Raw genomic sequence first — 72,089 nt, 5'->3', positions numbered from 1 at the left:
ACATCATCATGGGTACCGCAGTAACCTCCTCTGATGGGCTGCCTTACATAGAGTTTCTCAGCGATTCTATCTCTTCGCTCAAAAAAATCATTGGGTCGATACCACGCTGCGACGTTGATGGCTGAATCAATCACCGTGAATATATCATCTACGGCTTCCAACTTCTTCTTCCAGGCCTCCATTGCTGCCATACTCATTCCCATCGATTGATTTACCCAAAAATAAAAAACCCTTTCGAGAACAGAGCAGTGAGTTCCTTTCTTGGTAAGTATGTAGGTTGTTTCAATCCCTTCTCTCTCTCTCTCTCTTTCTCTATCTATCTATTTATATATATATATATTATTAAAAGTAGAGTTTTTATAGATTTATATTTCTTTTACTACCTATAGAGTTTTATTAAAACTTAAATTTCTTGTAAATTTTACTAAGGGTAAATTATTATTAAAATTAGAGTTTTTATGGATTTATATTTCTTTTATTACCTATACAGTTTTATACAAACTCAAATTTGTTGTAAATTTTACTAAGGGTAAATTACATTGACACCCCCTCAGGTTTATGTCTATTGCAGTTTCTTTTTCACCTTTTGAAAGTTATATCCCCTCCTTGAGATTTAAAGTTTCATTATAGATTATTTCCTCTAGCAATTTAATTTTTTAAATACCACTTTTTCCCTCACTGGGTAAATTACATTGACGCCCCTCACATTTTAGAAATTACAATCCCCTCCCCAAGGATTAAAATAGCATTACCAATTGCCCTATCGATTAGTATTAGTTGGAAAAAAAAATTTAATTGAAAAAAATTTTTGTTATTCAAAATTTTAAATTTCTATTTAAAAACCAATGTAAACTCATTTTTTGAATTTACGTTGTTTCTTCAAATTTACAAACTGAGATAACCATTTATAAACCAAAAAAAATTATCAAACAAGTTTTTATGATAGTTTTTTAAATTTTTGTAAATATAAATTGAAAACTGAAAACGAAATGGTTACCAAACAGGCTTCAGATGGTAAAAATGTCGTAAAATTAATAAATAATTAAATAAGATACCAACGTATGAAATGACTTATCAAAAAATTCATAGGCTATATATGGTTTGATTTTTAGAATTTTTCTTTTAAAATTAAAAATTAATTTGGTTAAGAAATAAAAAATAAAAAATAAAAAATAATTATCATTTTTATATAATGTTTATCTTTCAAGTGTAATAAACATAAACCTCAGGGGGTGTCAGTGTAATTTTTATCTTATGTTGGAGTGCAACACTGTGTAGTTTTGATAATTTTTTTGGTTTATAAATGGTTGTCTTAGTTTGTAAATTTGGAAAATAACGTAAATTCAAAAAATGAGTTTACGCTGGTTTTTAAATAGAAATTTAAAAATTTGACTGACAAACTTTTTTTTTTCAATTTTTTTTTGTAAATTTGAGGAAACAACGTAAATTCAAAAAATGAGTTTACGTTGATTTTTAAACATAAATTTAAAAAATTGACTAACAAATTTTTTTTTCAATTAATTTTTTTTTTCAAATAATTTTTTTCCAATTAATTTTTTTTTCGACTAATACTAATCGAGAGGCAATTGGTAATGCTACTTTAAACCTTGGAGAGGGGATTGTAATTTCTAAAATGTGAGAGGTGTCAATGTAATTTACCCAGTGAGGGAAAAATTAGTATTTAAAAAAATTAAACTCTTGGAGGGAGCAATCTGTAATGAAACTTTAAACCTCAGGAAGGGAGAAGCAATTTCCAAAAGATGAGGGGAAACTGTAATAAACATAAACCTCAGGGGGTGTCAATGTAATTTACCGTTTTACTAATTAATGTTTTCATAGATTTATATTTCTTTTATTACATATAGAGTTTTATACAAACTTAAACATCATGTAAATTTTAGCAACGGCAACAATGTGAGAGTGGGTTGAGAGAGGAGAAAAGAGAAAAGAGGTAGTTACAAAGAATTTTTTTGCTGTGTTCTCTAGCTTTCTTCCTCCTTTTGCTTTTGTTTTTTTTTTATCTGTATTCTATTATTATTTAATTCATTGATAGAGAAGTTGTAGGTGTATATATATATATACACACACACATATACTATTAAAAAATCAAAGGAGCTAAATTCATGTATAAAGAATGGGAGTAATTCTTAGTTTAAAAAATTAGTACAGAACCGCAAATTGTAAAATTTTGAAACCATATTAAACGAATGAATTTAAAGCTAAGATTTTTATAGTAATGTAATTACATATTGAATTTCATACCAGAAGTTTCTAATCAGTGTGTTTGGTTTGAGTTTTCTAGATTATGTTTTTTGAAAACTGAGTTTTTTAGTTTTCGTATTTTTTTTTTGTTTTTAGTGAATATTTTTAAAATTTTAAACATTTTGTTTACTTTTTTAGATGCACCTTACTTAGATGTATCTAAAAAGTAAAAAATTTGTGAAAACATATTTTAAAAAATTAATAAATACATAAAAATACAAAAATGTACTGAATTCTTTTATTTTTTTTGTATTTTTGGTATTTAGTGAATTTTTAAAAGATTTTTTTTGCAATTTTTTACTTTTTAGGTGTATTTATGTTAGGTGTGTCTAAAAAGTAAAAAAAATGTTTAAAATATTAAAAAAAATTAGTAAAAACAAAAAAACACGAAAAATAAGAAAGTAGAATTTTCTGAAAAGTATTTTTTGAAAAATGGGAACAAGCAAGCTGTAATTTTTAAAAGTCAAAATCCATATAAACTGATGTGTTCAAATCTGTCCAGAAAACTAATATAAAATAGTAACTTCGGAAGTGTCGTTCTCTTTGGATATAAATATGAAAATTATCAAATCAGTGTCATTAGAACCGGTTATGAATCTAGTTTTTTAAATTTTTGGCCTGGCATTGATTTCCCTTATATACTAAGAGAACCTCTTTAAAGTGCTGCAGAAAACAACCCATTTGGATATAATTAATTGTAAATAATTATTTTGATAAGAAAATCAAGTAAAACCAATTGGGTTTGAAATTTAGGATATATTAGTTTATATCTGGAGGGTTTTGGAATTTTCGAATGGCGTAGAGTGGGGCTTTAATATTCAAAGTTAGCAAATAGATTAGGAAAACTTGTTTAAAACTCTGTTTTATCTTAAAGTTACTTTTAATTAAGTTTCGATCTGAACCCATGTCTTGGATAATTTTAGACCTTGAAGAACATGAATGTAGGTATTATTTAAGAGTAACGGTGAGTGAGGTTGAGCTGTGTTAGTGCGCTTTAGTGTGGGGTACTTAGTTTGTTATTCTTTTTAGTATTTTTGCATTTGTAGTGACGTGTAGTTTTTATACTTGGTTCAGGGCACTAGTTGGACTTTAATACTCTATTTGGGGATTACATTATTCGGTTTTCAGGTGGGTAGTTTTAAGCTACACATTTTTATAAATGTTGCCTTACCCTGAACAATTAGAAAATTTAATTGTTGTTTCAGGACTAAACTGTTTTGATAAATTATTATAGTATCAATGGAATTAAATTATTTCTAAAACATTTGTAAACTTGGCATACTGTAAACTATTTGTTATGATCTCGTGTTTATAATGGTGAACTACCCTATTTTGCAAAACTAAATTGTATTAATTATTGGGGTCATCTGTAGCTAAAAGTCCAGGAAAATTATTCCACTGTGTGTGGTGACTCTGGCCACTAGGGAACAGATCCCAGTTGGGTTGTCATGACTCTAGTGCTCAACGATTGTAAGGAATAGACCTAGGCTAGGCTAGGCAACTTTTAATCGGATTGTCTTAGAGAAAATGCCTAGGTTGCCACCCCAATGATGACTCTTGATTCGATATTGGATCCAACGGGCTTATTGCCTTGAGAACTTTGTGGCATGTTACTTGTTATTCTTGGTACCCAAAAAATTATGATGATCATGTTGCAATCTGTTTTAAATGGAGAATGTCATTTGTAATGTTCTTGAAAGACATAAGTATTTTAACTGTTGAATTGTGGAACCTTCTTTTTTTTTAAACAGATTGTCTTCATCAAAACTGTATGCCAATCTAGTTTCTGTGATATATATATATATATATCTTGTTTTGGAATTGAACCCTGTTTTTCAAAACTGTGTTTACTAGCCATACTTCTACTCACTAAGCTATCAGTTGACTTAGTTGTTTATCATTTCCATGTGATAGAAGGACTTAGAGTGGACTCATGACGTAACTGGGATTCAATTGCATTGACCTCTAGGACATTCATTATTTTGTTTTAGCTTGTTATGTTAGTTTTGTGCATACATTGTGTTTGGGTTTTATTGAAAATTATTTTATTTTGTAGGCAGTTTGTGTTCCATTTAGTATATATTTTTGGAAGTTAGTTATGGCTAGTTTTACCATTTATACTCGTGACATGTCACTAGATTGGGTTTTGATTGATTTATTTCTAGACTATCGTTACATTTATTCTTTGTGATTTTGAGTTTGTGTTTAGGCTTATGTGTGCCCTGGGCTAAGTCTCTGTGGGCCACAGCCGGTCATGCCTAGATTTGGGGTGTGACCGACTTTATTTGACAAATATTTATTTTCTATATATTTTTCATAGTAAAGTGATATAATCCATAAACCCAATACCAAATTTTACATTTTATGTTTTTCTTCTTAATTCTTTCAAGGGTGTTTGGATTTTTTTTTAACGCTAAATTGCCTTCTTCTTTTTTTATTATTTTTCCGTGCATTATTTTATATCTAATACCAATTCTATATTATTTTATATTATGATTTTGTTGTTTAAATTTTATAGTGATTCTATATATTAAATTATGCTTCATTTCCTACATTATTTTATATAGAGAGGTACTATTAGTCCCTGCCAAAATACTTTGGATCCCTCATTTCTTTGAGCCGCACCCTAAATCCTAAATTTCAATAAAATTTCTTTGAACACCCCACTTAATACCAAATTTATCCCTATTCATAATATTATCACACCCAAGACACACCACTTAATTTTGTACACCCTCTCTCATTCTCTTTTTGATGACCGTCCATCTCCTATTGAAAAGAACGCCGACGATCATTGCATCAGTAAACACCATTGCCTTAGTAAAGTGCATTGCATCGGTGATCCATCATTGAAATTCTTGTCAAATCTCAACGAAAGGAATAATCGACTTGATGATGTCCAAAGAATGCCGTCGAAAACTCGTTAGGAATTTCTGTCCACATTGCCTCTCTTCTTCCTCACAGGTAAATACCGACTTCCCATCTTATCAACAGCGTTGCCTCTCTTCTTCATATCAAATTTTTATTTTTTGGTTTATTTCGGCGTAAAAGAGAGTTTTAGAGGGAAAAAACACTCACGAAAAACACAATCTGGTGTTAAAGATACAAAAATTGAACCATTCGGCACACCAATGCCGAAAATAAAGGTCATGTTCAATTCAACAGTACCGACTATCTATATTACTGTTTCGAACCCATATATTGAACTAAATGTTTGCGCTCAGTACTGTGGTACCGAACATAATCTTAATAGTTGGTAAACTAGTACCGAACAGGTCGAACAACAGCTTCATCAGAATTGTTATCATCATCCTCCATTGCTCTACAAGGTGAAATAACTAATGAAGTGTAATACGCTGGACTTGAAATGAGCTTTCTGGTTCAAGGTTTCCGGTTTATGAGGGTTTCTGGTTTAAGATGGTTATGAAAAGTAATAGGTTTAGGGTTAGAAAGGTGGAATACATAGAGCTAGAGGTAGAAGTAGAGGTTAGGGTAGGGGTAGGGGTGGGAATGGGGGTGGGTGTGGGTGTACAATATTGTAGTGTTAGTTCTTATTTAGTAGGTGGGTGTTCCATTAATTGAAGTCTTTTAATGTAATTTTACTTCAGAGTATAATTGTAATAAAGGAAAATTAGAAATTGAGGGGTCAAAAGAATTTAGGCAGGTTCAAATAGAAACACTCTGTAACACCCTCAAAATAACAACATTAAACCCATCCATATAGAGACATGCATTGATACATAAAAGTCCACATTCATCTATTCATCAGAGTATTTCATTACAAAAGTATAACATGGTTACAACAGAAGCAAATGCCTTACGGGCTTACAGCTTTCCAAGTTAACACTTGGTTACAAAAGAGGGTGCTAGCTTAAATACACATTAAGTTCTAGGCTCAAATCTATATGTGATACAATTAAGAAAGAATAAGGCAACAAAAGTATGTCTGCCTCTAGCCTTCCAAGCTGTGTCCTCAGAGGTGGCGTGCTACCTGTACCTGAAAATGATGTTCCCATATAGGGTGAGCCACAACCCAGTAGAAATATACTAAACCGACTATGAACAATGCCTAAAAGATTAGCAACTGATAGATAGTCAATACTTACGCTTCCATTTACATCTTATAAAAATTCCATGACAGCCAAGTCTATGTTACAATTCACTTTTCATTTCTTATTCAACTTTGAGTTTGAAAACAAGGCTCAGTACTCTGGCCAAAACATTTGATGAGATTATAGTTCATCACTAGAACACTTTCAAAATCCAAGGTGGATACACATTTTGGTGTTGTATCAATAACGCATAAACTACTTCCATACTTCGCAAACAATGATGATATACATTTTAGTGCTATATCAAATCAAACAAACTTTTCGATAGATAAGCATATGAGCTATATCAATACTTCAACAGACAAGCATATGAGCTGTATCAACATTCCAATAGATAAGCATATGAGCTGTATCAATACTTCAGTACTTCAATGGGTGAGCATATGAGCTGCATCCCTGGGTCCATCCCCCATCTTCCCGTAACCATTAACCAGTTTAGAGGTACATCCCCCATCTTCCCCTAAACCGTGGAGTACATCCCCCATCTCCTCCCATACACAAGTAATGCATATAAACACAGAATCACATATGCAATCAATCAATACATAAAATTAATGTATTCTATCAATCATCTACACATAATGCATATAAACACATTGGTTACATGCACAATCCACAGATACATAAAGTTAATGTATTCTATCAACCGTCATACTCTATGACACATCCAATTGATTAGTTTCAGTTTGCCTAATCATCATGCATTGTCTACAACAATCAACACTACCCTCCACCGGTAGCCCAAAGCAATTATTTCTAAGCAGGAAATAAATGCACAAATGGATAATATATCGACATTTCAACATTCTCAATACAACTCCTCATTTCCAACAATTAATTATACAAATTAATTAACCAATGTAATTAGGGCATATTTCATAATTAACATCACAACTCTTAGGTCCCATTTTCATTAATGTTTTAACATTAATTTCACTTTTCCATGCCCAACATGCATTTAGGTTTTATATGATTAAAACCCCAACTTTTGTAAAATTTCATAAAGGCCCAAACTTTCTCAAAATTACCCAACAATCCCCAACATATCAAAACGCTAAAATTCAAAGACAAAGTTCATAAGATGGAGTAGATTATCCCTACCTCAAATAATGGGACCCAACGAAGGAGATGAAGAAACGGAAATGCTCCAAATCCCGAAATTTTCAGATTAAAAGATAGCCCTCGACGATCAACACAACTTTTGTAAAGGCCTAAGGTGAGAAAACAACTCCTACTAGATCAATCCTAAGAGAGAAGTTAGGTTTCTAGTGTGAGGAACTCTCAAAATAGCTTTTTGGAAAAGTAAGAGAGAGAAAGGATGTTGAAAAGTGAACAAAAAAGTCGGATCTCGGCTTTATATAAAAGTCGCCCCGCTCGAGCGTCAAACTCCCCGCTCGAGCGTCACTCACAGACTCCCGCTCGAGCGTCAACAATCCCGCTCGAGCGACGGATACACACTCCCAGAACTTTTGCAGACAGGTCTCCCGCTCAAGCTTCCAACTCCCCGCTCAAGCGGCACTCACACAATCCCGCTCGAGCGGCCAATCCCACGCTCGAGCGTCGAACACTGCACAGGAGATACTAGATGGGTGAAACTCCCGCTCGAGCGCCAAAACCCCCGCTCGAGTGGACAGGTCAGAATCTGGGCAACTAGTTTTGGTTTCTAATCTCAACCAACCTGTAACAAATCTGCCCAACACATCCTATAACTCAAATACAAAGTAAGAAAGGATGTACACCAGGTAATAATCAACTACTATCATCCACGAACACATGTCCGGATCACTGTACAACAAGGGGAAACCCGGGATCGCTATACACTCTTTATATAATCACAACTCGCAAGAGAAAAAACTTGCACAATAATGATACTCTCAAGGAACCTCTAAAGTTTGGATTTACTATTTGAGTTACTTTTTTAATTGTTGAACAGTAAGTTTTTTTTAAAAAAAATATCTTTTGACATTATATTATAGATGAATAATCATTTCCTGCACTGAGATATATCTATCGTTTGGAAGTTTTTGTTATTTTTTTTTCTTTTTAGGTTTAGATGTTATATGATTCTTTCTTGGTTAGTCATTGTTAAATTTCTTTTACTTAATTAAGATTGTTTATTTTACAATCTTATAATTTAATATATATATATATATATATAAAATCATTATATGATAATCCAACTACAACATAATTATATTTGATTTTTTTAATAAATTTTATAAAATTTCTATTTCCATAGATTTTTATTTTCCAAATTAATATAAAAGAAAATTAAAAAGTTAGAATTACTTTTAATTTTATGTTATTAATTCTTCTTCTAATTTAAGTATTATTTTTAATATAGTTAATTATCCAAAAGTCTTATTTATATATTTCATGGTAGCTCAGGTCCTATTTAAAATTTTTTGAACCAATAAGTCCTATTTAGTAAAACTAATAATATTATCTTTTTTTTTAATTTTTAAAACTAAAAATATTATCAATTTTGCATAGTAATATTCTACATAATTGTTTCACTAACTGATGGCAAAAAAAACAAACAAACAAACAAACAAACAAACATGAGATTAAACGTTTTTACCCTTTTAATTATTGGTTTGATTCAACTATCCAATAAAACGAAGAACATTAAAAGTTTTTTCCATTTTAAAACTGAAAACATTGTAACGCCCTGAAATAATTACTATAACCCACACTCATCATTAATCAGGGACCACAATAACAAAGTAGTTATCTTTCATTGGTTTACAATTTAACTTTACAAAAGAGTGATATGGACAGACAAGATGAAAGTTAGAAAAATAAGAAATGCCTAAAAGCTTACATCTTTCCAAGACAATGCATGGTTACAACAAAAGTGGATTTAAGTCTAATACAATTAAAGTCCTTAACTTGTACAAAATAAATACAGTAAATACACAAAAGAAGCTCTAGCTCCAAGTCCTCCCAAGCTATTGCCTTGGCAGAGGCATATCATCAACACCAGAAATGTTTTTCCCACATAAAGTGAGCCAAAGCTCGGTAGAAATAATCTAATACAGTATATGAATCTTAACAAAGTTAGAAGGTAAATACATATGCAATGCTCGTGCCAAAACATTTTGATATCCCTTTCCAAAACTATACAATGTCATAATAATATCATAAATCACTTTTGGGGGGATAGAAGATAGGGCAGTGAATCACACTTTGAGAATTTCAAAATAATACAACCTTTCTTGGAAATTTTTTCCGGAGGAAACCGTAAACCGAGACCATGTAAACGTAGGCTATAGAAGCACTACTATTGCCATTTCACAGAAATTTCGTCCGCGGGATCGGCACCCATGTACACGTGTGGTTTTTAAGACTTTCACCATGGACACTCAGGCCAACTTATTTTAACATTACAATACATGTTTCCCAAATTCACCCATTTTTCTCAAAATGATAAACATTTCCAATGTATAAGCATGAGATAATGCTCAATACAAATGAATAAGAAAATAGTTTCAATACTCCTAATTCACATGCAATTTCTACAACACTCATAACTATCATTTACCAATAGTCCAAAACAAATATTTCTAAACAGATAAACAATTATCAATTAAGATAAACTCTCCAAATTTTCAAGAGGTGAGTGATAATACATATCTAACTCCACCATCCTCATCAACATCAATCCAATTTCACAATTTCAATATCAATCTCATAATTTATATAAAATCAACATTTAAGGCATTTAGAACAAAATCCCTTTCCTTTCCAAAATCAATCCCAATATTCTAAATCAACAATTTACTCCCAACTGAACATTCTTTTCCATATCAAAATCATTTTCAAGGATCCATTTGAAAAACCCCTCTTTAGATTTTTACCCAAAACCCCAGATTGTTCCAAATCTTCCAAAAATCTCAATATTGTTTAGAAATAACAAATAACTACATTAAAACTCATAAAAATGGTGAAGATATCTCTACCACAAGCTTATAAGATGATTGAAGGAGGGATGGAAACTCAAAGATGCCAAAAATAAACTTTGCTCCGATTAGAACGAAACCCTCGCCAGGCTCTACCTTTTTAACAAAGGGACATTCATGAAAAGATCGACAGATCTATGTGTTTTCAAGGGAAACAGATGAGTTTGAGAGAGAGAGTAAGAGAAATTAGGGTTTTGAAATGTTTAGGGAAAGAGGTGAAAAAGTGAATCAAAAGTGGTTGTTTACAAACTGATATACGCACCAATAGCTCGAGCGCAAGAAATGTCGCTCGAGCTACCAAACACAATAAGTTATTTCCCTCGAGCATAAAAATTTTCGCTCAAGCATATAATACAATCTCCCAGTAGTTTTATAGACAGAAGACCATCGCTCGAGTAAAGAATACAAACTCCTAGTATTTTTGTAGACCTGCAAAAGTACTGGAGGTTCACAAAGACCACTCAAGCGCAAGAAGTGTAGCTCGAGTGTAGGAACAAAATTCTAGGCATCAACAACTTAAAAAACAAGCTACCAACCTGTTCCAAAAGTAACCAACACGTCCCAAAAGCCAAACTCAAAGAAAGATAAGGGTAACCAAGACATAGCCAACTATATAAGACAATGAAACCCAGATCCAAAACATACAATGGGTCGGGTCTTAAACAAAAAACGCTATAACCTCCGCGCTTAAGGAATTTCATCCCCAAAATTTAAACCAAACATTAAAACCAAGTTTAAACCAATTACAACAATAATAGTCATTCAAATTCATCACCATGACCTATCCACCGGATTGAATCCCTTGTAACCCAATATGTTATGAAATGTGTAGGGTCAAGCGCAAGGACAAATCTATCGACAGAACACTGTGAGTAATATCTTAGAAAGATTGTGTTAAAGTATGCTACTTTCCAAATGCTTACTTCTGTATGAGTTCTACAGGTTTGTTAATTTGAATCGAATATTCGTTATGCCAATGATTAAATAAGGCCGTTGGGATATGATTATGATTATGATCTCAAGTATGAAATGCGCATAAACATGATTGATTAGGCCAAAGGCCATTTGACATGAACAATTGGGCCAAAGGCTATTTGACATGAATGATTGGACCAAAGGCCATTTGACATGAATGATTGGGCCAAAGGCCATTTGACATGAATAAATTGGGCCCAAGCCATTTGACATGAATGATTGGGCCAAAAGTCGTCTGATGTATTAGATAGAAACATGAATGGGCCTAAGGCTGTTTGATATATTTGTTACGAATTTCATTCATGTAACTTCTTCATTTCGATATTATTCATTGGGCTTTCGTTCACTCTCATTTATATGCATGCAGGTGAGCAAAGAGATGTCCAAACCCAGCCTCAGTGAAGAAAGTGTGAGGAAGTCACGTTTTGTGGAGTCAGCCCGAATGTCTCACGCACGAGACTTTGTGTTTTTTGTTCTTTTGTTTCCCCTTTTTGCTATCATGGCGAATACGATGGATTACCCATGCATATAAGTTTTTTGTTTGGCTGACTACATGTCTGAAAGTTCCTGGATGTGTAAGATGTTAACCCTGTTATATGTGTGAGTTATTACGGACTGCATACAAAATGTTTTCCTTTACCATGTAAGCACAACTCATTGGACAAAATTTTCAAGTCTTCTTCCGTTTTGGCCCCTTATTTCTATTGATATATGTTCAGGTTTGAGGCCGTAGGTAATCTCTTGATTACTGGCTGGTTATTACCTTAATCCATAGGGGCGGGTTCAGGTCATGACACTGTGCATGCAACCCTTGTGCATCCTTGCTTACATCATTATTGTAAATTAATACTCCGAGTATTGTTGTAATTAATTAATTAATTTATTATTGTTATAATTAGTCTTGTTAATCATTAGTATTATTATTATTGTTTATTTGTAAATGTTATAGCTAGTTAGCTTGAATTGCTAGTTTATTTCTCATTATTATCCTTGTTGTAATAGAGTAGTTATCTAGTTAATTCTTTGCTTATTTATTCATTCGGTTTTGTAATAATTAGTTTAATTTGGACTTTCAAACTTTGATTTGCACCCTCTTGCATGAGGGCAAATGTGTAATAAGTTGTATGTTTTCCAACCCCACGTCTTTCTTCCTTTTACTTACTTGCTTATGATGGTTAGAATAGAACATCATTTTTCAAATTAGCATTCTTAGGCCTTGCATCCATTGTCTTGCATGCATCAAAGGCTCGGTTCATCATGTTAACCCAATATCAAATGTTCAAATTCATTACTTGACCATGTTCAAATAATAAATGCCCTAATGGCTACAATTTTTCAAGACAGTGCTTGGTTACAACAAAAGTAAGTCGAAGCTCAATATAGTTAAAGTCATAGGCTTATAACAAAATAAATAAAATGAAGCTCTTACTTTAACTTCTCCCAAGCTATTGCCTTAGCGGAGGCATATCATTATCACCTCAAAATGGTTTTCCCACCTTGGGTGAGCCAAAGCCATGTAGAAATACTCTAACACAGTTTATGAATCTTAACAAAAATATAAGGTGAGTGCATATGCAATGCTCATGCCGAAAACATTTTATATATCCTTTAAAATACCATGCAATGCCAAGCCCATATTACAATTCAAGAAATCATTTCCTTTATAATAGAAAATAGGATAGTGAATACAACTTTCGGAATCCCTAGGTATGTATCTGCACGCTGGCTATACAAGCACTACTAATTTGTCATTTTTACCGATATTAACCGGAAGGCTTGACACTTAACCATGCGAGTTTCTGGACTTTCACGAAGGACACACAGGCCAACATAATACCGTAACCACACCTCCTATCCCGATTTACCAAAGTATTCACCTATTTTTCTCAAACACAATAGACATTTTCAATGTGTTAATTATGCAACAATGCCCAGTGCGGATGTATGAGAAAATAATTTCAATTCTCCTAGTTCTCAAGCAATTTCTATTACAATTATAGCTATCCTCTACCGATAGCTCAAAACAAATATCTCTAAACAGATAAATAAATTTCCAATAAGGTTATACTTTCCAAAATCTCAAGATGAGAGTGATAATACATATCCAACTCTGTCATCCTCATCAACGTCAATCCAATTTCACAAATCCAACACCAATTCCATTTACCTATACAAAATCAACATTCGATAAATTTAGGGCAAAATCTCATTTTTCTTTATAAATCAATCCCAAGGATAAAAATCCATCTTTTCATCACAACTCATCCTCATTTACAATTCCATAACTGTTTTCAAGAATCCATTTGAAAATCCCTTCTTCGATTTTTAATCCAAAGTCCTAGATTTGTCCAAAAATTTCCAAATCACAATATTGTTGTAGAAATAGAAAATAACTAAGTTAAAAATCATAAAAAGATGTAGAGAATCCTCTACCTTGAAGCTAGAAGGCCAGAGAAAGAGTGAAGAAACTTCAACAATTGCAAAACCCAACTTTGTTCCAATCAAAAGAGAGCTCCTAGAGTGCTCTACCGTTTTATCAAAGGGACTAAGGTGGAGAAACCAATGGATCTTGGTATATCTGTAGAGAGAAAATGAGTTCTAGAGAGAGAGAAAGAGTCTAGATCTAGGGTTTTTAGAATGTTTAAAGAGAAAGAGAGAAATGCAAAAGTGACTCAAAATTGACTTTTTACAAACTGATATACATGCAGACCGTTTAAGTGCAAGAAGTGTCGCTCCAGAGACCAGACACAATAAGTGGGACCACTCGAGCGCACAAAGTTACCGCTCGAGCGAAGAATACCAACTCTTAGAAGTTTTATAGACAGAGAACCATCGCTTGAATGCAAAAAAGACCGCTCGAGCGAAGAATGCCATCTCTCAGTACTTCTGCAGACCTGCAAAAGTACTGAAAGTTCACAAAGACCACTTGAGCACAGGAATCACCGCTCGAGCGAAGATGCAAAATTTTGGACAACAACAACTTTAAAAAAAACAAGCTACCAACCTGTTCCAAATGCAACCGAGACACTCCAATAACCAAACTTAATGAGGAATAAGGAAAAACAAAATGTGAACAACCATAAAAGACGATGAAACCCAGATCTAGAATATCAAATGGTTTGAGTCTAAACCAGAATCGCTATACATGAAGAATTATTTAAACCTGTATTCTTCTCTTGGATATAGGACTCTCTTGTTTGTCTTGTCGATTTCATCAATCGATGAGTTTAATTTCATTACAATCACAATTTCTTATTTTATTTATTTATTTTTCCATTAGGTATACACATTACACAGATATGTATATGCTTATTTATATACAATACATGTTTTGCAATTGAGAAGTCGGTCTGCCCCGCTGTCGTGGTTCTTCTGTTGAAGTTAATATGATCTTACCTGTTTGTCAGAACAATATCTGACCTGATTTGATTAGTTCATTTTTTTTTTCCGAATCTATTTTTTTTTGTTTTTATTTTTTGTATCTGTCTACATTTGCCCAAGGTAGCTTTGAATCCCCCCCCCCCTTTTTCTTTTACGTTGTTGTTGATGATGAAGATGATAATGATGAACATGTAGGATTTGGTGATGTTATTGTTAATGAACAACAAATAGGATTTGAACATATAGGAAAACTTATAAATTTGAATAGATAGAAAATTCTTCGAACAAATATTTAATCAGATAAGGGAAATTTGAATTGAAAAGATTAAAAAATTGAATAGATATGTAAAAAAATTGAATAGATAGGGTAAAAATTTGAACAAATAGGAAAAAATTGAATAGATAGAAAAAAAATTGAATAGATAGGGAAACAATTTTGAACAAATTGGAGAAATATTTGAACAGATGGTCAACTAAAGTCAACAAATTAAAAAATGTCAATAGATAAATTAAGAGGTAAAATTAGAAATAAAAAAATCTTTCAAAACAAATAAAAGGATTTATCACTAACAAAAATTATTGGGACTCCCAAAGTTGGGGATCCTCATGACCCCCAAAATGATGTGGACCAATCATGTTTTTTTGTTTTTTTATTTTTTTTTCCTTCCTGGACTAATCACAGGTGAGTGGGGTTGTGTTTTTTGGGAGTCTGTAGCATTGTTGTTATCACTAAACTATTTCATAAAAGGTGAATCTCCACTAATAAAAAATATCCATTGGACCTAATGCCTTATACACTACTTAGATTAGATTTATCACCAACTCAAAAATAAAATATAAACTCATAAGTATTATAAATTAGTAAAAGATCCTATCTAATTAAAAATTTATTTTAAATACACTTTAAATTTTATTTTATCTTTGAAAAATGGGAGTCAATTCTTATGGTGATTTTATTTTATTTTATTTTATTTTATTTTAAGGATAAGGATAATTATCTATAGTATTTTCTTACTTATCTTTTATAATGTTTACTAATTTTTTTTTTTAATTTACAATTGAACAGTAATCCTCCCCCCCCCCCCCCACACACCCGTTTTTTTTTTCCTTGGACTCACCATCCATAAAAAATTACCATATGAGTTAGAAATATCAAAGTGTTCACAACAACTAAGGAAAATGCAAAATAGTTGACAGAGAGTCACTACTCCAAATACACTATGTTTGGATTTATGGATTTTGAGATAGGGATTTTAAAAAGAAAAGAGAAATGGAGAAAAAATTTAGCTTATGTTTCTTTTGCATCTCCCTCATCTTTTCCGTTGTCTTTTCAAAATCCTGACTCAAAACGATCATCCAAACACAGCCGTAGAGATTATTTTGTGAATTATTTTTGTTATACATGAATTGAAGGGGGTTAGGAATTCAAAATTGTAAAATAGAGTTTTGGGGGTCTAGGGTGGGCATTAATATTGTCTCTGTTATACAAAAAATGTTGCCTATTTAGGGAAAGAGGTTCTGAGATGTGTTAATACAAAAAATTGCTATCTTTCAAGCCTGTACCACCCGTATCTTCTTCTTCGCCCTCTCAATTTGCTTGTACCTTTGTTGGAGCTTCCTCTTTGTGGCTTCCATCTTCAGTTCATAAGCTTCTGCATCATTGAAGCACGTAGACTTGTGTTCTTTCACTTTCGCTTTGGCCGGTTCACTGATTTTGCTGATCTCGGTGCTTTGCCTCGGACACTTTGCAATCGCCTGAGGGACAGAACATTGCTCATCTTTCTTGTTCTCAGACTCGGAGCTTCTCTTTCTCTTCGGTGATTGTAATAATGCACTGATTTTGCTGATCTCAGTGCTTTGCCTCGGACACTTTGCAATCGCCTGAGGGACAGAACATTGCTCCTCTTTCTTGCTCTCAGACTCGGTGCTTCTCTTTCTCTTCGGTGATTTGGCCGCTTCACTGATTTTGCTGATCTCGGTGCTTTGCCTCGGACACTTTGCAATCGCCTGAGGGACAGAACATTGCTCCTCTTTCTTGTTCTCAGACTCGGTGCTTCTCTTTCTCTTCGGTGATTGTAATAATGCGCTATGAACGAGAGACAATTGCTTTCCTTTGCCGTGTGTGGGGATTGGGAGATCATGATCACGACGGTGATGATCATCATCATGATCGATCTCAGAATCAGAAAAACAATCTCCTAGCTCTTCTTCTGTATCCAAAGCAGAGTCTTTCACCAGCTCTGATACAATCCCATTCAACCAATCAACATCTCCATCATTCAAATCCATATCCAAAGAATCATCATCATCATCATCATCATCAACATCATCATGGGTACCGCAGTAACCTCCTCTGATGGGCTGCCTTACATAGAGTTTCTCAACGATTCTATCTCTTCGCTCAAAAAAATCATTGGGTCGATACCACGCTGCGACGTTGATGGCTGAATCAATCACCGTGAATATATCATCTACGGCTTCCAACTTCTTCTTCCAGGCCTCCATTGCTGCCATACTCATTCCCATCGATTGATTTACCCAAAAATAAAAAACCCTTTCGAGAACAGAGCAGTGAGTTCCTTTCTTGGTAAGTATGTAGGTTGTTTCAATCCCTTTTCTCTCTCTCTCTCTCTCTCTCTCTCTATCTATCTATGTATATATATATATTATTAAAAGTAGAGTTTTTATAGATTTATATTTCTTTTACTACCTATAGAGTTTTATTAAAACTTAAATTTCTTGTAAATTTTACTAAGGGTAAATTATTATTAAAATTAGAGTTTTTATGGATTCATATTTCTTTTATTACCTATACAGTTTTATACAAACTCAAATTTGTTGTAAATTTTATTAAGGGTAAATTACATTGACACCCCCTCAGGTTTATGTCTATTACAGTTTCTTTTTCACCTTTTGAAAGTTATATCCCCTCCTTGAGATTTAAAGTTTCATTATAGATTATTTCCTCCAGCAATTTAATTTTTTTAAATACTACTTTTTCCCTCACTGGGTAAATTACATTGACACCCTTCACATTTTAGAAATTACAATCCCCTCCCCAAGGATTAAAATAGCATTACCAATTGCCCTATCGATTAGTATTAGTTGGAAAAAAAAATTTAATTGAAAAAAAATTTTGTTATTCAAATTTTTAAATTTCTATTTAAAAATCAATGTAAACTCATTTTTCGAATTTACGTTGTTTCCTCAAATTTACAAACTGAGATAACCATTTATAAACCAAAAAAAATTATCAAACAAGTTTTTATGACAGTTTTTTAAATTTTTGTAAATATAAATTGAAAACTGAAAACGAAATGGTTACCAAACAGGCTTCAGATGGTAAAAATGTCGTAAAATTAATAAATAATTAATTATTTTTTTTTCAATTAATTTTTTTTTTCAAATAATTTTTTTTCCAATTAATTTTTTTTTCGACTAATACTAATCGAGAGGCAATTGGTAATGCCACTTTAAACCTTGGAGAGAGGATTGTAATTTTTAAAATGTGAGAGGTGTCAATGTAATTTACCCAGTGAGAGAAAAATTGGTATTTAAAAAAATTAAATTCCTGGAGGGAACAATCTGTAATGAAACTTTAAACCTTAGGGAGGGAGAGGTAATTTCCAAAAGATGAGGGGGAATTGTAATAAACATAAACCTCAGGGGGTGTCAATGTAATTTACCGTTTTACTAATTAATGCTTTCATAGATTTATATTTCTTTTATTACATATAGAGTTTTATACAAACTTAAACATCATGTAAATTTTAGCAGCGGCAACAACGTGAGAGTGGGTTGAGAGAGGAGAAAAGAGAAAAGAGGTAGTTACAAAGAATTTTTTTGCTGTGGTCTCTAGCTTTCTTCCTCCTTTTGCTTTTGTTTTTTTTATCCTTATTCTATTATTATTTAATTCATTGATAGAGAGGTTATAGGTGTATATATATATACACACATATACTATTAAAAAATCAAAGGAGCTAAATTCATGTATAAAGAATGGGAGTGATTCTTAGTTTAAAAATTCAGTACAGAACCGCAAATTGTAAAATTTTGAAACCATATTAAACGAATAAATTTTAAGCTATGATTTTTATAGTAATGTAATTACATATTGAATTTCATACCAGAAGTTTCTAATCAGTGTGTTTGGTTTGAGTTTTCTGGATTATGTTTTTTGAAAACTGAGTTTTTTGATTTTCGTATTTTTTTTGTTTTTAGTGAATATTTTTAAAACGTTAAACATTTTGTTTACTTTTTTAGATGCACCTTACTTAGATGTATCTAAAAAGTAAAAAATTTGTGAAAACATACTTCAAAAAATTAATAAATACATAAAAATATAAAAATGTACTGAATTCTTGTATTTTTTTTTTTTTTTTGTATTTTTGGTATTTAGTAAATTTTTAAAAGATTTTTTTTGCAATTTTTTTACTTTTTATGTGTATTTATGTTAGGTGTTTCTAAAAAGTAAAAAAAATGTCTAAAATATTTTTAAAAATTAGAAAAACAAAAAAACACGAAAAATAAGAAAGTAGAATTTTCTACAAAGTATTTTTTGAAAAATGGAAACAAGCAAGCTGTAATTTTTAGAAGTCAAAATCCATATAAACTGATGCGTTCAAATCTGTCCAGAAAACTAATATAAAATAGTAACTTCGGAAGTGTCGTTCTCTTTGGATATAAATATGAAAATTATCAAATTAGTGTCATTAGAACCGGTTATGAGTCTAGTTTTTTAAATTTTTGGCCTGGCATTGATTTCCCTTATATACTAAGAGAACTGTTAATTTCTTTAAAGTGCTGCAGAAACAACCAATTTGGATATAATTAATTGTAAATAATTATTTTGATAAGAAAATCAAGTAAAACCAATTGGGTTTGAAATTTAGAATATATTAATTTGTATCTATAGGTAGGGGTGAAAGAATAACGGAAGGACTGACCGAACCGATCGAACAGAACGGTTTTCGGTCGGTGTTTTAAGTTTTCAATCGTTCGGTTTGGTTTATGTTTTTCTGCACATTCGGTTCGGTTTACGATTTTTTTTGTTTTTTGGACCGAACCGAACCGACTTATATAATATTAATAGGCCCAAAATGTGAGGCCCTAAACCTATGTAGGAATTACATGGCCTGAGCCCAAATTTTATGCAAAATGGATAGAAATATTGGCCCAAAATGTGAGGCCCAACTAGGAAAAAAAAAAAAGGCCAAAAAATAAAAAAATCGAAAAAACCGCACCGCACCGTAATAAACCGAACCGCGCCAGTTTATGTCATTTTTCTGGACGGTTCGGTTCACAAATATGAAAAACCGAAATGATCGGTTCGGTGCAAAACTAGTGAAAAAACCGACCGAACCGAATTGATTTCACCCCTATCTGTAGGGTTTTGGAATTTTAGAATGGCGTAGAGTGAGTTTTTAATTTTCAAAGTTAGCAAATAGATTAGGAAAACTTGTTTAAAACTCTGTTTTATCTTAAAGTTATTTTTAATTAAGTTTCGATCTGAACCCATGTCTTGGATAATTTTAGACCTTGAAGAACATGAACTTAGGTATTATTTAAGAGTAACGGTGAGTGAGGTTGAGCGGTGTTAGTGCACTTTAGTGTGGGGTACTTAGTTTGTTATTCTTTTTAGTATTTTTGCATTTGTAGTGACGTGTAGTTTTTATACTTGGTTCAGGGCACTAGTTGGACTTTTATACTCTATTTGGGGATTACATTATTCCGTTTTTAGGTGAGTAGTTTTAAGCTACACATTTTTATAAATGTTGCCTTACCCTGAACTGTTGGAAAATTTAATTGTTGTTTTAAGACTAAATTGTTTTGATAAATTATTATAGTATCAATGGAATTAAATTATTTCTAAAACATTTGTAAACTTGGCATACTGTAAACTATTTGTTATGGTCTCGCGTTTGTAATGGTGAACTACCCTGTTTTGCAAAACTAAATTGTATTAATTATTGGGGTCATCTGTATATAAAAGTCCAGGAAAATTATTCCACTGTGTGTGGTGACTCTGGCCACTGGGGAACAGATCCCGGTTGGGTTGTCATGACTCTAGTGCTCAACGATTGTAAGGAAAAGACCTAGGCTAGGCTAGGCAACTTTCAATCGGATTGTCTTAGAGAAAATGCCTGGGTTGCCACCCCAATGATGGCTCTTGATTCGATATTAGATCCAACGGGCTTATTGCCTTGAGAACTTTGTGGCATGTTACTTGTTATTCTTGGTACCCAGAAAATTATGATGATCATGTTGTAATCTGTTTTAAGTGGAGAATGTCATTTGTAATGTTCTTGAGAGACATAAGTATTTTAACTGTTGAATTGTGGAACCTTCTTTTTTTTGAAACAGATTGTCTTTATCAAAGCTGTATGCCAATCTAGTTTCTGTGATATATATCTTATTTTGGAATTGAACCCTGTTTTTCAAAACTGTATTTACTATCCATACTTCTACTCACTGAGCTATCAGTTGACTTAGTTATTTATCATTTCCATGTGATAGAAGGACTTGGAGTGGACTCATGGCGTAGCTGGGATTCAATTGCATGGACTCTAGGACATTCATTATTTTGTTTTAGCTTGTTGTGTTAGTTTTGTGCATACATTGTGTCTGGGTTTTATTTAGAATTATTTTATTTTGTAGGCAGTTTGTGTTCCATTTAGTATATAGTTTTGGAAGTTGGTTATGGTTAGTTTTACCATTTATACTCGTGACATGTCACTGGATTGGGTTTTGATTTATTTATTTCTAGACTATCGTTACATTTATTCTTTGTGATTTTGAGTTCGTGTTTAGACTTATGTGTGCCTTGGGCTAAGTCCCTGTGGGCCACGGCCGGTCATGCCTAGATTTGGGGTGTGACCGACTTTATTTGACAAATATTTCTTTTCTATATGTTTTTCATAGTAAATTGATATAATCCATAAACCCAATACCAAATTTTACATTTTATGTTTTTCTTCTTAATTCTTTCAAGGGTGTTTGGATTTTTTTTAACGCTAAATTGCCTTCTTTTTTTTTTTTAATTATTTTTCCGTGCATTATTTTATATCTAATGCCAATTCTATATTATTCTATATTATGATTTTGTTGTTTAAATTTTATAGTGATTCTATATATTAAATTATGCTTCATTTCCTACATTATTTTATATAGAGAGGTACTATTAGTACCTGCCAAAATACTTTGGATCCCCCATTTCTTTGAGCCCCACCCTAAATCCTAAATTCCAATAAAATTTCTTTGAACACCCCACTTAATACCAAATTTATCCCTATTCATAATATTATCACACCCAAGGCACACCACTTAATTTTGTACACCCTCTCTCATTCTCTTTTTTATGACCGTTCATCTCCTATTGAAAAGAACGCCGACGATCATTGCATCAGTAAACACCATTGCCTTAGTAAAGTGCATTGCATCGGTGATCCATCATTGAAATTCTTGTCAAATCTCAACGAAAGGAATAATCGACTTGACGATGTCCAAAGAATGCCGTCGAAAACTCGTTAGGAGTTTCTGTCCACATCGCCTCTCTTCTTCCTCATAGGTAAATATCGACTTCCCATCTTATCAACAGTGTTGCCTCTCTTCTTCCTATCAAATTTTTATTTTTTGGTTTATTTCGGCATAAAAGAGAGTTTTAGAGGGAAAAAACGCTCACGAAAAACACAATCTGGTGTTGAAGATACAAAAATTGAACCATTCGGCACACCAATGCCGAAAATAAAGGTCATGTTCGATTCAACAGTACCGACTATCTATATTACTGTTTCGAACCCATATATTGAACTAAATGTTTGCGTTCAGTACTGTGGTACCGAACATAATCTTAATAGTTGGTAAACTAGTACCGAACAGCTCGAACAACAGCTTCATCAGAATTGTTATCATCGTCCTCCATTGCTCTACAAGGTGAAATAACTAATGAAGAGTAATACGCCGAACTTGAAATGAGCTTTCTGGTTCAAGGTTTCTGGTTTAGGAGGGTTTCTGGTTTAAGATGGTTATGAAAAGTAACAGGTTTAGGGTTAGAAAGGTGGAATACATATAACTAGAGGTAGAAGTAGAGGTCAGGGTAGGGGTGGGGGTGGGGGTGGGGGTGGGGATGGGGGTGGGTGTACAATATTGTATAGTGTTAGTTCTTATTTAGTAGGTGGGTGTTCCATTAATTGAAGTCTTTTAATGTAATTTTACTTCAGAGTATAATTGTAATAAAGGAAAATTAGAAATTGAGGGGTCAAAAGAATTTAGGCAGGTTCAAATAGAAACACTCTTAATATAATCACCACTCACAAGAGAAAAAACTTGCACAATAATGATACTCTCGAGGAATCTCTAAAGTTTGGATTTACTATTTGAGTTACTTTTTCAATTGTTGAACAGTAAGTCTTTTTTTTTATATATCTTTTGACATTATATTATAGATGAATAATTATTTCACGCACTGAGATATATCTATCGTTTGGAAGTTTTTGTTAATTTTTTTTCTTTTTAGGTTTAGATGTTGTTATATGATTCTTTATGGGTTAGTCATTGTTAAATTTCTTTTATTTAATTAAAATTGTTTATTTTACAATCTTATAATTCAATATATATATATATATATCATATAAAATCATTATATGATAATCCAACTACAACATAATTATATTTGATTTTTTTAATAAATTTTATAAAATTTCTATTTCTATAGATTTTTATTTTCCAAATTAATATAAAAGAAAATTAAAAAGTTATAATTACTTTTAATTTTATGTTATTAATTCTTCTTCTAATTTAAGTCTTATTTTTAATATAGTTAATTATCCAAAAGTCTTATTTATAAATGTCATGGTAGCTCAGGTCCTATTTAAGATTTTTTGAACCAATAAGTCCTATTTAGTAAAACTAATAATATTATCTTCTTTTTTTTAATTTTTAAAACTAAAAATATTATCAATTTTGCATAGTAATATTCTACATAATTGTTTCACTAACTGATGGCAAAAAGAAAAAAAAACAAACAAACAAACAAACATGAGATTAAACGTTTTTACCCTTTTAGTTATTGATTTGATTCAACTATCCAATAAAATAAAGAACATTAAAAGTTTTTTCCATTTTAAAACTGAAAACATTGTAACGCCCCGAAATAATTACTATAACCCACACTCATCATCAATCAGGGACCACAATAACAAAGTGGTTATCTTTCATTGATTTACAATTTAACTTTACAAAAGAGTGATATGGTAGACAGACAAAATGAAAGTTAGACAAATAAGAAATGCCTAAAGGCTTACATCTTTCTAAGACATTGCATGGTTACAACAAAAGTGGATTTAAGTCCAATACAATTAAAGTCCTTAGCTTGTACAAAATAAATACAGTAAATACACAAAAGAAGCTCTCGCTTCAAGCCCTCCCAAGCTATTGTCTTGGCAGAAGCATATCATCAGCACCTGAAATGTTTTTCCCACATAGAGTGAGCCAAAGCTCGGTAGAAATAATCTAATACAGTATATGAATCTTAACAAAGTTATAAGGTAAATACATATGCAATATTCGTGCCAAAACATTTTGATATCCCTTTCCAAAACAATGCAATGTCATAATAGTATCATAATAATATCGAACACACTTTTTGAATCACTTTAAAATTGTAGAGATTGGGAGGGAAAGGAAAATGATTGATTATTAATTTTATATAATATCAAAATCGTCTATCTAAAAATATAAAAATATATTTTGATGATATAATTTATAAAAAAATTCTTTTTCTTTTATATAGGGGTGTTTTGGAAATACGGTAAAAAGTTGATTTTTGACTTTTAACCAAATTTTTTGACTTTTTTAGAAAGTGAGGTAGGAAGTTGGTAAAAAGATGCTTTGAGTTTTTTTGAATTAATATTTGTTTATGATGTCACATCACAATAAAATGACTAAAATACCTCACCCAAATTAAAAAATTTACTTTTTGACCAATGTGGCTCATTTTCAACATAGAGGGTAATCATGTAATTTCATTCCTTGCTTTTTTACAAACTTGCCAAATGATGTTTAGCTTTTTATAACTGCTTATAGCTGCATTTTTTGAAGCTGCAAACGCAGCTTTTAATTGGTTCCTAATGCTGTGTTTGGTTGGGGGATTTGGAGAGAGATTTGAAAAGTGAAATAGAAAAGGTAAGTGAAATGTGAATAAATCATGCCTATATTTCACATAGTTTCACACACCTTTTCCCTTTCTCTTCCCAAATTCCTTCCCAAATCCCCTAACCAAACACACCATAAAAGACCACATAGTCTATCTAGACAAAATTGGATTAGAAATCATTATCTTTTATTTTCTTTTTTCTCCAACCTCTCTCTCTCTCTCTCTCTCTCTCTCTCTCTCTCTCTCTCTCTCTCTCTGTATTAATTTAACAAATTATTTCTTCTCTCTCCTAGATTTCCAAAGAATGCTCAACTTGGGAGCCCAACCTCAAGAGATCAAAAATGAAAAGTTGAAGCATGCCTTGGCTATTAGATTTTCATAAGAAAATTCCTTCATTGGCTGGCAATGAATAGAATTAGGGGGGGAAAAAACAAAGTAATTTTTGTGATCCTGTTTATCATATAATGTGATTCTACATGAGCAATATTACTTCACAAAAATAAATCATAAAAAAATTTAGAGAAAAGAGAAAGAGATGAGATCTACTCCTTTGTGGTTCATACTTACCACTAGATAGTTTTGGTCAGGGATGACCAGTTGCCCTTGGTTTCTTACCCTAATTATCATGCAATATGACAAAAAAAAATTATAAAAATTGAAATTAAATACCATAATTTGATTTTTAAAAAAATGGTAAAAACATGTTAAACTTATGATTTTCATAAAAGTAGTTTAAAAATTGACTAACTCATTTGAATGATGATATTTTCACATATTACTTGAGAATAAATATGTAATTTCATATACATAATCACCATCAAGTTTTATCTCAATTCAATTCTCTATTAGAGTCGACGTTATAGATGAGGTGTTCCCTTACCAAGTGTTACAAAGTGTGATGTCCCGATACTTCACAATCTATCACAACACCAATTGGGTTCCTCAAAGCTGTAAAGTAGGATGCCGTGTTCCCTTACCAAGTGTCATTGGGCTATGTTCGAGAACCAAACATTTTAGAGAAAAAGTCACTACAAAGTATTAATTCATTCTCTACGTTTTGCATATTTTTCATAAAAAGTTAAAAAATAATTTAAAAAAGTCAATTACCAAATGAGTCTTGATGTCCGGTCACTTTCACAATCAATTACAAACACCAAAGCAGTGAAGTTGTGGAACTGTTAAAATGAACAATATTGAATACAAAATTCCCTAGCCCTTTCATAATTCAGTAGTACTTTTTGGCAGCTTCCCTTCATCAACAATAATCAGTTCCATACAACATTTAATTTTCTCTATATTTAAACCAAAAAAAAAAAATCCTCAAATAATGTAGTTCCCTTTGAATACATGGAAATAGGGTAAGCAGAGCCTACCCAATGTTAACCGTGCCAGCTTGGGAAGAATTAAACCTGGAATTGCAGATGCTACCAACTTTCAGTTATGAAACAGACCCGAATCCATTTCAACTGAAAACAGAAATCAAGCGAATCTCCCAATAACCTGTAAATTTTGAAGTGCAATATTTTCAAGTTAGGTAGTCCAACTAGGGTAGCTCGAATCAAAACATAAGCCATATCAAACATCAGGAGACATCAAAATTGTTTCATGAAGGAACATACATGACACCTACAAGTCTATAGCCCTAGTTAGAGAAGATTGGACTTGCCTCGGATATTAACGGCTTGGCATTCTTTTCCCACTCTGTTGCCCACCTGGCGGAAGACCCCATCTCCAATGCACCATCCCTTAAGGACTTTAAAGCATTACATTCATCTGGAAAACCCTTGAAAAGCATCTGCATTGGTTTGCCAACTTAAAACTTAAAAATCCCTAGTCATATGTAATGACTATAAGATTTTTAACAACTGCTCAATATCAAAATACATTTGCTATCCATAGAAGGATTAAATATATTCCATCTACAAGCAAAAAGAGGCAAACAAAACAGTAATTTTTCTATACAGATTTGGCAGATGTCCTTGCTTTGGAAGTGTGAACTCCAGAAATATAAATTGCTTATTGCATGTTGCCATGAAACAAATTCCACCAAAATGGAAATTCCTTGGGGTTCTTTTGCTTAGCAAGATAGTGATGGAAAATGCCTGTAGGAAAAAAAAGTGTAGGAAACTGAAATTTCCCGTACAACCCTCTTCAGCTTCTAAACTTTGATTTTGGTTTCCAACAAAATATGCATGGAAGTTTTTTTTCCCATAAAAGGAACAATTATCACGCTTTCCAGATTTGCCCATGGATCCACCCACTTGTTTAAAATGGACAGGGACAAATATGTAAAATACAAAAAATCCCTTTAAACTTTCACGCTTTTCAAATTGCCAAGCTAAAATTTTCAATCATTTTCTTGCAAAATTTTCATTCTAATGCATGTAAGAAAATAAATTTTCTTTTCTTTTTCCGTTTTATCACTTCACTTTCAACCATTTTCATTTTCCATCATTATTTTATTATGGAATGGACCCATGAGAAAATCATTCAGTTTCAACAAGCCATTTCCTATGTGCCTATCCCACGCTTCTTTACCTGTTCGGTTTTGAGAACCAAGCCGAAAACTACAACCCAATAATCCAGAACTCGGCCCATTCTGTTTTGTGCTTATTGAGTAGCTGTGTTTTGAATAATCATTCACAATTTGAAAATATACTACATCAAGTGAAATTGATTTTTATTTATTCAAAGCACTATCTGAAATGTAACAAAGGAATATTCTGTTTTTAACAAAGATGGTAAAATTTAATGATAAAAAATAAGAAGCACATTCCCAGATATCAGATACATCAGACAGTAGTGAAAAAGACTAGAAATAGATTTGCAATGATACATTACTTCAATTCAAACAACTTACCAAGAGTTCATCAGCTAGCTCTGAAGATGATGAGAAAAGCAGGCCATTTTTTTCAACTTTTACAAGTTCCTCTATGCTTCAAAAAAGTCAATGAGAAAAGTTGGAATGTATGTCATGTCTCATCCATAAAAATCACAAGACAGGTACAATGAAAAAGATGTACCGATTTTTTTTACCAAGAGTATGAAACAGCACAAACAGGCAGTCCACAGCCAAACATATCAACAACCTAGTGAAAGAAAATTTCAATTATAATAGGGCAGTTATATTAGTTAAGTTTTTTCATCCAAAAAAAATGCCCAGCTTCTTCAGTAGGTACTAGAAACTTGACAACTGAAATACCTTCATTGGAAGATCCAAGCCAGATGACGAGGTATGCAGGCACACACCTAGGTCTGCTGATCCTGTAACCGTAGCATCGATCCAGTTACGGTAATAAAGTAAGTGCAAGCAGTTGTAATTAAAACAAAAGCAGAAACTATACATCGCCTACCAAGAAGTAAAGGGTAATCCTCAGCTGATAACCACATGGTACGAAATGATACACGTTTGAGGTTCAGTTTCTTTATTTTCTCTTCATATTTTTCCTTTTCAGGTCCTTTACCTTCATGTAAATTCAAAATCGTTCAAGTCAAAAGTGATAACATAGCTCTTCTCATTCAACTAAAACTGAATTAAAATGAATTTGATCTTGCATGTAAAGAAAGTGCATTACCTGTAATGATAAATAACAACATTGGGTACAAGAACTGCTTCCCATCATAAATTTCCTTCCATAGAACCTCTTCCCCAGTTGAGTCATCTTCATTTAATAATGCAGCAACACGTCTATCATACATAACTGCTGCTTCCAAAAGAATGCCAAAATCTTCATCTGGAGTCCTAAAAAGAAGCATCACTCATCATGATAAAACAGTTTTCTTAGGATTTGAAAATTCTGACAGAAAATATAATTAACAAAAGTTCATTTATGCGGTAAAGATCTTGATGCTAGTTAAAAATCAGTTAACAAGGTACACTAAAAAGGGAAATATTTCTCTTGTTGGTTACATCATTTTACTTATCAACCATAAACTTAAAGGAAACATGACATTCCATAAAACAAAACATTTTATACATGTCCAAAAATGAATTCAATAATGATAACACCTATATATTGAAACCAACTAAAGAATTCAGCATTCCCTCAGACTACCAACAAAGAGAGCACTAATTCAAGTCTGAGAGCAGCCACTTAGCACGAATGAACATTCAGTATATATGTAGTCCTAGCCTTCCCAATAAACAAAGCATGAAGAGCTCACCAGCTTGTACTGCTAACTATAACTGCTGGCCTGTTATGCTTCAAGAAAATGTCATTGTCAACCTGAGCTGTAAATAGAGTTTTATTCAAATCACGGCTCCCAATTTCTACCATTCCTGCAAGAAGCGGGTAAATTACCTAAATTAGTATGGACCCTACTCAACTTCAACTGAAACAAAAAAAGTACATATATTTTCAATCAGCTACATTACCATGGCTGATGCAATCTCGAAGACCGTAAGGCTGACTAAGATGGCTGTGTATCCTACAAAACAACTACAACCCACAGTTCATTTTTTATTCTACAAGTCAATGTAATGCCTTTTTTTGCTTTCCTCCGAATGAGAACTTTCCAATAGAAAACTCAGTTCACCTTGTGCTTCTCCTCAAGGGAAGTGGGGCGAAAAAACTCAGGAGGCTGGTCATAAAGAACTGCAGCACTACAAATTTAAAACATGGAAGAAAACAAAAAAAAATGTACCATTAAATGGCTTAATAATAAATTTGAACAAGCAGAATGGAGGCTATTGCAAACTTTCAGGAGACCATCTTACTTAATTCCCCAGTTTTGTGCCAATTCATGTTGCATTGCCCTTGTCACGCATAAGGAACCATTTGCCATCTTCCCAAAATGCTTCTCAAACCTAGACATGCACCAAAAACTCACACTTCAGGTATGAAGACAAAGAAAGGCCTTCAAATCCAAAGGAAAGTTCAATTCAAGTGTACCAATGGTATATTGCCACAAAAACACTACTTCTTCCGAGAGACAATGCTAGCAAAGTATATCCAAAATTATGCCAATCAACAATAAATGCAGAACGCCTCAACCAGCTTGCCCACTTTACAGCCACTAAAGTTGGGACAGAAGGTGGATTCTACAGAAGCCGAAACAAGGTAGTTTAGATCAAGATATCAATCCAAGCATGCAAGGCACAACACTCCAATTCAAAATTGACTAGAATCATGGCCAAGCAAACATAGCCATGCATGATTACAGGTTAGGCCCACTTTGGGCCACCTATATTTTTATAGGTTGAAGCTGCTACTACTTTGTTCAGTATGTAACCCGCAGTAAAAGAAGAAAGACAGAAATTGGACACTAACAATTTTCTTTCCCAGAACTTCAAGGCATTCAATAAAAAGAACCAATAAGATAATAATAATGCAAAAAAGATAACATATAATACTTCCTCTAATGAAATTGTTACCAGATATTCTACCTAAATCATGCTTATTTCAATGAACTTTTTCAATGCTAACACTTCAGCAGTTATATAAGGACATGGTTTTCCAATCAAGTTCGAAAGATTTACAGAAATAAAAAAGGACATCAAAACACTGCCAAAACAATATAACTTAAAAAGTGTCAAACAATAATTTAGGTATTTTGACAATAATTCAGCCACATGCATCTTTCAGAGCTCACCTGCACTATAAAAACATCAGGAGCAGGTATTTTGACACAAAGAAACCAAAGAAGCATAAGAAACTGAATCAACGGCTTGAGCAAAAGCATCAAGGGACGAAGTATCTTTGATAAATTCCGAGGGATTGTTGGCCACTGTGTCTGCAGAACCAGATTTTAAAAAAATAAAATAAAAAAATACATGTAATGAGTTTCAGAGTTTTGAAAAAACACTCAATCAATAGGACATGCTTAAAACCAGTACCATTTTATGAATATGAATAGATTGGTTCCCTAATACAGCTGAGTGGGGGTCAGAGCCTATCATCCACACATGCAAAGGCAAGAAATAAATTAGTGTACTCAGCAAAACACTCTGAGATTAAAAAAATAAGACAATAAAAAACAATGGATAATCTAGTACATATATTATTAAGAAAACAATATGTTATTTAATATGCAATTTATCCAGAGGTGCTAATTAAGCTGAGTGAAAACATCACAACTTTATCCATACGAATTTCAGAATATATAGTTTCATGGGTGGCCTTTGAATGCAGAATTCTTTGTAGCAACAATTGATCATGCCTAAGAGATTGATGTACCAATAGATCAGGGAAAAAGTACAATTTTCTTTTAAAATACCAAAAATGGAGTCCATATTAAATGATCCAAAATCAACCATAAGTTTTTTGGTTTTCTTTCCTCTTCTGGCTGTGCTATAGACAATAGGCAACATTTTAAACAAAAGTAGACACCAGTAAATTGGTGTGATTCAAATCACCATACACATGGCAGGACTCCAATGTACTTGGAAGACTTGGAAGTACATTCCTCAAATAGCTCAAATACAAAAGCAAAGTTCACATGTAGTAGTCATACATGGTTATTGAAGATATCACTCTGTAAAACAAAAAGCTGAAAGAGAGTTCATACTGCCAAATGCAAATAGGGAAAAAGGGAGCAAGACATGGATGTACTGAGCAGAGATGTAGTATATGATGGCAATATTGTACACACCTGATACTTTGTTTCATTCCCCACAAACTCAAAACATTACCGGATGCCAAAGGAAAGAAACAGGGGGCGCAGAGAGGGAGGGGTTATCTAATTGCAGAACCTAATAACAGGGTGTCTAGGTTTTTGACATTCAACGGAAAAATAAATAAGCCTAGTCATACATGTCATGCTGAATCCAACTGGAAAAGGCTAAAATACCATCTATGGTTCATGTTAATCTTGCCAAGAATTATGCATCCCAAGCAATGAGCTGCAAGAGAATCTTGAAGTTGGTCTTCAGTTCATATCCGTTACATGGTAACATGTAGGGATGACAATGGGGGTTAATGGGATAGATATTAATTCCCCATCCCCATTCCCCTATAATAAATTTTTCGCATTTCCCATTCCCCATGGGTACCACCCTCCCCATTTCTTAATGGGTATGGATTTTTCCCAACCCACTTTAATCCCCATTTTTATTTTTTATATTTAATGTTAACAACCACTTTTTTTTTTTTTTTAAGGTTCACAACAAAAGCTAAATATACCTTCAATCTTTTTTTTTTTTCTTTTTTAATATATTTAATGCTAACAACTTTTTTTTTTTTTTTTTTTTTTTTTGAAGGTTCACAACAAAAGTTAAATATACCTTCAATCTTTTTTCTTTCTTTTTTAATATATTTAATGTTAACAACCTTTTTTTTTTTTTTTTTTTTTAAGGTTTTAGCTAAATATACCTTCAATCTTTTTTCTTTCTTTTTTAATATATTTGATGTTAACAATTTATTTTTTTATTTATTTTTTATTTTTTTTTAAGATTCACAACAAAAACTAAATATACATTCAATCTTATTTTATTTTATTTGGTTCAACAACAAAATCAAATACACATTAATTAATTAATTAAAAAGTTTGTTTTATAATAATCAAATATATAATTTTGAGACAATCAAATAAGTTTTAGTAATTGAAAAAAAAAAATGTGGAAGAACGTGGAAGATTAAAAAAAAAATTACAACCATCTTTCTCTCTCTCACTCTCACTCTCTCCCCTACATGTTATAAGAACCTGATTACAATGTTATAAGAGCCCGTTTGAAGAAATAAAATATGAAAGAACCTGTTTGAAAAAAGTGTTATAAGACCCATATTAAATTGGGTCAGGGCATAAACAAGGAATTGTTTGTTGATCTCTTAGCCACGGATATTTTAGACATTAAACCATCTTTCTCTTAGCAAATTTGAACCATTCATTTTAATTTATCCAAAATCTAATTATACCTTTTAACAAATCTGAACCACTCATTTTAAGATATCTATGCCTTACCACACCCAATCCATCCTCCATCATCTTCTTTTAGTCCCCCACGAATTTTGTTGTTTGTTATTTTTAAAAAACAAAAAATGCTTTTTCAATTAAATTTTTACTAATTTCACAACACCATCACCACTATTCTCACCTTCACTGTCACACTATCATCACCATAGCCACTACCATCATCACTGCCGCCATCACTCCACCACTATGTCACAATCTCTACTTTCACCTTCGTTCCATCACCACCACCACCACCAAATATAAAAAAAAATATTTTTCATTAAAAAATATTTTCTATCTAAATAAATGAAGCATAATATTGGGAAACAAGCTGATTTCAGTTAAATCTGTTCATAACTAAGAAAAATTCTTTTATTTTTAAAAAAATTATTTAGTAAGACTTTATATTCCCTTTTTGTTTTTCCAGCAAATAAATCTTTATACCCATCATTTCTAACCAATCATGACTCATGCTTGTTTTGATTCTCTACAATTTCCTTATTTTCAAATACATTAATATATATATATATATATACATGTTGTATAAATTGTGTGATAACATAAAACAAATAGATTCATACTCGTTAATTGAAATTTCAGAACAAGCAAACCATTCTGAAAATTACAATACATAACAAAATAAAATAACATAGAAAAGCAAACCGAAACCTGCACTAGACAGTGTCCTTAATTTTTTTACATAAATTTAAAAAATTCTAGATATGCATAAAATTTGACAAGAATAATGTGAAAATGTTAATTAATGTGCATTTGATTTTATTGTTGAGCCAAATAAAATAAAATAAGATTGAATGTATATTTAGCTTTGGTTGTGAATCTTAATAAATAAATAAAAAATTAGTTGTGAACCTTAAAAAAAAAAAATTAAAAAAAAAACAAAAGAAAAAAGATTGAATGTATATTTAGCAAGGTTCTGAAAAGCGGTTGCGGTCGCCGTAACGGTGGCGGTGGCGCGGTTGAGGGGTGTAAAGGCCGTAGCGTAACGGTTGCGGTAACCGGAACCGTGAATTTTTTTATTTTTCGCACAATTTGAAAAAAACTTACTGATACGCATATTTTTTTTTCCATGATCATATTTATTGGGTTTTAAAATAAATATTGATCAATTTTTATAAATTTTTAAGTTTGATCCAATATATTTCATATTTTTAAATCACTATAAACTGAGTTTTTTACATTTTATTTTAATAATTAATGACTTTATATTATATAAAAAATCAATCACTACCTATTATATATAAGATAAACAATGACAAAAGTAAGAGAATAAATAAAAACCTAAATATATATATATATATATATATATTAATTAAGCCAAATAGATAATGACCACACTTATTATTATTATTATTTTCAAACATATAGATAGACACACACAAACAAAATGGTTGAGTGACAGCAACTGAATAGAATAGTATAGGTCTTACAGTTTTAACAAACCAATAACATGTTCTTCATCTTCCCTCTTCTCTCTCTCTATCTTTTGTTCCTACATCTTCCCTCTTCTCTCTCTCTCTTCCCTCATTTTCAATTTTTTTTTTTTTTTTGTGTTTTTTTTTCCAAAAGAAGCAATTCGGAACCGTTACGTAACAGTGCGTAACAGGCTGTTACGGTCGTTACGGCACCGTTACGACCGCTATAGCAGCTAGGGGTGTGCATAATACCGCCGAAACCGCCAAAACCGCACCGAGCCGCACCGCCAAAGCAAATTCGTTATTATTTGCCAATCGAACTGCCGGTTTTTGGTAAGAAAAATGGCAAATTCTAGTGACACTTTTATCAATCCGCCGGTTTCTATTTTTCTTCCAAACCGCACCGACCCGCACCGCTATTAAATCATGTTTTATAAGATTCTAAAAATTCTTTTTTACTTAAGTTTGCTTGTTGTTCTATACCTTAGAATATAGTATTACATTACTACTCGAGGGGAATTCAAGATGTCAGTAATCCAAAATAAAGTTAGATTCCAATTCACTTTTCAATCTTTTTTTTTCTGGCCATGTTGCAAACTTGTATCAGCTCACTTTTCAACCTAAATACTTTTCAACAGTAAACATTTTCAATATATTGTAAACCCTGAATGATATTAATTTTATGTATTGTATTTGATCATTGTAACTTCCACAGATGCTTGTAATGAACTGATGACATAGTCGTTAATATTATCATGTTGTTGCTACATTTGCTGCATCAGAAGAAAGCTTCACAAGATGCTTAACATCACGGTATCTCTCGTCTTTTTTTTACTCTTTGATTTAAGTTTTGTAATTTGAATTATATTTTTTTATAAACAGCCAATCCGCCCAAACAGCCAAGGCAAATCCGTTATTATTTGCCAATCGAACCGCCGGTTTTTTATAAGGAAAATGGCAAATTCTAGTGACACTTTTATCAATCCGCCACCCGCCATACGGTTTCTATTTTTCTCTCAAACCGCACCGACCCGCACCGCGCACACCCCTAATAGCAGCCACTACAGCCAATACACCTGTGAATCTCAATCACACTACAAAAGTAGCCGTAACGGGTGGCGGTAACTACCACAACCGTTACGTAACGGTTGCGGCCGCTTTTTGAAACCTTGATATTTAGCTTTGGTTGTGGATCTTAAAAATTGAAAAAAAAAATGGTTATGAACCTTAAAAATAAAAAAAATAATTAAAAAAAAAGATTGGATGTATATCTTTGATTGTGGATCTTAAAAAAAAAAAAAAAAAAAAAAAAAAAAAAAAAAAGTTGGTTGTGAACTGAAAAAATAAATAAATAAATAAAAGAAAAATGATTGAATGTATATTTAGTTTTGGTTGTGAATCTTTAAAAAAAAAAAAATATATGGGGAAATTAGTGGGTACCCATCCCCTGTGGATATTTAAAGAATATCATTTACCCTACCCAATAGATAAGAAAAAAAGAGAAAAACCCATGTATTTGGGTTGAGTCTCCATGGATACCCACAGGGTAGGTTATCCATTGTCATCCCTAGTAACATGACAATTTTATCAACTAAAGCGGAAGCATCTCACAGCAATTTAACTGAAAAATAAATATATGAACAAATAACAGTCGGTTATAATATCAAACATCAACACATGTTGTGTACCTCCATAGGCAACAATATCCACCTCCAAACATGCCTGCAAGAGAATGGTCAAAATCTTAATATTACACATACAAAAAAGCGCATAAATCATTTACTGATGTGTGTGAGAAGCCAACACTTAAACTGAAACAAGTGTTTCAAGTTCCTTCATAATACGTGCCACTTGAACGTTTCTGATATTCTTCATGTGACATTGACTAATAAAATCATCCGAAATGTCAAAAATTAGTTCTCAAATCTTTGATTTCCTCTATAAGACAGGAACCCCCAGTTTCCACTTCTACTTCTTGCAGTCACTCCACAATACTCACCAATGCTAGTCAGTATGATTCTCACTTTATCCATTCTACTTTCTTATAACTTCAATAGAATTTGACATGTTTTCTTTGTTCTCAATTATTTTATTTTTTAAAAACAAAAGGTGAAAAGTAAAAAAAACTTGTTCAAGGATCTTAATAATTGTTGAAACAAATAATGTTTCAGTGCATTTTGCAGTATTTCCGTGAGCGTTCATTATGTTTCAATAGAAACATTGTAATTTCAACTTTCCATCAATGTTTCATGCTTTCCACTTCAATGGTGATGGAATGAAACTTAAATCCTTGATCAATATAACCAGCATATCTTAAACCCCAATTTTTAACATGTTTTTTTTTTTTTTTTTGGTTTTAAAAATGTTAAATTAATTGATTCCCAATCACAATCATCCTTTACCCTTTACTTTCACTAAATTGAATCTACTTTCAGTAATTGGAAGCAAATAAATTCCATGATCAACATACATGAAAATTTAAAAAAAATTAAAATAAAAATCAGATCATATACACAATTGACTCGTATACAAGCACGAATCATGAATAAATGGAGTGTTTGGCGAAGTAGAAATTACCTGACGAGCAAGAGAAAGGGCATGGTATTGCATTCGAGGACTGCGGCCAAAATCGCCGAGAACCACCACCGCCGCCCTATTCCTCCGCCCAATCTTTGCCTCTTTTTGCCCTGAAATCATCAAATTGTTGTTACACAAACTTGTCATACACTAAGTTTTTGTATTTTCAGGATCACAATTGCGAAGAAATCTCAGCTCGATCGCTCTCTCTCTCGCTCCCCGATGAACACGAAGATTTACGGAAGTCGCGGAACTGGGAGAGGTTTCATGGGTCGGGGATTCGGGTTTTACTCTTTCGATTTCGGGTCGATGGGTCGAATTATGTCTGAATCCGTTTCTAATTCGACCCGAAAATCCGAATCTGTTTGGAAACTGATTAATAATCTGATTCAATTTTGAGAAAATAACAAATAAAACTTCGAGTTTGATCATTGTAATGATACAAATCTTAAATTTTTAATTTTTTAAATTTAAAATTTAATATTTTGATTTATTTTTAATTTGAATAATTTTTCTATTTTTTTAAAATAAAAATGATAAAAAAATTATATTTTAGTCATTAAACTTAAGATAAATAAATATAAAATATTTTTTTTTTATATTAAGTTTGATAACTAAATATCATTTTTTTATATCAATTTTACTTAATAAAAATAGCCTATGATTTATGACAAAAAAATGTTATTTAAGTCATTAAACTTAATATAGATAAATATAAAATACTTAAAACATTATTTTTGATTGAGTTTGATAACTAAAATATCATTTTTTTAATCAATTTTACTTAATAAAAATAGCCTGAAGATTTATGACCCCAAAAAAAAAAAAAAAATTTAAGTCATTAAACTTAATATAGATAAATATAAAATGCCTAAAATACTATTTTTTTTGTTGAGTTTGATAACTAAAATATCATTTTTTTTGTGCGTTAATTTTACTTGATAAAAATAGGCTAATAATTTAGATTCAAACAAATTAAAGGATTAGATTTTTAAATTGAAAAAATTTATAATTCATAATTTTTTTTTTGTTTGTAATTTCCCCATTAATTTTGTTAGTAAATTTTTTTAATATTTTATGTAAATTTTTTATTTTTTAGATATACCTAATCTTGATATATTTTTTTAGAGTGTAATCTAGATACACTTAAAAAGTATAATATTTGTAAAAAAATAAAAAATTTAAACAATCACCAAATACAAATACAAAAAAAAAAAAAGAGTATATTTTTATATTTTGTTGTATTTAATAATTTTTTTAAAGATTTTTATATAAATTTTATAGCTTTTAATATATCAAGATATAAGTAGATCTAAAAAAAAAATTTGATTAAAATATTTTGAAAAAATCACTAAAAATACAAAAATATGAATTGAAAAATTAAAAAATTATTTTTGAAAACTACAAACTAAACAGTGTAAGTTATATTTCACTTTTGTGTGTGTGTCTCAATCTGGATTGATTTTTAAATTTTTTTTTTTACATTTTAATGAAATTTTAATTATTTTTTTTATATTTTTAAATACATCTAATCAAGAACTATCTAAAAAGTAAACAAATTGACCCAATATATACATATATATATATATATATATAAAATCATTAAAAACAAATAAAAATTAAAAACTCTAAATCTTAAAGTCTGAAGACTTAAATCCTAAACAAAACATTAAAACTTGCGCATATTAGCGGTGTCTATAACCCGCATTTTTTTTAAAATGTGGCATTGCAAAGATTTTGAATGTTTTCAAACACTGATAAGTTTATTCTGAAATAACAATAAATTAGCAGTTGACCCGTATAATGTATGTTTTATTTTATTTTTTTCAAAAAATATTTGATGGTACAACGTGTGTCATAAAAGAATAATTTTAATTTTGAATTAAAATTAAAATTAAAGTATGATTTTAATTATTTATTTCAAAAATATTGGCTTTATCATTTTATAAAATTGTTACTTGAATACTTATATATATTACTTTTAGTTAAATTATTTTTGTAGTTTGATAATTTTAGTTCTATCGTATTATAAAAGTGTAATTATCATATAATAATTTTGTATGATACATTTTAACTTATAAAATAGTAAAATAAATACTCATTTTGATATTAAAAAGGGACATTTATACACAAATCCTAATTTATGAATTTATACTCCATTTAAGTCCTAACTAAGATTTTTTGGACCTCCAAGTCTCATTAAATCTTTAATCGACGAAATTACCTTTTAAACAATGATTGTTCATCATTTATGACATGATGATTTGACATCTATTTTCATTTTCAAAACTTTAAACTATCAACTTTCAAATTGAAAAAACTAAAAAAATTATGTGCAAATATATATATATATATATATATTTTTTGAAAAAATTGAAAAAACTAAATTATTTTTTTGTGTAAAACTGAAAATTTTGTGTTTATAAAGGAGCATGATGATAGAACATTGATGTGCAAAACTATAAAAAAAATAAAAAAATAAAAAAAAACTGTAAAAATGAAAAAACTAATAATGTTTATAGTGTTTCTGGTTTAAGACCAGACCCATTGTATCTTTTGGATCGGGGTTTCATTGTCTTATACAATTGTCCATGTCTTGGTTCCCTTTATCTCTCTTTGAGTTTAGCATTTAGGGCGTGTTGGTTACGTTTGAAACAAATTGGTAACTTGTTTTTCAAGTTGTTAATGCCCAGAATTTTGTTCTTATGCTCAAGCGACACTTCTTGAGCTCGAGTGAACTTTGTGAACCTCCACTACTTTTGCAGATTTGCAAAAATACTGAGAGTTTGTATTTTTTGCTCGAGCGACGCTTCTTGTACTCGAGCGATGGTCTTCTATCTGTAAAACTACTAGGAGATTGTATTATACGCTCGAGCGGAACAATTTATTATGTCTGGTTGCTAGAGCGACACTTCTTGCGCTTGAGCGATCTGTGCATATATCAGTTCGCAAACAGCCACTTTTGATTCACTTTTTCACTTCTCTCTCTCTCTCTAAACATTTCAAAATCCTAATTTCTCTCACTCTCTTTCTTTCTAAAAATCATTTATTTCTTTTGAATACATATAGATCTGTCGATCTTTTCACCTGCATCTCTTTGTTAAAAAGGTAGAACTTGGCGAAGGCTTCATTCTAATCAGAGTAAAGTTGATTTTCAGCATCTTTGAGTTTCTATAACTCCTTCAATCATCTTCTAAGCTTGAGCTAGGGATATCTCTACTCTTTTTATGAGTTTTGACTTAGTTATTTGTTATTTCTAAACAATATTGAGATTTTTGGAAGATTTGAAACAATCTAGGATTTTGGGTAAAAATCAAAAGAGGGATTTTTCAAATGAATCATTGAAAATAATTTTGATATGGAAAAAAATGTTAAGTTGGGAATAAATTATTGATTTTGAATATTGGGATTGATTTTGGAAAGGAAATGGATTTTTCCCTAAATGTTTCAAATGTTAATTTTATATAAATTATGAGGTTGATTTTGAAATTGTGAAATTAGATTGATGTTGATGTGGATGGTGGAGTGAGATATGTATTATCACTTACATTTTGAAAATTTGGAGAGTTTATCTTTATTGATAATTGTTTATTGTAGCTGGTTTTTCGTGCTCCTCGGAGGGGTTTAGTCTCCTCGGATACGATAGCCCTATAGTTTGGATTCCCGTGGTTTTGAATTTGGTTTCACAAGTGCAATGTGAGATGGATAAAACACAAATGAGTCCAATTCCGGCAAATCTTTTTGAAAAATCCTTTTATGACTGGAGATGCCGAAAATGGACTGTATTGCCAGATTTCAGAGTCGCCATCTAAATATTTTTTGAAAATTTAAGAAACCCGTGACTCGTGCCAAAGGCCACTTGTCTATCATAACCAAAGTGTCTTAGCTTGAGAACTTAGGTATGAAAGGGGAAAGTCATGAATTAAGCAATCCACTCACCCGATCAAAGATCGACCTCCGCTAATCATGATGTGATTTTTATGTACATTATATGCTCTTGCTTCGATTTATTATACTAACTTTACTATGTGAGGCACACAAGTATAGACTACTCCATTCTCTTTGGAATGCTTTGACTTCATGTTTGTTTGAGAAGTGTTTTGAATATGTGTCACTTGAAAAAGTGAGCTCATATGTACATTAATCAAATCATCCCAATTCAAGCGAAAAGCCTTCATCCACTAGCATTCAAGAGATGTATCAAATAAGCACTTAGCCTCATGGAATATGCTTGATATGGCAACATAAACATGCATGCAATATGCTGAAGTAAGAAATGCTCACCTAATACTCAACCGAGGCAAGCTAAAATAGAAGAAAATAGTTAGAAAAATGCATGCTCTAATATGCAAAGTGACTAATGTAATACATACAAAATGCAACTACTAGGTTCAATTTCTTAAAAAGGCATATGGCTCAACTCAAAGCATGCGATAGCGCACGGATCCAAGGAAGTAAGAAATGATAGCAATGTTAGAATGATGAACCGAATCCTATGTATGCAAAAATGGATATTTACACATGGTAATGATATAAGACCAAAATATGATGCTATATATAACCATTGTAAGTAAGTAAATAAAAGGGAGAAAGAGTGGAGGTTGGAAGACATACAAAATATTACAAGTTTGCTCTTGCACGGGAGGGTATGAATGTCTGAATGTTAACTAATTATTACAACACCAAATAAATGAATACGCTAAGTTAACTAATTATTACAAATCTGAATTAAGATAGCTACCTAATTACAACACACTAATTTTAAAGCACTAAATTAATGGGACGGAAGGCAAGGGGCCACAAAAACGTAACCGAGAACATCCTTGCAGAAACCTCTCTATTTTGCTGCTGTAAACTGCTCTATTTGCGGTCAGAAAATTAATTTGTTTTCACCTCAACTTTTGCTCTGTTCTGCTATGAAAATGACACTGCTTGCATAAAGTAGGGTGGTCGGCCGGCCTTGGAAAGTGGTCGGCTGTACTGGGAGGTGGGTGGTCAGCCACTGTTTTCGGTACTGCTCTGCTGCCACAGAATTGAAACAGAGCAAAAACATAATATTTCCAAGAGATGTTCATCATCTCTGCCTCTCCCTATCATGAAACTGATCAAGGGAGGAGTAGATTCGGTTCGCAAATCATTAATATTTGCACGTTTGTTGCGTGATAATCTATAAATTGATAGGACGAAGGCTTAATAAAAGAAATGAAAGACTAACAAAACCTCCTCTCTATCATGGGGTTACCTCAAGGAAAGTGGTAGACATTGATTCTTCACTCATTAACATCACTAAAGAGTATGTAATGACTCAAGACTCAATGGGTTCAATATAATATCCGATTGAACCCAACTCAATTTTATTATCTTTTGACCACTTGTATTCCAATTTTATTGCTTCTTTTACATTACCTTGCATTCTTTATTCATTTTAAGCCATAATTACGTCCACTAATGAAGAGACGTGTCAAACAATAAGTTGTGCTTAGCATGAGAGAGATGTAATGCCCTAGTAATGAACCTCCGAAAAGATTAAACCATTAAGTATGGAAAGTCTATTTCTCATGCTTTGAACAACAACCAAGTGTTTGAGACAACTCTTAAACAAGAAAATCAAGAAAGGAGGGAAGTTGCAGAGATGATTATTACAAGTGTGAGTATATGTATGAAAACTATGGAATAAGTAAGAGCTATCAACTCAAATAGATTGGTGCCTAAGGCCTAAGCCTCCAAATCTATGAGGACTTACAACAATACAAACATAAAATTCAGAGCATAAATTAAATAAACAACTAAAACAGTCCCCAAAACTAAAAAACCAGTGCTGAAAATTAATTGGAAAAGCTAGAAAAAACAAGTAAAAGAAGAGGAGAACAAAACTAGTAAGCAAGCCTAAGGAAGGGTGGCTAATCCTCCACCTTTTGGACCTTAAAATCATATATTTTAGTCTCTGAAAATAGTCCAAAAATAGTCCAAAAGCAGTGGTTAAAATCAAAGAAATAAGTAGGAGAAATAAAGATATGAGATATTGGATAAGGTTCAAGCAAGGGTGGTTAACCCCTCAACCTTTGGTAGCTCTTAAATCGCAAGTTCTAGCCCACAAAAACAGTCCAAAACAGAGTATAAACACCAAGAAAAAGAAGAGCGAAGAGTAAGCAAAAAATGGCAAGAGTTATACCTTTGAAAAGAAGACACTCTTTTGTTTACAAACCACAAGATGTTCACACTCAATGGCTGAAATTTTGGCTCAAGAACCTCAGCAAGAAGCCTCGAATTTCTGGTTTAGGAAGTGTATGTATGTTGCAAGATAGAAAGGCAGATTGTTTGGCAAGGTTTTAAGCATTCGACAAATTTTTCTAACCTAAAATCAAGAGGGGTGGGCTTGTATTTATAGAAAAATAGCTTCTCCTGTCGGAAATATCTGTATAGAGGTAGCCGGTGCAAGGCATGCACATGGGGGGATAGCTGGCTGTAAATATCTGCCTACCGGGACACTTGAACGGCCGGCCAATGACTTGTATGGCTGGCCACAAAAGTGGCCTGCCAGTCCAAAAAAACTACTCTTAAGTCCGACTTCAAACAGGCATATCGCCTTCATTCGGACTCGATTTTAGGTGATTATTGAGTCTAAATTGAAGCCCCAAAAGTCTAATTTCCAATGGTGGTGGCCTCACATTTGAATTCTAAGTATACAAAGAGATGTGCCTAATTTAGTGAAGGCTGCTCATTTCTTTCTTAACGGTTTGATGTTCAACCTTTTCCTAAACTAGTTTTCTTCCAACCTCTCCTATTTCCTTCAATTCCAAACCTATAAATAAGATGTTTTTAAATATTTTTCAAAGAGTTGACCTTCCTTCCATTTATTTCCACTTTGTCCTTACTCGGTTTACTGAAAAGTGTAATATTTTAATCGAAATGCGAGCCTCGGAACATCGTAAAAGCATTGGGAAAAATATTTTGAAAAGATGGTTTTAAGGTCTAAAATAATTTTGGTAAAAAATGAGGTGTAAAGTTGGGATTTAGAAACTCAAAACCGAAGCCTTTTGTTGAAGTAATTGAACGATTGCACAACGTAACTTTTCATCATCGATTGTTCAACCTGAGGCTCCCAAGTCTTAAGGGCAGTCAAAAATAGGTGTCTATATTTATCTATTTAGAAGTATCTTTTTTGGGCTATCGGTGGAGAATAGCTATGAGTGTTGTAGAAATTGCATATCAATTAGGAGAATTGAAACTATTTTCTTATTTATTTGCATTGAGCATTATCTCACACTTATACATTGGAAATGTTCATTGATTTGAGAAAAAAAGGGGTGAATCTGGGAAACATGTATTGTAATGTTGAAATAAGTTGGCCTGAGTGTCCATGGTGAAAGTCTTAAAAATCGCACGTGTACATGGATGCTGATCCTGCGGACAAAATTTTCGTGAAATGGCAATAGTAGTGTTTGTATAGCCTACGTTTACATGGGTCCTGGTTTACGGTTTCCTCCGGACGAAATTTTCGAAAAAGGTTTTATTGTTTTGAAATTTCCAAAGCGTGATTCATTGCCCTATCTTTTATCCTAAAAATTTAATTTATGATATTATTATGGCATTGCATAGTTTTGGAAAGAAATATCAAAATGTTTTGGCACGAGCATTGCATATACATTTACATTATAGCTTTGTTAAGATTCATACACCTTGTTGGATTATTTCTACTAGGCTTTGGCTCACCCTATGTGGGAAAAACATTTCAGGTGCTGATGATATGCTTTCGCCAAGGCAATAACTTGGAAGGACTTGGAGCGAGAACTTCCTTTGTGTATTTACTGTATTTATTTTGTACAAGCCAAGGCCTTTAACTGTATTGGACTTAAGTCCACTTTTGTTGTGACCAAGTATTGTCTTGGAAAAATGTAAGCCTTTAGGGCATTTATTATTTGTCTAACTTTCATCTTGTCTATCTACCATATCACTATTTTGTAAAGCTAAATTATAAATCAATGAAAGATAACTACTTTGTTATTGTGATCCCTGATTGATGATGAGTGTGGGTTATAGTAATCATTTCGGGGCGTTACAACTTAGTATCAGAGCGTACCAGGTTTGAATACTTTGGTTACGTGGGAAGTGGTTATTACTACAATGGGTTTGTCTTGCTTGATAGAGATGTTTGTATGTTTGTAATGCTATGTGATAACATGCTTATGTAATATCTTGGGTATGGGATTTAATTCTTAAGATATTGATTGGGTTTACGGGTTTCTAGAAGTCTTATTAGAAGAGCACTTGATCACTGTTGTTTCTAATTGGAACTCAGGCAATGCCACGGGACGATCATTATCTAGGAAGGAAATTCGTATATGTTTATGTGATTATGTGCTTATGTGCTTATGTGGAGTGAATTACTATTGTCCATCGCATTAGGACGCGAGTGAGTTCACTTCGGCACATTTGTAAATGTGCTAATCTTTTTTGTTACCTTCATTAGGATGTCAAGACGTGGACGAGGTGGTGGTAGGTGTGGTAGGCCTAAAAGGCATGATGAGCCTTTACCAAATGAGATTTCGGTGCAAAAAGAAGGGGTTGGTCAGGCCAATGTGACCATTCCAGTTAGTTAGTAGGCCATGGGCACTTTGGCCCGTGAAATGGTCAGAGCTTTACAGGAATTTATGGACATTCTCAGGGTTGAGAATCAAGTTTAGGCCCAAGTTGTTGAAGCATGGCCGTCTTTCATGAAGAGGGAGTTCTTCTGGTATAATCCAGATGAGTTTTTGGGTGACCCTAAGGAGTCACTGAAGGCAGATGAGTGGCTAGAACAGATGGTGAAAACGTTTGAGATGCTCGGCCTCGAGGATGATGGGCTAAGAGTGACCTTGGTATCTTTCCAACTGAAGGGAGATGTGGGTCAATGGTGGAAGTATGTGCATGGGCGTATTAGGATGACTTGGGAGGCCTTTGTCAACGCCTTCCAAGACAAGTTCTTGTCTCCCACAGTTAGAAAGAAGTTGAGGGACCAGTTTCTGAAGCTCAAGCAGCTTAATTTCCAAGTAGCCGAGTTTGAGGCAACTTTCACTAGCCTTTCTAGATTTGCACTAGAACTCGTGGCGACAGAGGAATGCCGTTGTATAGAGTTTGAGAAGAGATTAAGGATCGTGCTTCTTTTCAAAGTAATTGGGTCGATGATTAGGGACTATGAACGCCTTGTGGAGGCGGCAGCGGCTCATCTTGAGACCGTAGTTCAGGCAAAAGAGGAATGGATGAGGGGCTCCAGGAGGAGTTCAGAGGTTTATGAGGAGAGTTGGGACAGTAAGAGGTAGAGAGACACCACCCCACAGTAGTCCCAGGCAACATAGTCTAGGTCCACCTTTTCTGTGCCGAGTTCGGGTTTAGACAGAGGTAATCTGGGAGGTTTATGTTATTACACGTGTGTCCAGTTGGGTCACAAGTCTTTAGTTTGCCCGCATAGAAGAGGAAGGCAACAGTTTGCCATCTCTGCAGCTCGTTCTCAAAGCCAGAGTCAAAGGAGAAGGCAACCGCCTACTTGTTATCAGTGTGAGCAGTTAGGGCATATGAAGAGGTTTTGCCCTCAGTTGGGTGGCACGCTTGGCGAGTCTGGTTCGAGGTAGACATAGAGTCATCAGCTTACCCAGTTAGTACAGGCCTCGAGGGTCAATCAAGGAGCCTCTTCAGCCTAATTAGTGTTTGAAACTTACACTTCGAGGGATGGGCAGGTGGAGCAGAGACCTATAGGGCGTGTGCATGCTGTTACCATGCCAGACTTAGTGTCAGCACCTTCGGTAGTGCGAGGTAACTTCTTGTTGTATAATTTTATTGCTAATGTGTTAATTGATACGAGTGCATCCCATTCATTCATCTCATCTGCATTTGCATCAACATTGGGATTAGAATTGGCCTGGTTAGCATCTCCACTTAGTGTAGAGTTATCTGTTGGTGGTGAGATTGTATTGGAATAGGGGTGTCAGGGTTGTGAGATAGAGGTTGTTGGTCGCCAACTTGTTTTTGTATTTGTGTTAATTGACATGTCGAGTTTTGATGCTATATTAGGTATGGACTAGTTATCATCGTATGGGGTTGCCATAGATTGTTACCGCCAGAGGGTTACTGTATGTACTTTGAGTGGCGATTGTTTTTATTTCATGGGAGACAAAGCCGATAGAGCTTCATTGCCAGTATGTAATCCGCAAGGTCAGAGTGAACTTAGTTGTTTTCTGGCAAACTTTTTAAGTAGAGAGTGTGATGAAGTCCGAGTCAAATTTCCAAGGGTAGTTTGTGAATATCGGACGGTTTTCCTGAGGATCTCACTAGTTTGCCACCTCACCATGAGATTGAATTCCCTGTCGATTTAGTGCCTGACATGACACCGATTTCTATGGCACCATATAGATTTACACTTGTCAAATTGAGTGAGTTGAAGATTCAACTTGAAGAATTGTTAGATAAGGGTTTTATCTGCCCTAGTTCTTCGCCTTGGGGAGCACCAGCTGTCATGACTCGGACCCGCCCCTAAAAGTTTGGGTCATAATCGGCTGGTAATCACTTGGTTACTTTCGACCTCAAACAAACAAACAAAGTAATTATAGTAATGGAGCCAAAAGCGGAAGTATACAACAAAAGAATGAGTCTATTGAGTTATACCAATATGAGCAAAAATGTAACACATCCATAGCATTTACATGCCCAAGCAAAAGAATATAAGTATCAAGGAAATTTGTGCATAACGTTTACAAAACCCAAGACCACAATACCAAAAACAAAATAAAGTCAAAGTATGATGTGAGTCAAAGATGAAACTCCATCTCGGAGGTGTGACTCGATTGGGTCTCAAAAAGAATGGCTCTTGACGCTGACTCTAGGGGTGTGTTCCATGCTGCGGATTACCTATATGTGCATACATGAAATTGGGTGAGCGAAGCACAATGAGTAATAATACAGTAAAACAGTATGAATAGATAATCACAAGATTCTCACAATATCCATAATCGTATAAATAGAACGACCTTAGGCCTAATATTATTTCAAAACGACCTCAGGCCCAATAGTGTTTAAAACGGTCTCGGGTCCAATCATATATCAAAACGTCCTCGGACCCAATAGTGTTCAAAATAGCCTTGGGCTCATTCGTATATCAAAACGGCCTTAGGCCCAACATATAACAAAATGGCCTCAGGCCTAACATATAACAAAACGGCCTTGGGTCCAACAGTGTTCAAAACGGTCTCGGGCCAAACATATAACAAAATGGCCTCGGGCCCACATTGCACATGTCATATGATATTAAAGAAGTTTCTCATTTCAACAAATCACAATGTCAGTACCAACCACTGTTCATGGTTCGAGGTACACCATAAAGAACATATATGTATGACATTATTACTCACAGAGGGATCGATCTTGTGGCGTTTCCTCTGACACACGACCTACACCAAACATGTCACATACATATTCGATAAGTAATTCACTTCAATTGTACTCTTTTTTTTCATTATTCACAACATTCTTTAATGAGTTTATATTCATCATTTCACTCCCAAAAGGGGCTAAATAAGGTTGGAACGCATCTCGGAGGCCGAGGGTAGCAAGACAAAACAACACAAATTTTTTTCCTTATTCGGCCCCACATGCAGCTGGTCCAACAACTCGAGCGGTCTGGCTCTGCATGTGCAGAAATGGCCACCACTCGAGCGTATAGAGAAGAGTGGGTTTAGGTTTAAATCTTGGGCGCTCGTGCGGAGCCCAAGGCCGCACGAGCGGTCCGGGCTCACTCAGGCAGTTCGAAAATGGCTCCAAGATGCAAACGTTTTCCTTTCATTCCCAATCCCAAATCCATGTAAAAACAACTCAAAAACATGATATCTAAGCATGATACAAGTGTAATTCCTCATTAAACATATCAATCTTGCATCAACAACAATTTCATGGTCTTATCTTTTTACAATTTCATGGTTTACATACACAAGTTCAAAATATATATATTCATGAATGATTTTCTCACAAATCTTGTTTATATGAACCATCTAGGGTTTGTTTCATGGATAAATCATAAAAATGAACTCAAATCAAACAATAGTGTAGAGATTAAGGTTCAATTTCATGCCTCTAGCCCTAGTCACTACACAACTCAAAACCCTAGCTCAAAATTCCTAATTTCTTCATGATTTCTCGACAAAAATGAGTTAGAGGCAAAGTTTGTAAGTAAATTTCCATACCTTAAACAAATCTGTGGTTTGCCCCTTGATTCGCTTCAAATCCTTAGCTTTCTCCTCTTCCTCTCTCTCTAACTCACACTTTGGAACTCTCTTCTAACAAATGAAGAACAAAGGAGGCTAAACATATACAACTTAACTCAAAAATCTTAATTTATTCATTACGAATCATGGTTTTTCAAAATCTCACCAAATGCTCTAAAAATCATGCTAATCATAGTTATGAAGTCAGTTTTTGTTTATCGCGCCTCTACGGCCTTTAATTTCAGTTCAAAGTTTCAATTGCAACAAATATTCCTACTTTTAACAGATATTTTCCAAATTCACATATTTCCCATACTCAAACTTTCAAATTCATATCAAACACATAATCACATACATAATTAAGCATAGTACCGGTTGGGTTATCACAGTCTTTCCCTCTTTAGGAAGTTTGGTTCTCCAAACTTGTTTACCTCAAGTTGAAAACAATTTCGGGTATTGTTGCCTTATTTCTTCTGCCCATTCCTAAGTGACTTCATTCCCATGATGTTCCCTCCATTCCACTTTTATCATTGGGATAGTCTTGTTCCGTAGTTACTTGACTTGTTGATCAAGGATGCGAAGGGGTTTCTCCTCATAAACCATGCCGTCATCTAGCACGATTTGATGATAGTCAATAACATGAGAAGGGTCTCGAAGGTAGCCTCGCAACATTGATACGTGAAACACATTGTGCACTTGCTCCATGCCCGATAGTAAAATAATCCAATAGGCAACCGAACCCAATGTTTCCAAAATCTGAAACGGACCTATGTACTGGGGTGATAATTTTCCTTTTTCCCAAATCTTGTGTGCCCTTTCATTGGAATGACTTTGACAAAAACATGATCCCCAACTTCAAACTCCAAGTCTTTTCTTTTTTGATCCGCATAGCTTTTTTGTCGACTTTGAGCAGTTTTCAATCTCTGTTAGATGATTTGAATCTTTTCCGTAGTAACTTGCACAATTTCAGGCCCAATCCACGGCCTATCCCCAACCTTGGTCCAACAAATTGGAGTTCGACATTTACTCCCATATAAAGCTTCATATAGTGCCATTCCAATACTGGAGTGGAAACTGTTGTTATAAGCAAATTCCACCAAAGGTAAATGAGTTTCCCAATTTTCACAGAAATCCAAAACACACATTCAGAGCATGTCCTCCAACGTCTATATAGTTTTTTCAGATTGTCCATCGGTTTGTGGATGAAATACGGTACTAAACCTGAACTCCGTCCTAGTGCTTTTTGTAAGGTTTGCCAAAACCTTGACACAAACTTCGAATCTCTATTCGACGCAATGGAAACCGAAACACCGTACTATCAAATAATCTCAGCAATGTACACATTAGCAAGTCGATCAGCATTATAAACAGTCTTCACAAGCAAAAAGTGAGCAGACTTAGTCAATCTATCCACAACAACCCATATAGAATCCATACCTTGGGGTGTTCGGGATAAGCCCACAATAAAATCCATAGTTATCTGCTCCTACTTCCATTTTGGAATAGGGAGAGGTTAAAGTAACCCCGCCGGTCTTTGGTGCTCCATTTTCAGTTGTTGACATTGAAGGCACCTTGAAATGAATTCCACAATTTTTCTCTTCATATTAGGCCACCAAAAAGCTTGTTTGAGATCTTGGTACATTTTGGTATTCCTGGGATGCATAGCAAACCTAGACTTGTGAGCTTCTTCCAAGAATCTTCCTTTAATTTTGGGGACATTAAGAACACACGGTCTTCCCTTGAACTTCAATACTTGAGCTTCCAAAGAAAATCCTGGTCTCGGTTTTGCTTCCATTTCATCATATACTTTCTTGAGGAATTCATCCTCCAATTGCCTTTGTTTAATTTCCTCAATAATAGTCGGTTGTGCGGTCATTGCGGCCAACATTCCATCCCGTTCATGTAGCACAATTTCCACCTCCATTCTTTCCAAGTCAAGTAATAGTTCATTCTGCTCCGTAAGAAAACATGCTAAGTTTCCCGTTGACTTTCTACTAAGAGCATCCGCTACCATGTTGGCTTTACCGGGATAATAATGAATTTGCAAGTCATAATCGTTGATGAGTTCTAACCACCGTCTTTGTCACATATTAAGCTCCTTTTGAGTAAAGAAATACTTGAGGCTCTTGTAGTCGGTGTAGACTTCACATGTTGCTCCATAAAGATAATGCTGCTATATCTTCAAAGCTAATTCCAAATCATGCGTAGGGTAATTCTTTTCATGTGGCTTCAATTGTCGAGATGCATACGCAATTACCCTTCCATTCTGCATAAGTACACACCCCAAACCCTTATGAGAAGCATCACTATATATAACAAACTCTTCTGTACTCGATGGTAAGGCGATGACCGGTGCCATTGTGAGCCTTGTCTTTAATTCTTGGAAAACGGATTCCCTCTATTCTGTCCACTCAAATGGAACACCTTTTTGAGTCAATTAGGTAAGCGACACCATAATCTTAGAGAAATCTTTAACAAAGCTTTGGTAGTAACCAGATAAACCCATAAAACTATGTACTTCTGTAACATTGGTAGGAGCAGGCCAATTCACAATGGCTTCTATCTTTTACAGATCGACAAACACACCATCCTTGTTAATTACATGCCCCAAAAACACAACTTCGTTCAACCAAAATTCACATTTCTTCAATTTAGCATATAACTTATTGTCCCTAAGTGTGTGAAGAATTAATCTCAAGTGCCTTTCATGTTGCTCTCTACCTTTCGAATAAATAAGAATGTCATCAATGAATACCACCACAAACTCATCCAAGTACAATTTGAAAACCCGATTCATTAAATCCATAAAAGCTGTCGGTGCAGTCGTAATCCCAAATGGCATGACTAAAAATTTGTAATGGTCGTACCTGGTTCGGAAGGCGGTCTTCTTAACATCCTCTGCTTTGACTTTCAACTGATGGTACCCGGATCTCAAGTCGATTTTTGAAAACACTTATGCCCCTTGTAATTGGTCAAACAAATCATCAATCCGTGGTAAAGGATATTTATTCTTTACCGTTACCTTATTAAGTTCTCGGTAATCAATACACAACCGAAGGGTTCCATCATTCTTCTTCACAAACAAAACGGGTGCGCCCCATAGCGATGTACTCGGTTGGATGAACCTTTGTTAAGCAATTCTTGCAACTGTATTTTCAATTCCTTCATTTCTGCCGGAGACATTCTGTATGGAGCCTTGGAAATAGGTTGAGTACCCAGTACAATATCAATGACAAATTCAATCTCACGATCTACCAAGTCCCCTGGCAATTCTTCAGGAAATACATCCGGAAACTCACTAACAATTTAAATATTTTTAACACCCACCTTAGTTGTCTATGCATGCAAAATACTACACAAATAACCCCTACGACCCTTCTGAAGTAGTTTACAAGCTTTCATAGCCAATATCAAATAGGGTGGAGAGGCCACCACATGCCCAACAAAAGTAAACTCATCTTGACCCGGTGAACGGAAAATGACTTGCTTGGACACATAGTCGATGGTTGGATGATACTTAGTTAACCAATCCATTCTCAAAATTATATCAAAGTGTACCATATTAAGAGGTGTCAAATCAGCACATAATGGAATATCTCTAAGTAAAAGTTCATATGCAGGATACATAGAAGCACATAACACATAGTCCCCGAATGGGAAAGACATGTACAACACATAATTCAAGGGTTCGATAGATCTATTCAAATTAGGAGCAAATGTTTTCGAAACAAAGGAATTGGTGGAACCCGAATCAAGTAGCACATGAGCAGGTTGGCCATTGATAGAAAGCGTACCTGAAACCATAGCGTCTGAATTTTGGACATCACCCGGAACAAGAGCAAAGACTCTCCCTTGCCTAACATTGTCTTTAGAAGTAGTAGGCCTTGCTAGGGTCTTTATTGCAGGAGTGGAACAGCAACCGGCTGAACAAACAGTTGGCCTATTCCCTTTTTGTTGCCCAAACATAGGACAATCTCTCACTATATGCCCCGTCTTTCCACAATTAAAGCAAGCTCCTGGTGCTCGATAACAAACCCCCCAATGCTTTTTTCCACACTCCAGGCAAGTTGGTGCTGAATCATGGGTAGAACCCAAAGTGTTGGAAGTTCCCAAATTTTGCTTCTTACTTTATGAGGACGCTGACCCTTTGTGCACATTGGAGCTTTGCCTTTTGCCTTTCTAATTCGAGTACCGATTGCGGCTGGCATGGTTACCTTCTGCTATGATGGCCTTATCCAATACATCCACATATTTCTGTACCTGCCATATATTAATCTTCTCAAGAATGGAGTCTCGGAGACCTCCCTCAAATTTCCATGCCTTCTTGTAGTCTGTATCGACCATATACGGTGCGAAACGGGCTAGTTCGGTAAATTGCGCCTCATACTCCGCTATGGTTTTGTTCCCTTGCTTCAAGTTATCAAATTCTGAGACCTTCCAGTCTCGGATACTCTATGGGAAGTACTTCTCATAGAAGATCTCCAAAAATTGAGCCCAATTCATCCCTTAATGCTCTTCTCGAATAAGCATCCACAAACGGCGCGCCTCATCCTCTAGTTTAAAAGCAACTAGCAAGACTTTCTGTGCCTCTGTGCATGGAAAAACTTCTAACAATTTCTTGATACCAAGCACCCAAGCCTCCGCCTTTAATGGATCAATTCCCCCTTTGAACGATGGCGGTTTCATCTTCTTAAATTCTTTTTTGAGAGCAATAGTTCAGTCGTCGGCCTGGTGGTCTTGCATTATAGGTGGTGGCACAGGCATTGGTGGCGGTGGTTGTTGTTGCTGTTGTTGTCTAAAGGCCTCCGCCATGTCCATGATCATTGTCTCTATTCTATCAAGTTGTACGGAGGTTGAATCCTCTCCATCCTCTGGCCTTGTTCTCACCATGATCTAGAGGAACAAACATTATAATTTTTCCAAATAATAAACACATAAGTCACATTACAAATGCACATTTTCATGTCATACTTAATTATGGATGCAACTTAAACTCTTTCTAGACTTCTTATTGCTCGCATGGACTCGTGTGTGAGATATTAACTCGTGCTCTGATACCACTCTGTCATGACCCGGACCCGCCCTTAAAAGTTTGGGTGATAACCGGCTGGTAATCACTTAATTACCTTCGGCCTCAAACAAACATATAGAGTAATTATAGTAATGGGGCCAAAAGCGGAAGTATACAACAAAAGAATGAGTCCATTGAGCTATGCCAATATGAGCAGAAATGTAACACATCCATAGCATTTACATGCCTATGCAGAAGAATATAAGTATCAAGGAAATTTGTGCATAACGTTTACAAAACCCAAGACCATAATAGCAAAAACAAAATAAAGTCAAAGTATGATGTGAGTCAAAGATGAAACTCCATCTCGAAGGTGTGACTCGATTGGGTCTAAAAAAGAATAGCTTTTGAAGCTGACTCTAGGGGTGTGCTCCATGCTGCGGATTACCTACATGTACAAACATGAAATTGGGTAAGCGAAGCTCAATGAGTAATAATATAGTAAAGCAGTGTGAATATATAATCATAAGATTCTCATAATATCCATAATCGTATAAACAGAACGGCCTTAGGCCCAATCTCATTTCAAAACGGCCTCGGGCCCAACAGTGTTCAAAACGGCCTCAGGCCTAATAGTGTTCAAAACGGCCTCGAGCCCAACATATAACAAAGCGGCCTCAGGCCCAACATATTACAAAACGGCCTCGGGCCCAATAGTGTTCAAAACGGCCTTGGGCCCAATCACATATCAAAACGGTCTTGGGCCCAATCATATATCAAAACAGTCTCGAGCCTAATCATCTATAAAAATAGCCTCGGGCCCAATCATATATAAAAATGGCCTCAGGCCCAACAATTCAGGCCTAATCATATATCAAAATGGCCTCGGGCCCAACATATAACATAACGGCCTTGGGCCTACATTGCACATATCATATGATATTAAAGAAGTTTCTCATTTCAACAAATCACAATGTTCGTACCAACCTGTAGCTCGGCTTTTCGCGCTCCTTTCGGAAGACGACAAGCCCTATAGTTCGGACTCTACCTGTGGTTCTGAATCTGATCTCACAAGTGCAATGTGAGATAGATAAACACTAAAGAATTCAAATCCGGCAATTCTTTTTGGAAAATCGATGTTTTGAATAAAATGCCAAAAATGGACTGCTTTGCCAGATTTCAGAGTTGCCACCTAAATATTTTTAAAAAATTTAGGAAACCCAAGACTCGTGCCAAAGGCCATTAGTTCGTCATCACCAAAGTTGTCTCGGCTCGAGAATTTAGGTACGAGAGGGGAAGGTCATGAATTGAGCACCTCCCTCGCCCGATCAAAGATCGGCTTCTACTAATCATGATGTGATTTTTAGTTACATTATATGCTCTTATTCCGGTTATTAGGCTAACTTACTATGTGATGCACGCAAGGTATAGACTAATTTGCAAGAATTGGAACATTTGGTTCATGTTTGTTTACAAAATTGTTTCGAATATGTACCACTTGAAAAAGTGATCACATATAAACATTACTCAAATTATTTCAACTCAAACAACTAGCCTTCATCCACAAGCATTCAAACAGTTTATCATTTAAGCACTTAGCCTCATGATGAACATGCTTTGATATGGCAACAACCACATTTATGCAATATGCTAAAGCAATAAAAGCTCACCTAGTACTTCGAGCCAAAACAAATCAAAATTATTAGAAAAATATGCATGTTCCTAATTAAATGCAATATGACTAATGCAACGCATACATTATATATTTTATAGACTCGACTACGAGCATGGCATATGATTCCATTCAAGACATGCAAGAAAGCACATAGTCAAGTAATGAATTTGAACATTTGATATTGGGTTAGGATGATGAACTGAGCCTTTAATGCATGCAAGACAATGGATGCAAGGCATAAAAATGCTAATTTGAAAAATGATGTTCTATTCTAACCATCGTAAGCAAGTAAGTAAAAGGGAGAAAGACGTGGGGTTGGAAGACATACAACTTATTACACATTTGCCTTCATGCAAGAGGGTGCGAATCAAAGTCCGAAAGTCCAAATAAAACTAATTATTACAAAACCGAATAAACAAATAAGCAAATAATTAACTAGCTAACTACTCTATTACAACAAGGATAATAATGAGAAATAAACTAGCTATTTAAGCTAACTAGCTATAACATTTACAAATAAACAATAATAATAATAATAATAATACTAATGATTTACAAGACTAATTATAACAATAATAAATAAATTAATTAATTACAACAATACTCGGAGCATTAATTTACAATAATGATGTAAGCAAGGATGCACAAGGGTTGCATGCACAGTGTCATGACCCGAACCCGCCCCTATGGATTAAGGTCATAACCGGCTAGTAATCAAGAGATTACCTACGACCTCAAACTTGATTAAACATGTATCAATAAAAATAAGGGGCCAAAACGAAAGCAGACTTGAAAATTTTATCCAATGAGCTGTGCTTACATGGTAAAGCAAAACATTTCGTATGCAGTCCGTAATAACTCACACATATAACAGGGTTAACATCTTATACATCCAGGAACTTTCAGACATGCAGTCAGCCAAACAAAAAGCTTATATACATGGGTAATCCATCGTATTCACCAAGATATAAAAAAGGGAAAACAAAAGAACAAAAAAAACAAAATCTCGTGCGTGAGACATTCGGGTTGACTCCACAAAACGTGACTTCCTCTCACTTTTTTCACTGAGGCTGGGTTTGGAGGTCTCTTTGCTCACCTACATGCATATAAATGAGAGTGAGCGAAAGCCCAGTGAATAATATCAAAATGAAGAAGTCACATGAATGAGATTCGTAACAGATATATCAAACGGCCTTAGGCCCATTCATGTTTCTATCTAATACATCAGACAGCCTCAGGCCCAAAAACGGCCTTAGGCCCAATTCATTCTTATCAAACGACCTTGGGCCCAATTCATTCATGTCAAACGGCCTTTGGCCCAATCATTCATGTCAAACGGCCTTTGGCCCAATCATTCATGTTTATGCACATTTCATACTTGAGATCATAAGCATATCATAATCATAATCATATCCCAACGGCTGTATTCAATCACTGGCATAACGAATATTCGATTGAAATTAACAAACCCGTAGAACTCATACAGAAGTAAGCATTTGAAAAATAGCATACTTTAACGGAAAAGTCTACAATGTGCACCTTCTAAAAGGGCATATGATATGCACTTATTATGTGGTCCATATTGTGCCACGTCATAAAAAGTAACCTGCTAAACAGGTCATTTAACAGGTTACATGAAAGAATCATACCTTTTTTTAAACATCATAACAATTACTACAATGAATCATAACAATGTCATAATATACAATGCGGTGTCATAACGAAGACACTATCAATCATAACAATATGACAACGACTCATAACAAATATAGTTATTTTCAACAAATTATCGTAACATTTGAATCGTAACATTTTTTATTATGATTCACCATAACAAATCATAACTTTTAGTAGTACAAATCATAACTTTTACTAATGAATCATAACCATAACACAATGACTGTAACTTTTTTTTCCACAATCATAACGACATTAACAAAATATCATAACTCTTACTAATGAATCATAACATAGCACGTTGATTGTAATTTTGTCCCAAAAATCATAACAACATTAACAAAACATCATAACTTTTAAAATTTCAAACACAATTAATTGTGTAATCAATTGGTATAGCATATTAGAGTGAATGGAAAATCATAATTGATTGCAAAATCGATCGGATTCAAAGACCACAATTGATTATACAATCGATTAGTAGCCAGAGTTTTGAACCATCACAACTGATTGTACAATCCATTAGAACATAAGGGAGATTCAAATATCACAATTGATTGTAAGGATCCTTGATATAATAAACATAATTGATTCAATAATCAATTAGTTTTCATAAGCCACACTAAACCAATTAATTCCCAACTTATTCATAGTTCTCAATCAATTAGTAAAAACCTAATCATTACTATCAATTTAGTCAATATTCGAATAGTAATTGATCGTTTGATCAGTCTCCATTTTTATGTAATTATGTTGTTGTGCTGCCATTACCTCAAACATTATCACTAACAAAAACGCATGAAACTCCAACTACATTTCTCGCTCTACGATGCTCTCTCTCTGTCTCTCTACCTAAAATGTTGCTGCTATGACTATCTTATCGACTCTCACTCTTTCTTTCCTTGTCATTATTAGTGAATTAGACAACAATGTTATTGTTACCAACTTTAATTAATCATGCCCTTTGATCCACTGAAACACAACCATCATCATCGACTTAGACCACTATAATAGCATTGTTGCCGCTACTAGTGCCATGTTGTTGTTATGTACAAATGATGACATCGGCTATAAATCACTTTGACACATTTATAACTCTAGCATATACCAATATTAGTCCTTGCCTATTATTTTGTAGTCGGTCACTACCTTTCTACCGTCAGTCCTTTTTAAAAATAATAAATTGTATTTTCATTCTTAGATATATATATATATATATTGTTTGTCATTGTACCCACCTCAGTCCCTATATTATTTGTCTTTTCTTATTTTTGGTCCAATTTGCTAACTTTCGAGGGTAACTGTAGAATTTAAAAATTAACTTTCCTACTTTGATCACTTAGAAAACTTTGTTTTCACACTTCAAAATAGATAGGTCATGGCAAGCGGTAAATAGAAGTGTTCTACGATGGAGGATTGCATGTTGACGTGGCCTATAGTAGAGGTTTTCACACAAATGAATGTGAACTTGACCCATGCCACATTTTCCGTCACAAAAGTATAACATTTGTTACAATTTGGACCAAAGTGAAAAGAATATAATAGTTTAGACCAATGTGAGAAAGTATTCATAGCTAAGCGGGGTGAAGGTGTAATTTACCATTTTACAAAATGTAAATCATGCCCTAATCTGTGAAGAAATTGTTGATGTAATTAATATCATAATAATTAATATTTATTATAAGAAAATTTGCTAACATAATTTAATATGAAGATTTAATAATTTTAATAAAGGTAAAAGAGAAAATATCATTTTGCCTCTCATACTATCACTGAAAAATTAATTTAACCTCTGTTATTTTAATAATATTAATTTTACACTGAGTTTATTTGATTTTGGATTAATTTTACCCTCGTTGTTAGCTTCTGTTTATGATCCAACGAAAGTTGCTGACATGACAATGAAATTTAAAATTTCATTTTACCCTCCAAACTACCTATAAAATATCAATTAGACCTCCAAACTTCATTTTATTCAGAGAACTAATTGATATTTTGAGTGCCACATGAGCAACTTCTAGTTGATTATGGATCGTAATTGATGGTGAAGTAAAATTGATGCAAAACCGAATAGTTTAGATATAAAGTAGATATTATTAAGAGAACAGTTGTTGGATTGTTTTTTGAGCTATTGTTGGAGGGAAAAATGATATTTTCTCAAAGTGAAATTTCAATAAAAAAATTTAAAAAAAAATTATAGTTTGAGGAAAATAACAAAATAAAAAGATATTCATAAATTTGCACAATTTCCTTTTTAACAAGTACTCTAGGCTCTATAAGGCTAGAAGGAAAAATAAAGATTGATAGGAACATCCTTTTTGGCACTAAGTTTTTTTCGCAATTATGAACATATTAGATGGTTGAAGAAACCTAGATGAATAAACTAACCCAATTTAGTAGTATTTTGTAAATGATTGAAGAAGCATATTAGTTTTTGGGTTTCAATTTGTATGGAATTTGTAGTGTTACTTAAGATTGGTGTGATGAAACTATTTATGATATTTAAATGTATCAAATTACTCTTAGTTGTTACATTTATAATTCATGAAAAATTTCACACATGTTCCAAATGGTAGTGGAGAAACTGTTTAAAAAACTGGAGTAAGAGTCCATGTATTGCTATATGTATAGTACAATGTAATTTTTTTTTTTTTGCATAATAAGTTCATGTCCAACTAAAATTGTGCCATTAATGTATACTATATCATATACACATTTCAAATGCCAGAAGAGTAAGAGGACAAGTCCTTGGCAAAGTAACAAAATAACTAATAAATTTTCTCAATTTTCTATTTAAAAAAACATCCAAAAAAAGAAAAGAAAAGAAAAGCATATTGTTAATGCAGAGGAAGTGATGATTCATGTCATCTCACCACTTGGAAGGCGCGCAATGGTAGTTCTTTGCAAATTTTAAAAATACCAAGAACAATGACAGTATTTGCTACAAAAAGCAGTAATACGAAATTCCTTGTTAGTAAGCAAAACCTAATGTATCCTTCAACGACTTAGAAAAAAAGAACATCAAAGAAATGGAACGAATTATCTCCTTCAAGTACATTCCGTGCCTAAATATCATAAGTATTGGAATCAATGTATCCACTGCGTAGTTGATTGGTATCCATAAGTTTCAACAACCTATACATACATCATTGGCATTGCAACAAAAAAATATTTAGTTGGACATATCTATCCAAAATGACGAAGCATCATCCTAAATAATATTGTTCACATAAACCATCCAAATGTTGTCCATCACATAAGCCATTCATGAAGTCTGCCGTTGTTTACAATTTTCATTTTCTAATAAAGGGGAGAAAAAGTAACACTGTTCGCAAAATAATGGGCTGAAAAAAGTAACACTGTTTGCAAAGTTTGGTCAACCATCATTGTCTGTGTCCATTTGTTGGCTGTCATCATGGTTGGACCCATCAGAGTCCTACTCACTATTATTAGAACTAGTTGAATTCTTAGAATCTTCACCACAAAAGGCTTTCCACATCTGTTTTAGTTCTAACTTGACATTCCTCATGTCTTTCTTGTGCTACAAGTCCATCCAGGTCAATATGGACATCCATCGTATCTACACTTGTACATACCCTATTAGCAATTAAAATCAAACAAATAAACAAAAAAACACAGCTGCCAATGCCCTGCTATAAATTAAAATCAAACAAATAAATTAGCACACCCACCAGTGCTTTGCTATCAATTCAAAACAAATAAATTCAAAAAAACTAATTAAAATCAAATGAACAAATAAGCAGTCAATTGAATTCAACAAGGTTAGCTCTGGCTTCTAGTATTGCAGCAGCAGTCAATAGAATCTACAATCACAAGTAAATATAAAGTCATACATTTTGCTTGCATGACTAGAGCTGTACGTTCAATATTTTTCTTCCATCCTTTTCAGTATTACGTATTTCAACAATGCAAATGTCCCGCTCCTCGTCACTTTCTCTAGATTAGTAGAATGTTATTTTGAACAAGTGCTCTAGTCGGCTTCTCATTCTTCTACAGCACATTCTAATGTTCAGGTTGGCTACAATAAGCGAAGACTGACAATAGGTTTGCGACTAATAGGCCAACCATGGGGTGAAGCTACAATTTTGTGCTTGGCTGCTATAGTAGAGGTATATAAATACTATTTCACCCCAAAATAGGCCCCTATCTGTAATATTGCAAGTATATTACTAATTTAAAATGGTCATTGGCATTTTCAGGAACTCTATGCTGAGACTAAGAAAAAGCCTGTCATTTTATGACATTTTAAAGGGGAACTGAGAAACCTGGGTTCAATTCGTGCTTCTCATGGTTTATTTGCTTTGGAATCTTTGGATAACTTGAAAAGTATGAGCCTTATCACATTGTTTTCACCTTCAATTTCGATTATTTTTGTCAAAGATGGAATTAGTTCTTATCTTGAAACTAGAATTTCAAACAAATGCATTATGCATAAGATTGGGTCAATTCAATTATATAAGCCCCTGCTTAAGGAAGATTCATTTTGGTTCGGTAAAGTATACATTTAAGCTCTAAATATTCAAAATATTTTAAGTTTGCATTTGGATTTATGAATATGAAATGAATGCATTTGATTTTAATCGTATAACGATTGTGCCTTAAAGTTTCACATTTATATATATAAAAGAGGGATGGAAGAATTTAGGTTATTTATTATGAATGGATTTCAAATATATGGTTAAAAAAGCTTTATTTTATGCAGAAGATTTCGTTGTTCAAAAATGATATTCAAGAATCATATATAACTTATCTGCTTCAATCCTTTCCCTTGGATTTTAAATCCAACTGTAATAACTATTTGCATATTTAAAGTTGAAATTGTTCATTTGAAATCTGAACAAATGCTAAAGTGAAAATGATTGAATTATAGGGTTACTATAATATGCAAGTATTGAATACATTGGTGGCATCGTCAAGAAATTAGAGTATAATTTAATATTGTCAATTTTATTACAACATTGCTCTGTAAAACAATTATAACAAATAAGTTAGTTCAGGGCCCTTTCTTAAAAAAAAAAAAAACAGTTTGTTCAGGGCATTTAGAAACAATTCATGGCTTTTTCTTTAAGCTTTTAAAAAATTATTATCAAATTTAACCCAAAAAAAAAATAAATTAAAAAACAGGTTCCAAAAAAAGAAAAGAAAAAAAACAAGGTCAAGCAACCCATCACAATTTCAAATGACAGGTTGGTGTGCTTTTCAGCCATGCTACATTGAAAGAGGGCCAAAATTAGATGACACTTTTAACCATGCTCGAGGTGCAATTGGGAACTGAAAAATGTAAAGCTAGACTCTCGCCTATTTGTTGGAAAGTCGATAATATCTAAGCATAAACAAAAAACATCCCTCTCTTTTAAATCAAAATAATTTATTATTATTATTTATAAAAATAAACAGTCCATTTAAGCCACAGCAAACTATGGTGTGCAAAATTGTGAAGATGTGACTCACAAAGGCAGGGCCAAATGTTAATTTAAGTTACACACAAGAAACTTAAAAGTCATAATTCTATAAATCTTCATCTCCAAAGAATGCCTTCTACTAGCCACCTCATTTTTTTAAAATTTTTTATTTTTATTTTTATCAAACTTGTTGAATCTTTTAAATCCAGAATGACATACATTATATCAAGTTCTATGAGCAAGTGTTTTAGGAATGTTGTTCCATTGTCATGTTGGGGTTATTCAGTTCAATATAGCAATACCTCTAAAGCTAATGAATTGGAAGTTCTTTATCCCTGCAAATCAGGAATTGGGGATGTCTTTCTTCAGTTCTTCTCATCCACAACATCGCTAGGGGCATCGTGGTCGGGAGGAATCTTCCCTGGATAATTAGTTGTTGGGGGATCTGATTCTGACATGCTGCAGGATAGATGAGAATCACAAATAAGAAAACTGACAATTAAGAGGAATTCATAGGCAACGGAATGAAAAAGTTTACCTTTTGTCCACAATGACCATAGAGCGAAGCTCACAATTTGCAAAACTACAAAAACATGTTGCAAATGTCATTCGGTGAAGCAACTATAGAAGTGTGTGTGAATAAATGTGTATGGAAAGAAAAGTAAACATAGTTTTATATTTCCACCAAAAGGACAATTATAGCTATGGACATTTTGTTTTTATTTCTCTTTTTGGCTGCATTTCAAGCTAAAAAATTAATAATATCCATGTTATTTATACAATAAAAGAAAAATGAAAAATATTAACCATCTCAGGGGTAATTTTTGAATGAACTTAAAGGTTCAAATGATAATCACCCACCCTTATAAAAAAAAGATTTTGACCACCCACACGAAAAGAAGACAATCTTGCAAACTACAGGTTCGTTTCCGAAGATTACCAAAATCACAGCTAAAAGAAGCTTCGTGGGCACTTACTACTTGGAAATTTCTTTTTTAATCAAAGGGTGACAATCATTGCCAACTGCACATGGAACAAGAATCCACTATGCGTGACAATTGCTATTTCCTTTTCTTTTGGGTCCACAACCTGCTAAATTTGTAGTGTGAAGAATAAGAATCAAGTTCTTTTATTTTGTATCAGAAAAGGAATGCTCAAGTTCTAACGGTTACTTCAAATTAAGCATCCCCATAATGCAAATTTTATCTTGTAAACGATGAGTTGAAAATGGAGCTATGAATATAGATGTTCTTGTGAAAGATGAGTTGAAAGGGCATGTTAACGCTAGATCATTGAATGCAACAGAAACAAGACAAGAGTCAAGCTAAGGTACAACTTCGGATGAGAGCAAAGGGACAGCTGTTCTTCAGGTGGTTAAAGAGAACTACGACAGTAGATTGAGCAGCTTGTGCATAGGCACCAAGATGACATAGTCATGTGAAGCCAATAGACTATATAGTGAAACACTTTCTGCCATCCACAACCACTTTCTGATACTTAGTAATTTAGCATTGAAACATAAAAATATAATGTATATATATGGTGTATTTATATAAATAACAAAATAATTTTGTCATAATATATCAATAACAAAATATCACAATAACATCAAAATATCCATTCGTTTCTCACTTTCCACAATTCCCAAAAAATTGCTAAAGGTAATACATCCAATCCACTTTAATTTTCTTTCTCATAGGAAAATCAAGCCACCACAAGAGTAATTGTTAGAAACATAAGCAGATTTCAATTAACAAATAAAACATTACAGTCTCATATCAGTTACATGAGTACAAAATTCAATTATCCACGCATTAGATTTCACACACTCAAGCCAAATTTCAAGTCTGTATACATATATATATATATGGAATCAAAACAACTATCAAAGCAAACAAAGATAAAAAACCTAAACCTATTCAAATCATATTTTCCTAATTTTATAAAGCAACCCAGTGAGTTCAGGCGAAAGGGGCAGTTTTGAAGAAGGGGATTTCCATCTAGGGTTTCATAGAATGGAGATGGAGAAAGGGAGAGAAACAAGTTGCAGAGAGAGAGAGAGAGAGAGAGAGAGGGGTACCTTGAGGCGAAGTTGAGGGCAGGTTGTGTTCGCGGGATAGTCTTCGATGGCGAAGAATAGCTTCGGAGTCGTGTCTGAAGAACAGAAGCGTTTTGGGCAAATAGTGAAGAGGGTTTGTGGAACATAAAACAATCTGTAAAGAAAATTGTAACGGTTGGAGTGGTATTCAATATTTCCAATTAAATTATTTAATGGTTGAGATTAATTTGTAAATATTTAATGGTTTAAAATCAATGTGCACATAATGTGCACTATTTAATAAGTTGCACATCTTAACAGCTCCCTACTTTAACACATTCTTACTAAGATATTACTTACATTGTTCTGCCGATGGATTTGTTCTTGCGCTTGACCCTACACATTTCATAACATATTGGGTTACAAGCGATTCTATTCGTTTTTAATTTATTTATTTCTCGTAGGCCTCTTTCTTATCCTTTTAGGTCATTTACAATGCCCAACGCATGCCTAAGAGTGCTTAGAAATGAAAAAGAACGAAAAACAAAACTCAAAACGACTTTTCAAAATTTCTGAAACAGGGCTTTCCGCTCGAGCAGACCCCTTTGGTTTGCAAAAGTATTGGTTATCTCAATTTTGCCCTCGAGCGTGACTTTAGTCGCTCGAGCCGAGGGTCAAAACATGTGAGTGGGCGCTCAAGCATGATTATTCTCGCTCGAGCAGACATCAATGTCTGCAAAACTTCTGGGAGCTAGTATATTACGCTCGAGTGGCACTTTCCTCGCTCGAGCGGACCTGACGAGTTCTAGAATTTCCAGAACTGCGTTTGAAGCTCAAACATGATCCCAAAGGCTCAAAACTCACATTTTAGGTACAAAAACATGGAAAACATTATATGACATAGAAATACTTCTAATTTTGAAACTAATTGTCCAAAATCATGGTTCATTTCCAAAATCATTCCAAATTCTCTTTATCAATTTCAAAACTCATGCATTCAAACTTCATACAAACTTCATATCTTCATGAACTATGCATGCATGTTAAATTTTGACTCCAATTCTATTTCAAATGGTTCAATGATATTTATAATCATGTAGTTCATGAAAATTATACATGCATGTGTCATTTGATGTCTATTCTTCATGTTCCAACAATCATCTTCTAAATACAAACATGAATCCTCAGAATTGAGTTTCATATCGTGATAGTTTTTACATGCATGTTTATATTGACTTCAAATTCGTCATATACAACTTAAACCTTGCTCTTGTTTACCAATTCTCTTTGAATTCATATAATTACAAACTCAAATTCATGAATTAAGGGTTAGTTACCCGCTTAGAAGCTCCAACCCTTCCAAATTTAGCTAATTTCTTGAGTCTAGATTCCAAATTCCCAAGCTTTGAGCCAAAATTCACAATTTGAGCCCTCTTCTCTCTCTAGAACCGTCTCTCTCTCTCTCTCTCTCTCTCTAGAGTGTATCTCAACCAAGTTGGAAGAAAATGAGCTCAAGGAGTAAACTCAAGTGTATATAGGCCTATTTATAGGCTTGCCTAATTAAACTTGATTAAGGTTAATTAATTGTGCCTAATTCAATCAGTTTAATCTAATTATTTTGATCCGAATCAATTTTTAATCAAATTTCACCGTAGCCTTTAAAAATCATAGAGTAAAATAGTCATTCCTTAAGTCTTTTTAATGAAACAATCAATCATTTATAATAGTGAAAAAAGATTTTATTTCTAATGCATTTTTTATCATTATTTTAGTAAACCAAGAGTAAAATAAAATATTTTAATGAAATGATAATTCTATTTTATAAATTATATAAATTTTGGATAATTAATGTAGTGTTTTAATATAATTCAATACATCAATTGGAGTGATTGTTCTGTTTCTAAAGTATCATGTTTTAAAACACATTCAAAGTTAAGATAATATTTTTTAAATTATTATTGTATGTTGATTTAAATTCATTACAGTTAAATAAAATATTGAAAATATTTTTATTTATTTTTCTACCTAATTTACTTATAAATGTAGTTAGTAGCAAATCAACTATTTTATTTTAAGATTTTCTTATATGGGCCCGTTTGGTAAAACTTATTTGCAGCTTAAAGCCACTTATAGCTTAAAATAAGTTATTTTAGAGTGTTTGGTAAAAATTATGAGGGATGGATTATAGCTTAACTTGAGTTATTTCAGCCATAATCTCTTAAGTTGGTTCCTAGGTGCTTTTCCAAATAGATTATGCAGGAAGCTGTTTAGTCCTATTTGTAATGACTTAAATGCCCCAAAGATATTTCAACTATTACCAAAAACCCACCTATATAAGATTTGTTCTCAAGCACTGTTCACTCAAGAGGGAGTGACAGAGGCGATTTCCGGCAATGGTGATTTTCGACGAGGACGATTTCTAGTTCTCAACACTGTTCTTAACTCTCACACAGACACACACACACACACACACATACATACATACACACATGAAATCAAAGCTCTCACTCCCTCCCTCTCTCTCTCTCTCCATCGCGCATCAATGTCGTCAGCGGCTAGGGTTTCTCTCTCTCTCTCTCTCTCTCTCTCTCTCTTCCTCTCTCTCTCTCTCTCTCTTCCTCTCTCTTTCCATCGTGATCTGAAACTGGAAATCATTTCTGCTGTTCGCTCTCTCTCCGCTACCTCCCGCACCTATATCGATGGCTGGTCGACAGCTGGTCATCTCTGCCGATTGCGGGGTTGAAACCCTAGAAAAAAAATTGAAGAAAAATTAAAAAAAATCAATATTAATATTAATTAAAAAAAGAAAAAAATGTATCTTTTTGAAGAAAAAGAAAAAAAATCAATATTAATTGGTATTAATTATTAATAAATTAATATTATATATTTTTGTAATGAATTAATTATTAATTGATACTAATTGATAACAATTGTTGATTATTAATATTAATTGATACTAATTAATAATTTTAGTATTAATTGAGACTAATTAATAAATTGATATTAATTAATAATTTTAGTATTAATTGATACTAATAAAAATTAATTATTAATATTTATTGATACTAATTAATAATTTTAGTATTAATTGATGCTAATAAAAATTTATTATTAATATTAATTGATACTAATTAATAATTTTAGTAGTAATTGAGACTAATTAAGAAATTGATACTAATTAATAATTTTAGTATTAATTGATTCTAATTAATTTTATAATGGAAAAAAATTGTTACAATAATACTTCCATTACATTTTTGTCAAATGTATCAATTTTTACATTAGTTGACACTAATTAATACTAATTATATTAAATTTTATTAATAAAATAATTTTTTAAAATTAAAATTGAAAAAAAATGACAAAATTATCATTTTTAATCATATAAGGGCAAAAAGGACAATTATATTTACAGCTTATCAACCAAACACTACTCTGCTGCTTAAATCTATAATCTCACAGCTGCACCAAACATATTAACAGCTTATGTTCACAGTTATAAGGTATAATCTGTTAAGTTATAATCTATAATCACTTTCCCACAGTTTTACCAAACGGGGCCTATATATATATATATATATGTTAAAAAGTATACCAATATATAAATACTTTTCATATTAAATTAAACTAACAGGTTTTTACTTTATTTAGCCTCTGTTTGTCAAGTTGGGTTATGGGCTTTTTTGGCTATTTTAGTCACAAAAGACAAAATAGGCTATTTTAGTCCTAACAAACAAAACATCACATCCAACCCATAATCATTACACTATTCTCTCACAAAAAAAATCAAAAAAGCCAAAAAGTCAAAAAGTCCTTCCCAAACCAAGTTTTTTAGCCCAGGATAAAATAGCCAAAAAAGCCAAAAAACTAAAAAGCCAACCCACTTCCAAAACGAAGCCTTATTAATTTGTGTATCTCTAGTGAAAATATGATAGGTTATGAGTTGAACAACTTTATTTTAAGAATGTCTCAATTTAAAAATTGAACATCAAAATAATACAAAATTGATATAGATAACAATATAATTAATCCAATCAATAATCTAATAATTTATACCTTGCAGTGCTTGTGGCGTTTCGGTAGGGGCTCGTTTCAATTTTATTTTATTTTTTTATAATTCAAACTGTTCATATTGTAAAGTTCATCAAATATGTTATTCATACAAAAAATCAAATTAATCAAAAATGTGTAGTCCCATGATTCAGGTTCTAATTGTTTAAAAAAAATTACCAAAATCATGTTAACCCATTTTTTTTGTTTTCAAATGTGTTATTATTATGAAATTATAGATATCCAATCAATTTGTTATTTTGGCATGGATGATTTACTCAAATAGCTTTACAATATAAATTGTTTAAATTAAGGAAAAAAAATTCAAAGCAAATCCCCATCTAAACGTCGCGACAGCCTTTTAAAACAACAGCCACTGGCTCAACAGGTGAAAGAGTCAACCGCAGCTGCTTATCAAGCCAAATTCCAAAAATGAGCCTCACATTTTTAAGAAAATGAAATAACAAAAAGGACTTTTCTGATAAAAAAAAAATGCCAAAATACAAGCCTCGCTAAGAGGGCCCTAACAAAAAAGTAAGTTGTTGAAACAAATGGGGGCAATTCCAGTAAAATAAATACAAGCCATTTTCACTAAAGAGATTCATGCTAGGATTATGTAAAAAATATCGTAAAGATGATTATGAAAGATTCTCTATCTTTAGATTACACATATAATAAATAAAACACCAGACACTAATCAAATGATAAAAAATCTTCATGATACATTTCATGATATTTTTTTCATAATCTCTAGTATTACTCTATATCTCTGTTATTAAAATCGTACGATTCGCAATTCGAATCGTACGATTCGATTCGATTCAGTAGGTAATCGATTCGAACAGGTTGTGTGAATCACAAATAGCTGTGAATCGTAGGTGAATCAGTGAATCGAATCGGTGAATCGTGAATCAATTCAATTCACTAAAATCGATATTTGGCTTTTTTTTTTTTTGAGTTTTTATTGTTAGAAAAGGGTTCATACAACCTTTTTAAAGTCTCTAGGATTACTATATGTCATCTTTTGACTTTCTCTTCCTCCCTATTTACTCTCAAATACTCAAACTTTAGCGGAAAAAAGAAGAAGAAGAACTTTCTCTCTCTACAATATTCTAGACTTACATATTCAATTTTATCTAAATACTTGCATTTACAAAATGAATTTTTTGAAGGCATCAAGTGAGATTTTTGAAAAAGTCAGAAGATTTTGGTTTTTAACCTTATAAAAAGTTAAAAACATTGTTTTTGAGTTATTGTGACTTGGAAATTGAAAGTTTTTCTTCGTTTGCTTTCTTCATTAAGAACGGTTGATAATAAATAGTATCTAAAAGGAAAAAAGGTGAAGTGGTAAACATTGGAATCAATGTCAACTTCTTAAATTTCTTACTTAGACCACATGATCATCATTTAAAACAATGTTTTTGGTGATTTGTGTCTAAATATTTCATATTTATTAGATATATTTAATATCTAAGTGTGTAGATATATTTTTTATATAATTAAAAAAAGGTGACTGAATCTTTTCGATTCGATTCGCGATTCGGTACAATACCATTTCGATTCACGATTCGAATCCCGAATTGACAACTATGCTCTATATATATAGATAGATATATTTTGTTGGCACTTTTCATCATATATTACTATCATGAGTAATTTCACAACTCCTCCTTTGTCGTATTTGTTAATTATGTTCTTTCTCTTCACCTAAATTATTTTGATAAATTTTGTTAACAACAAACTTATCAAGAGCTCTTTTTTTCCGTCTAAATCCTCTCATGGGTTTGAGATGTGTTATTTTCTCAATATTCATTTTCCTGGTGAGTGTAACTGTGAAATCCCAACAAAATCAAGCAAGCAAGATAATCAATTTGGGCTCTTCTCTTTCTCCCACTAATCCTCCCACATTCTGGTCCTCTCTTTCTGGCCTATTTGCATTTGGTTTCTACACACAACATGCAACAACGGCAACAGAACAATTGTATGGACTGCAAATAGAGATGATCCACCAATCACCTCCAATTCGACACTCGAGCTCACCAGGAGTGGGCTTGTTCCAAGACCAGAAGAGCATCATGGAGAAGAGAAGCTCATAGTAAACACCACAGGGTCTGCTGCTTCCGCCTCCATGCTCGATTATGGAAATTTTGTTATGTACAATGACACTCAGCAACAGCAACCCATTTGGTAGGGGCTCGTTTCAATTTTATTTTATTTTTTTATAATTTAAACCGTTTATATTGTAAAGTTCATCAAGTATGTTATTCATATAAAAAATCAAATTAATTGAAAATGTGTAGCTCCATGATCAGATTCTAATTGTTTAAAAAAATTACCAAAATCATGTTAACCCTTTTTTTTTTAATTTCAAATGTGTTATTATTATGAAATTATAGATGTCCAATCAATTTGTTATTTTGACATGGATGATTTACTCAAATAACTTTACAATATAAATGATTTAAATTAACGAAAAAAAGTTCAAGGCAAATCCCCATCTAAACGTCACGACAACCTTTTAAAACAACAGCCACCGGCTCAATGGGTGAAAGAGTCAACCGCAACTGCTTATCAAGCCAAATACCAAAAATGAGCCTCACATTAAGAAAATGAAATAACAAAAAGGACTTTTCTGATAAAAAATGCCAAAATACAAGCCTCGTTGAAAGGGCCCTAACAAAAAAGTAATTTGTTGAAACAAGTGGGGCAATTCCAGTAAAAAAAATACAAGCCATTCTCACTAAAGAGATTCTTATATATATATATATAGATATATTTTGTTGGCACTTTTCATCGAGTAATTACTCAGTAATTCAGGAGTATAGACATGTGGTACTCCATAGCATTGTGATTGGTGGATAAGGTGAATAGTAGGGCTGGGCATAGGGTCATCCGACCCGCCCAAACCGCCCTACCCGATCCGAACCGCACGCATGTAGGCGGTTTTGCAAACACATTAGGGTAGAGTGCGGTTTAGATTTTATATAAATTTTGGGTTGCGGGTTTGAACCGCACCCGCCCAACCCGCCCGCATTAAATTAATTATTTTTTTTCCTCTTTCAAATCTAAGCGTCCATCTCTTCTCTCACTCACCATCTCACTCACCTATACTATAACAAACAAAACAAAAGAAAAAAAAAACCCTAATAATCTAATCGGCTCCTCCCTCACTCTCTCTCAGTCTCATCTCACTGTCTCTCTTTCTCACTCTCTTCTCCTTTTTGCACACACACTGATCAC

The 72,089-nt window shown here is 33.2% G+C and overlaps 4 protein-coding genes across 15 annotated transcripts; all 4 read right to left on the bottom strand.

The window, feature by feature from the left end:
* Positions 1 to 25,968: 25,968 nt before the first annotated feature.
* LOC114282856 (UDP-Glycosyltransferase superfamily protein) lies at positions 25,969 to 37,056 on the bottom strand. 9 transcript variants are annotated; one of them, XR_003636416.2, is made up of 16 exons: positions 36,746 to 37,056; positions 35,857 to 35,890; positions 30,682 to 30,737; positions 30,438 to 30,578; positions 29,738 to 29,886; positions 29,563 to 29,652; positions 29,382 to 29,448; positions 29,221 to 29,284; positions 29,010 to 29,124; positions 28,421 to 28,587; positions 28,199 to 28,309; positions 28,048 to 28,109; positions 27,869 to 27,934; positions 27,706 to 27,781; positions 26,512 to 26,640; positions 25,969 to 26,345 (listed from the first exon to the last, which is right to left on the bottom strand). XR_003636416.2 is itself a non-coding variant. In XM_028225622.2 (16 exons), the coding sequence occupies exons 1-16, from the start codon at positions 36,890 to 36,892 to the stop codon at positions 26,325 to 26,327; spliced, it is 1,482 nt and encodes a 493-aa protein (XP_028081423.2). In that variant the 5' UTR covers positions 36,893 to 37,056; the 3' UTR covers positions 25,969 to 26,324. The 9 variants fall into 9 exon arrangements, 2 of the variants coding, with proteins under 2 accessions (XP_028081423.2, XP_082735831.1); XR_014336360.1 differs by having other exon boundaries at positions 27,706 to 27,776; XR_014336358.1 differs by having other exon boundaries at positions 26,512 to 26,947; positions 27,882 to 27,934.
* A 13,432-nt stretch (positions 37,057 to 50,488) lies between these two features.
* On the bottom strand, positions 50,489 to 50,989 carry LOC145796265 (uncharacterized). Its single transcript, XM_082881333.1, has one exon. It carries the CDS (start codon positions 50,987 to 50,989, stop codon positions 50,489 to 50,491), a length of 501 nt encoding a protein of 166 aa, XP_082737459.1.
* A 159-nt stretch (positions 50,990 to 51,148) lies between these two features.
* LOC145796264 (uncharacterized) lies at positions 51,149 to 53,865 on the bottom strand. Its single transcript, XM_082881331.1, has 5 exons — positions 53,734 to 53,865; positions 53,190 to 53,427; positions 52,341 to 53,048; positions 52,087 to 52,247; positions 51,149 to 51,241 (listed from the first exon to the last, which is right to left on the bottom strand). The coding sequence occupies exons 1-5, from the start codon at positions 53,863 to 53,865 to the stop codon at positions 51,149 to 51,151; spliced, it is 1,332 nt and encodes a 443-aa protein (XP_082737457.1).
* Positions 53,866 to 60,419: 6,554 nt separating this feature from the next.
* On the bottom strand, positions 60,420 to 65,041 carry LOC114289784 (phosphoglycerate mutase-like protein 2). 4 transcript variants are annotated; one of them, XR_003638734.2, is made up of 5 exons: positions 64,842 to 65,041; positions 63,739 to 63,853; positions 63,300 to 63,344; positions 63,064 to 63,220; positions 60,420 to 60,935 (listed from the first exon to the last, which is right to left on the bottom strand). XR_003638734.2 is itself a non-coding variant. In XM_028233597.2 (3 exons), exons 1-3 carry the CDS (start codon positions 64,964 to 64,966, stop codon positions 63,127 to 63,129), a joined length of 264 nt encoding a protein of 87 aa, XP_028089398.2. In that variant the 5' UTR covers positions 64,967 to 65,015; the 3' UTR covers positions 62,913 to 63,126. The 4 variants fall into 4 exon arrangements, 1 of the variants encoding a protein (XP_028089398.2); XR_003638733.2 differs by having other exon boundaries at positions 63,739 to 63,850; positions 64,842 to 65,018; XR_003638732.2 differs by lacking the exon at positions 63,739 to 63,853 and having other exon boundaries at positions 64,842 to 65,008.
* Between the last annotated feature and the right edge of the window lie 7,048 nt (positions 65,042 to 72,089).

The sequence above is a fragment of the Camellia sinensis genome, chromosome 7 (genome assembly GCF_055761805.1).
Source record: "Camellia sinensis isolate YWXY chromosome 7, ASM5576180v1, whole genome shotgun sequence".
NCBI lineage: Eukaryota > Viridiplantae > Streptophyta > Magnoliopsida > Ericales > Theaceae > Camellia > Camellia sinensis.
The sequence above is the reverse complement of the archived record's forward strand: the minus strand, read 5'-3'. Positions and strand labels throughout refer to the sequence as shown.

What these genes read in the sequence shown, in the direction of transcription:
- LOC114282856 (XM_028225622.2), bottom strand. Translation starts at nt 36,892, where the DNA reads ATGACAAGTTTGTGTAACAACAATTTGATGATTTCAGGGCAAAAAGAG. An exon ending in GCTTGGATCTTCCAATGAAG is followed by an intron (nt 27,935 to 28,047) that starts GTATTTCAGTTG and finishes TTCTTTCACTAG; the next exon opens with GTTGTTGATATGTTTGGCTG. An exon ending in TGTGCTGTTTCATACTCTTG is followed by an intron (nt 27,782 to 27,881) that starts GTAAAAAAAATC and finishes ACTTTTTTGAAG; the next exon opens with CATAGAGGAACTTGTAAAAG.
- LOC145796265 (XM_082881333.1), bottom strand. Translation starts at nt 50,989, where the DNA reads ATGGTAGCGGATGCTCTTAGTAGAAAGTCAACGGGAAACTTAGCATGT.
- LOC145796264 (XM_082881331.1), bottom strand. Translation starts at nt 53,865, where the DNA reads ATGGTGAGAACAAGGCCAGAGGATGGAGAGGATTCAACCTCCGTACAA. An exon ending in AACCACCGCCACCAATGCCT is followed by an intron (nt 53,428 to 53,733) that starts GTGCCACCACCT and finishes TACTTCCCATAG; the next exon opens with AGTATCCGAGACTGGAAGGT. An exon ending in ACAAAGGTTCATCCAACCGA is followed by an intron (nt 51,242 to 52,086) that starts GTACATCGCTAT and finishes GTACTTATGCAG; the next exon opens with AATGGAAGGGTAATTGCGTA.
- LOC114289784 (XM_028233597.2), bottom strand. Translation starts at nt 64,966, where the DNA reads ATGTTCCACAAACCCTCTTCACTATTTGCCCAAAACGCTTCTGTTCTT. An exon ending in GCCCTCAACTTCGCCTCAAG is followed by an intron (nt 63,345 to 64,841) that starts GTACCCCTCTCT and finishes ATGTTTTTGTAG; the next exon opens with TTTTGCAAATTGTGAGCTTC. An exon ending in ATGGTCATTGTGGACAAAAG is followed by an intron (nt 63,221 to 63,299) that starts GTAAACTTTTTC and finishes TCTATCCTGCAG; the next exon opens with CATGTCAGAATCAGATCCCC.